Source organism: Monodelphis domestica, chromosome 7 (genome assembly GCF_027887165.1).
Source record: "Monodelphis domestica isolate mMonDom1 chromosome 7, mMonDom1.pri, whole genome shotgun sequence".
Taxonomy (NCBI): domain Eukaryota; kingdom Metazoa; phylum Chordata; class Mammalia; order Didelphimorphia; family Didelphidae; genus Monodelphis; species Monodelphis domestica.
In genome coordinates, this window is record NC_077233.1 from 244,502,783 (window position 1) to 244,574,871 (window position 72,089).

Below are 72,089 nucleotides of genomic sequence, written 5' to 3' on the forward strand. Positions count from 1 at the left end.
TTAAAGAACTGGAGATTAAGAGGAATAAGATATATAAGAATTAAAGTAAAGTATAGCCATGTTTCCAGAAAATTGGGAACCAGAGAAACTGAAGTAGAATTACCAGTATCCTGGTTTACTATTGATAAGTAATTTCCATTTAGATTAGTTCAACAAAGATACATCAGATATGTTGTACCCCAATGGAAGAAAAGTAGCATAGCAGATCAATTGTATGTCTAGGAGCCAGATACATGTGTTAAAATCCTACTTCATGAATCAACTAGATATGTTTTCCCTTGGCAAATCACTTAAATATTCTATGCCTCTCTTTTCTCCCCTGAAAGATAGCAAGTCGATTTAATTGTTTTTAACTTACCTTTTAGCTATAATTTCATAATCCTATGAGATTTTTGTTGTTGCCCATAAAAATTGTTTATTTTGCCAAATCATTTGTATTATCGATTTTCCACATAAGTTTTCTGAAGTTAAAATATACAAATTCTCTCTCTCTGTCTGTCTCTCTCTCTGTCTGTCTGTCTGTCTGTCTGTCTCTCTCTCTCTCTATCTATCTATCTATCTATCTGTCTTTCTCTCTTTTTCTCTCAAGCAATTTGAACTGGGTTATACATGTATTGTAATGCAAAACATATTTCTATATTGTTCATTGTGGTAAGAGAATATTCATATAAAGTCTAAGTCCCAAAGTAAAAACATCATTAAACTAAAGTGAAAAAAAAATGCTTCAGTCTTTATTGTGATTCCAACTGTTCTTTCTCTGAAGTAGATAGAATTCTTTGTGATAAATCCTTTATAATTGTCCTGAATTGTTGTTTTATTGAGATTAACTAAATATTTCATAGTTGATTATCACATAATATTGCTGTTGCTTTGTACAATGTTTTCCTGTTTCTGCTTATTTCACTCTGTGCCAGTTCATGTAGGTCTTTCCAACTCTTTCTGAAATCTTATTGTTCATCATTTCTTATAATAAAATAGTATTCTAATGCCATCATATATAATGATTTCTTCATTCATTCCCCATTTGAGGGATATTCCTTGATTTATAATACTTTGCCACCACCAAAATGGCTACTATAAATACTTTTGTACAAAGAGATTCTTTCCCCTTTGTTTTACAATGTGCAGGTGGAAAATTTTCACCACCTGAGCTTCATTTTGGATAGAGAGCTAGTAGTGGTATTACTGGATAAAAGGGTATGCACAGTTTTATATTCTTTGGCTATTATTCTAAATTACCCTCCAGAATACTTGAATCAGTTCACAATTTCACCAACAATGTATTAGTGGCCCAATTCTGCTACATCACCTCCAACATTTATCACTTTTCTTAATGTTGTATTAGACAATATGATAGACATGAGATTGCACCTTAGAGTAGTTTACATTTCTCTAATCAAGAGTGATTTATACTTTTTCCTATGATTATTGAAAATTTTGTTTTCTTCATATGAAAATTGCTTGTTCATATCCTTTGACCATTTGTCAATTTTGGAATGACTTTTATTTTTGTTAATGTAATTTGTTTCTCTATATATTTGAGAAATGAGACCTTTATCAAAATAATTTGTTAGAATTTTTCCCGGTTTGTAGTGTCCCTTCTAATGTTGGCTACATTGTTTTTGTTTTTGTTTTTTTTTTTGTAGAAAACCTTTTAATTTAACATATTTAAAATTAGTTATTTTATACCTTCTATTATTCTCTATTCCTTATTCGATCATAATTCTTCCCTTCTCCATAAATCTAATAAATATAATATTCTATGTTCTACTAACTTACTTATAATATCATCCCATTTCTCTAAATCATATACCCATTGTGACCTTATTTAGGTATAGAATATTAGATGTTAGTCTATACCTGGGGTCTGCCATACTTTTTCCAGTTTTCCCACCAGTTTTTGTCAAATAGTAAATTCTAATCTCCAAAACTGGGAATATTGGGTTTACCAAACACTATATTACTGAGATTATTTACCCCTAATATATTCCATTGATCCACTATTCCCTTTCCTAGCGAGTACTCGATTATTTTGATAATTACTGCTTTACAGTACAGTTTGAGATATCCTACTTCTGGGCTACCTGTCTTCACAATTTTCTTTTGCATTAATTACCTTGATATCTATGATCTTTTGTTCTTCCATGTGAATTTTGTTATTATTTTTTCTAGTTCTACAAAATATTTTAATAGTTCAATTGATATGTCAGAATAAGTAAAATAATTTAGGTAGAATTATCTCTTTTTTTTAATTTAGTTTGACTTAATCATGAGGAATAAATGTTTTTCCAATTGTTTAGCTATGTATTTATTTGTTTAAAAAGCCTTCTGTATTTCTGTTCATGTAAATATTGTGTTTCTCTTGGTAAGTAGTTTCCCAAGTGTTTTATATCGTCAAGTAATTTTAAGTAGAATTTCTGGTTATATTTCTTGCTGCTGGTGTTTATTAGTAATATGCTGATGATTTATGAGTTTATTTTGTTTCTTGCAATTTTGTTAAAGCTATTAATTATTCCAACCAGGTTTTTTAGTTGATTGTCTAAGATTCTCTAAGTATACCATCATTTCATCTGCAAAGTGTGATAATTTAATTGTCTTATTGCCTACTTTAACTTATTCATTTTATTTTTCTTTTCATTGCTAAAGCAAATATTTCTAGTACAATATTCAATAATAATCTTGATATTGGGGATAGTTGCTTCACCCCTGATCAGATGGGGAAGGTTTCTCTAACTTTTCCTTAGTGCAGATGATATTTGATGATGGTTTTAGATTGATACTTTTTAACATTTTAAGGAAATGCTCACTTATTACACTTTCCAGTGTTTTTAATAAGAATGAGTGTTGTATTCTTTCAAAGGCTCTTTTTTCATCTACTGAAATAATCATGTTGTTTCTGTAGGTTGATTATTGCTATAGGCAATTATGCTGAGAGTTTTCCTAATATTTAAGCAGGCTCACATTTCTGGTATAAACCCCACCTTGGTCATCATCTATGAACATTATGATGTTTTGTGGTAGTCTGCTAGTATTTTATTTAACAGTTTTCAAGTCAATATTCATTAAGGAATTGGGTCTGTAATTTTCCTTCTCTGACTTTTTCTTTCTTAGCTGTGTAAAAATGGAGATTTGAACCCCAGACTTCAATCCCCAGAAGTCCTTGGTAGTTCCCAGAATTCCCTATAATCTCACATGTGTCCTCACCTGAGTGTGAGATCACAAATTATTATTTAAAGGAGCTCTCTTCCTACTTAGGGTTCTCTTTGCTTCCTCTACTCAGAGATTGCAACAAGATGTAAGTGAATTGTGAATGGACTAATTCAACCCTAGGAACGTGCTTTTCTTATTTTCTTATTTCCTTGATTTCTAATAATCTTTAATAAATCTCTAAAATATAATACTTTTAGTAGAGAAACTAATTTAACTGTTACAGCTGTCAAGACCATTTTGGGATCATAAAAATAATTTGGTATGACTTCTTTCCTACATAGACTACATTCTATGTAATGAGTTTAATCACTCTTTAAGTGTTTGATAGAATTCACTTATAAATCCATCTGACCCTGGAGATTTTTTTCATTTTTCCCAGGAAGTGATTTGACAGTTTGTTCAATTTCTCTTTTCTGAAATGGCATTATTTAATTATTCCTTTTCCTATTTTGTTAATATGGAAAACTTAGAACTTTAAAAAAATTCATTCATTTCATTTTTTAAGTGGTAAACACTTTATTTGGTATCATTCAGGGAAGGGATAGATGAAGGTATTCGGTGAGGAAAGTGGGTAGCAGGAATCCCTATTGATTGGCAGACTGACACCCCCAAATCTCAGGGGTCTAGGCTCTCAGCCTTGACCCTTCTTCTGGTCAGCTACTGGTCTGTTCCCTACTCCTGAGCTAGTCTAATTAGAGCAATGGAGTTCAGGACAAGTCGGGGAGAGAGGTGGAGAGTAATTTTTGGAGAAGAGTTTCTCAGTATCTTTCAAAGTCTCAGTCTACAATGTCTCAAGTTGTGTGAGAGATTTCAGGGTTCACTGGGAAATAGTTGATATCCAGAGGGACCCCCCCTAGCCTCAGAGATACTCTTCTCAGGCTCTCAGCTGTAGGAGTGGGATGAGCTGGCAGTTTTTGAGTTCTCTCAGCTTCTTTTCTTTCACTGGAATCCTGGAGTTTTTCTTCTTGCTCCTTCCCCATCATGAGCTGCTCTTTTCTCCACTGGATCTGACTTCTCTCTTTTACCAATTCCTCTCTTACACATAACAATAAAAATAAATATAAAAGAAGTCTCTCTAATTAAGGCTTCATTTCTTAAAGAAATACAAAAATGAGTTGAATACATAAGAATAAAAGTTATTCCCCAATTGATAAACGGTCAAAGAATATGAAAAGGCAGTTTTCAAAGTAATTAAAGTTATCTAAAGTCATGTGGAAAATTCACTAAATCACTATTAATTAGAGAAATACAAATCAAAAGAACTCCCAGATACCACCTATCCAATTAATTATTATAACAGAAAAGGAAAATGACAAAATCTGGTGGGGGTTTAGGAAAATTGAGACACCAATGCATTGCTGGGAGAGTTGTGAACTGATTCAACCACTCTGGAAAGCAATGTGGACCCATGTCCAAAGGGATATAAAACATTATATACACCTTGACACAGCAATACAATTACTAGCTTTTTATACCCAAATGTTACAAAAACAAAAAGAGGAAGGACCTATATGTAAAAAATATTTAAAGTAGCTGTCTTTATGGTAGCAAAAAAATGGAAAATGAGGGGATGTCTATTAATTGGGAATGGCTCAGTAAGTTATAATACATGATTTTAATGGAACACTATTAATCTTTTTTTTAAACTTTTTTAGTTTTTTATTGTTTTTTCTTTTAAACATTATTTTATTTGGTCATTTACAAACATTATTCATTGGGAAAAAAAGATCATTTTCTTTTCCTCCCCCCTCCCACCACCCTTCCCATAGCTGACACGCAATTACACTGGGTATCACATGTGTCCTTGATTTGAACCCATTTCCATGTTGTTGGTATTTGCATTACAGTGTTCATTTAGAGTCTCTCCTCAATCATATCCTCTCAATCCCTTTAGTCATGCAATTGCTTTTCCTTGATGTTTGTACTCCCACAGTTTGTCCTCTGCTTGCGGATAGTGTTTTTTCTCCATGATCCCTGCAGATTGTTCAGGGACATTGCATTGACATTAATGGAGAAGTCCATTACGTTCAATTGAACCACAGTGTATCAGTCTCTGTGTACAATGTTTTCCTGGTTCTGCTCCTTTCACTCTGCATCACTTCCTGGAGGTTGTTCCAGTCTCCATAGAATTCCTCTACTTTATTATTCCTTTTAGCACAATAGTATTCCATCACCAACATATACCACAATTTGTTGAGCCATTTCCCAATTGAAGGGCATCCCCTCATTTTCCAATCTTTGGCCACCACAAAGAGTGCAGCTATGAATATTCTTGTACAAGTCTTTTTCCTTATTATCGCTTTGGGGTACAAACCCAGCAGTGCTATGGCTGGATCAAAGGGCAGACAGTACTTTATCTCCCTTTGGGCATAGTTCCAAATTGCCCTTCAGAATGGTTGGATCAATTCACAACTCCAAAAACAATGAATTAATGTCCCCACTTTGCCACATCCCCTCCAACATTCATTACTTTGATTTGCTGTCATGTTAGAAAATCTGCTAGGTGTGAGGTGATACCTCAGAGTTGTTTTGATTTGCATCTCTCTGATTATAAGAGATTTAGAACAATTTTTCATGTGCTTATTAATAGTTTTGATTTCTTTGGCTGAAAACTGCCTGTTCGTGTCCCCCACCCACTTATCAATTTGAGAATGGCTCCATGTTTTGTACAATTGATTTAGCTCTTTATAAATTTGAGTAATTAGACTTTTATCAGAGGTTTTTGTTATGAAGTTTGTTTTCCAATTTGTTGCTTCCCTTCTAATTTTGATTACATTGTTTGTGATTGTACAAAAACTTTTTAATTTGATGTAATCAAAATTGTTTATTTTACATTTTGTGACTCTTTCTATATCTTCCTTGGTTTTAAAGTCTTTCCCTTCTCAAAGGTCTGACATGTATATTATTCTGTGTTCACCTAATTTACTTATAGTTTCCTTCTTTATATTCAGGTAATTCTCCCATTCTGAGTTTATCTTGGTGAAGGGTTTGACGTGTTGATTCAGACCTAATCTCTCCCACAATGTATTCCAATTTTCCCAGCAGTTTTTATCAAATAGATTTTTGTCGCAAAAGCTGGGGACTTTGGGTTTGTCATAGAATGTCTTCCTGAGGTCATTTACCCCAAGTCTATTCCACTGATATTCCTTACTGTCTCTTAGTTGGTACCAAATTGTTTTGATGACTACTGCTTTATAGTATAGTTTGAGATCTGGGACTGCAAGGCCCCCTTCCTTTTTTTTTTTTTTCATTATTTCCCTGGATTTCCTTGATCCTTTGTCCATCCAAATGAACTTTGTTATGTTTTTTTCCTAATTCAGTAAAAAAAATTTTGGAAGTTCAATGGGCATGGCACTAAATAGATAGATCAGTTTGGGTAAGATGGTCATTTTTATTATATTGGCTCATCCTACCCATGAGCGGTTAATGTTTTTCCAATTGCTCAAGTCTAGTTTTAATTCTGTGGAGAGTGTTGTGTTCATATTGTTTTTTTGTTTGTCTAGGGAAATAGATTCCTACATATTTTATTTTGCCTAAGGTGATTTTGAATGGGATTTCTCTTTCTAACTCTTGCTGCTGAGATGTATTGGAAATATATAGAAATGCTGATGACTAATGTGGGTTTATTTGGTGTCCTAAAAAATGCTAAAGTTATTGATTATTTTGATTAGCTTTTTTGTTGATTCTCTAGGATTCTTTAAGTAGACCATCATATTATCTACGAAGAATCATAACTTGGTCTCCTTGTTACCTATTTTAATGCCTTCAATTTCTTTTTCTTCTCTAATTGCTACTGCTAGTGTTTCTAGTACAATGTTAAATAATAGAGGTGATAATGGGCATCCTTTTTCACTCCTGATCTTATTGGGAATGCATCTAGTTTATCCCCATTGCAGATGATATTTGCTGGTGGTTTTAAATATATACTGTTTATTATTTTTATGAAAGAGCCTTCTATTCCTATACTTTCTAGTGTTTTAATGGGAGTGGGTGTTGTATTTTATTAAAGGCTTTTTCTCCATCTATTGAAATAATCATGTGATTTTTGTTCATTTGCTTGTTGATAAGGTCACTTATGTGGATGGTTTTCCTAATATAGAACCAGCCCTGCATTCCTGATATGAATCCTACTTGATCATAGTGAATGATCCTCCTGATCATTTGCTGGAGTCTTTTTCCTAATATCCTATTTAGGATTTTTGCATCTATATTCATTAGGGAGATTGGTCTATAGTTTTCTTTCTCCATTTTTTACCTGCCTGGCTTCAGAATCAGTACCATATTTGTGTCATAAAAGGAATTTTGTAGAACTCCCTCTTTGCTTATTATGTCAAATAGTTTGTATAGTATTGGGATTAACTGTTCTCATAATGTTTGATAGAATTCACATGTGAATCCATTAGGACATGGGGATTTTTTCTTAGGGAGTTCTTTGATGGCCTGTTGGATTTCTTTTTCTGAAATGGGATTATTTAAGAATTCTATTTCTTCTTCTGTTAATCTGGGTAATTTATTTTTTTGTAAATAGTCATCAATATCACCTAGATTGGTATATTTATTTCCGTATAATTGGGCAAAGTAGATTTTAATGATTGCTTTAATTTCCTCTTCATTGGAGGTGAGTTCCCACTTTTCATCTTTGATGCTGTTAATTTGCTTTTCTTCTTTCCTTTTTTTAATTAGATTGACCAGTACTTTGTCTTTTTTGTTTGTTTCCTGAAAGTACCAGCTTCTAATCTTTTTTCTTAGTTCAATAGTTCTATCACTTTTGAGTTTATTAATTTCTCCCTTAGTTTTTAGGATCTCTAGTTTGGTTTTCTTCTGGTGGTTTTTAATTTGTTCACTTTCAAGATTTTTTATTTGCATTTCCAATTCATTGATTTCTGCCCTCCCTAATTTGTTAATATATGCACTCAGGGATATGAATTTTCCTCTGAGTACTACTTTGACTGCATCCCATAAGGTTTGAAAGGATGTCTCACCATTGTCATTTTCCTCAATGAAATTATTAATTGTTTCTATGATTTGTTCTCTAACTAACTGATTTTGGATTATCATATTATTTAATTTACAATTAATTTTTGATTTGGCTCTCCATGTACCCTAACTGATCATTGTTTTTTATTGCCTTGTGATATGAAAAGGCTGCATGTGTTATTTCTGCTTTTCTGCATTTGTATGCCATGTTTCTGTGACCTAGTGTATGGTCAATCTTTGCAAATGTGTCATATGGTGCTGAGAAGGTGTATTCCTTTTTGTCCCTATTTATTTTTTTCCATATGTCTATCAATTCTAATTTTTCTAAGATTTCATTCACTTCTTTTACCAATTTCTTATATATTTTTTCATTTGATTTACCTAAATTTCATGGTGGTTGGTTCAGATCTCCCACTAATATGGTTTTACTGTCTATTTCCTCCTTCAATTCTCCTAGTTTCTCATTTAGAAATTTGGGTGCTATGCTATTTGGTGCATACATGTTGATTAGAGATATTTCCTCATTGTCTAGAGTCCCTTTTAACAAAATATATTTATTTTCCCTATCCCTTTTAATCAGGTCTATTTTTGCTTTGGCTTTGTCAGATATCATGATTGCAACTCCTGCCTTCTTTCTATCAGTTGAGGCCCAAAAGGTCTTACTCCATCCTTTAATTTTGACCTTGTGAGTATCTATCTGCCTCATGTGTATTTCTTGAAGACAACATATGGTACAGTTTTGGATTCTAATCCATTCTGCTATTCATCTACTTTTTGTGGGTGAGTTCATCCCATTCACGTTCAAAGTTATGATTGTCACTTGTGGACTCCCTGGCATTTTGATATCTTGACCTAGTTCTGACCTTTCTTCTTTAGCTATAACCTTTTAAGCCACTGATTTACTTTAAATCAGTCCCCCTAGTCCCCTCCCTTGATGTTTCCATTTCTAGACCATTCCTTTTTATTCCCTTCCCCTTCCCTCTCTTCTTCCCACCCATTTTATTCCCTAACCCCTACCCCCCTTGTTTTTCCCATCTCCCTTATCATGTTGTATAAATTAAAATTCATGATCCCAATGGATCTAGATGCTCTTCCCTCTCAGAGTTGATTTCCCTGAGAGTAAGGTTTAAGTAAAAACTCTCTTCCTCTCCTTATTATAAGAGAATTCTTCCCCTCCCCTTCCCATGTGTATCTTTGTGTGAGAAAGATTATTCTATTTAGTTTTTTTCCTATTTCTTGGATTATATCTTAGTACCATCAATGATTACCCCTCTCCCTTTTTCTTTCTATCCCCCACTTTCTCCATATCGTCTTGATGCCCCAAACTTTCACTATGCGTGATTCTTCTTACTACTCTAATGATGCATACAATTTTTGAGAGTTACACATTATATTTTCTCCACATAGTATTATATAAAATTTGATATAAATGAAGTCCTTATAGAAGAGAATTTGAATAAAAGAAAAAGATAACATTTTTCTCCTTTTCCCTTTCCTTCATATTTACCTTTTCCTGTTTCTCTTGCTCTTTGTGTTTTGATGTCAAATTTCCCACAGAGCTCTGGTTGTTTCTTTACAAACACTTGGAAATCTTGTATTTTGTTGAATGCCCATACTTTCCCCTGGAAGTATATAGTCAGTTTTGATGGATAGCTGATTCTTGGTTGATGACCCAACTCTCTTGCTTTTCTGAATATCATGTTCCATGCCTTATGGTCATTCAGAGTGGAAATTGCTTGGTCCTGTGTGACCCTGATTGGTGTTCCTTTATATCTAATTTGTCTTTTTCTGGCTTCTTGTAAGAATTTTTCTTTTGCTTTGAAGCTTTGGAATTTGGCAGTTACATTCCTGGGAGTTATCTTTTGAGGATTTAGTGTAGAGGGTGTTCTGTGAACTCTTTTAATGCATATTTTGTCCCCTTGTTCTAGAATCTCTGGGAAGTTTTCTTTGATGACATCATGTATTATGATATCAAGACTACTGCTTATTTATGGCTTTTCTGGCAGACCAAGGATTCTCAGATTGTCTCTCCTTCCTCTGTTTTCCAGGTCTGTCACCTTGTCAGTGAGATATTTTATGTTATCTTCTAATTCTTTAGTCTTTTGACTTTGCTTTGTTAACTCTTGCTCTTTTTCAAGATCATTATCTTCCAGTTGCCTGATTCTGACCTTTAAAGACTGGTTTTTCTTTTTCAATTTGGTCTGACCTGTTTTTTGAGGTTTCAAGCTGTTTCTGCATTTGCATATTTTGGTCCCTCAAATTGTTGTGTTCCTTTTGCATGTTTCCCATTCTTCCTGCCAGAAGGCTTCCATCTTTTTCATAATTTACAATTTATTTTCTTCAAGAGCTTGTGGAGAATTTACATTTCTTATGGAAGGTTTTGGAGCATTTGTTTATGTTTCCTATTCTATCTCCTCTGTATTTTGCATTTTTGCTCCATAAAATGTGTCCAAAGTCACAGCTTCTTCTTGCTTTTCTTGGTGTCTGGAGGCTTTTGGACTTCTGTACTGTTTGCCATCTCTATCTGAGTGAGGACTGGCTCTTTGTGTATCTGTCTGATGATCCAACGCTTTAGCCCCAGGCAAATTGTCCATTCTCTGCAGATGTGCTGTCTTCCCAGGGAAGCCCAGGGTCTGCTGTCCCCTGCCTGATGGTGTTTTGGGTGTTACTGCTCTCAGTTCTTTCCAGCCAGTTCTCCACTGCCTTACTTCCATGCTCTGAGCCTGGCACAGCACTGTCCACAAGGTAGCCTAGTACCTTTGCCCACCATGAGGTTCCATTCCTTTCAGGAGGCCCTGTGCTCTAGGGGGTTAGGGTTCCTTGCCTCCCTGAGGTCTGAGGGCTCCTGATGGGATTAGGTTCAACTGGTTTGTTATGGATGTGCCCAGAGGCAAAAACCTCCAGTGAGACTCCAATGGAAGGACCCTGCCAAAGGGCTATAGGCTCCTTCCCCCGCCCCCCATATCTCTGGCTGCTTCCCTGCCTTCAGGGTTGGACACCTCCAGCCTTGCCCAGGTTGATTTCAAGGTGCACCCTTCAGAACAGCACCTTTGCCAGCCCTGAGGTTCCTGCTGCTGCTGGGGGCTCAGCACTCTGGGTTGTGGGATAGGGGTCCTGGGACCTTCCTTCTGCCTTCCCCTTAGTCCCAAGTGATCTATGATTCCGGCTTTTGGGGCCATATCTTTTGATTTCAGTCCAGAAGGAGGCTTCCCCAGCTCTGTCCTGTTGTTAAGTTTGAATTTCAGTACCCTAGGAGCATTCAGTTTGTAATCAGTAAGGAAGGGTTTTCAGAGGTCTGAACTTTTGCTGCTTCTAAGCTGCCATCTTGACCAGAAGTCCATTCATGTCATTTTGATAGTTAGATTTATTGGAATATTATAAGGCAAAGTACCTCCTAAAGATTGATTTAATTTCATCTTCCTTGTTTTGGAAATAATCATTTTCACTTTTGATACTGATAATTTTATTTTTAATCAAATTAACTGTTGTTCTCTTTTGTTTCTTTTTCATAAAACCAATTGCTTAGTCTTATTTATTATTAGTTCAATGTTTCTTTTACTTTCAAATTTATTAATTTCTCTTTAGATTTTTAGGATTTTTAATTAAGTCTTCAATTGGAGATTTTTAATTTGTTCCTCTAGTTTTTTAATTGCTTGCCAAATGCACTGATTTGCTTTTTTTTCTCCTTTATCTAAGTATTTAGAGATCTAAATTTTCTTCTAGTGTGAATTTATCTTGTTCCCTGCAAATTTGTTAAAGTTCTTAATTATTTCTATTTGCCTTTTAGTTGATTTTCTAGGATTCTTTAAATATATAATCATATCATTTGCAAGGGGTGTTATTTTAGTTTCCTCATTGCCTACTTTAATTATTTCAATTTATTTTTCTTCTGTAATTGCTATTGCTAATTTTCTATTACAATATTTTGTAATTAAAGTGATGATGGGATACTTGTTTTAGTCCTGATCTTGAAAAAATTGTGATCTCTGATGCTGATGGAATAGTAGTGTACTGAAAGGGATAATAAACTGGAGGACTTATATGTGAACTGGAAAGACCTCTACGAATTGATGCAGAGCAAAAGGAGATGAACCAGAGAACATTGTACACAGAAACTGATACATTGTGGCACAATGGAATGTAATATACTTTTTGACAAGCAGCAATGAAATGATCCAGGACCATCCAGAGGAACTTATGAGAAAGAATGCTATCAACATTCAGAGAAAAAAAAAAGAAAAAACTGTGGAAACAGAAATGCAGAAGAAAAAAAGATATTATCTATCCTGTGGTTTGATAGGGATATTATTGGAGTTTTGATGTTAAAAGATCACTGTAGTGAAAAAATGAATAACATGGAAGTAGGTTTTGAAAAATGGTACCTGTATAACTCTCCTAGCAAAAAAACAACATTAACAAATAAATGAATGTTCCTCTACCAATTTTTGCTGTATCCCATGAATTTTGATATATTTCTTCATCATTGTTATTATCATTAAATGAAATTATAGATAGCTTCTACAATTTGTTCTTTGGCCAAGCTTTTTTAAATTAGATTATTTCACTTCCAATTAATTGTAAATTTGTTTTTCTTTGCCTTGTTGATTATAATTTTATTGAATTAGGATCTTAAAAGAATATGTTTATTATTTCTGATTTTCTACATTTGGTTATGAAGTTATTATGCCCTAGTTAAAGGTCATGTTTTGTTTAAGTATCATGTATTGTTGAAAAGACTGAATAATCTTTTTTTCCTCATTCAATTTTTTCCAGAGGTCTATTAAATTTAACTTTTCTAAAATTTCATTCACTTCCTCCACTGATTCATTTCTATTTTTTTGGGGGGGTTAGATTCATCTAGTTCTGATAGGGGAAGTTTGATGTCCCCTACTAGTATAGTTTGACTGTATATTTTCTCCTTAAGCTCATTTAGTTTTTCCTTTTAAAAAATTGGAGGTTATTCCATTTGGTGCATAAATGTATGAAGTTGATATTCCTTCATTGTTTATGATATCTTAGAACAAGATATTTCCTTCATTGTTTCTTTTATTTAGATCGTTTTTTGCTTCATCTTTGTCTGAGATTATGATTAATACTCCTATTTTTTATCTTTACTTAAATAAAGCATAATAAATTCTGATCCATCTCATTAGTTTTAAATTTTTTGTGTTTCTCTTCATTTACAGTGTTGCTTGTAAACAACATATCATAGTATTCTGATATATTCTGATAGGGGATGGGAAGAACACTTTTATAAGAAGGAGAGGAAGAGAGTGCTAATAGGTAATACTTAAACCTTACTCTCAGTGAAATCAACTCTGGGAGGGAAACGCTTCTAGATCTATTGGTATCTTGAACTCTGTCTTATCATACAGATAATGGAGAAGGTAAAACTAAGGGGCTTGGGGTGAAGGGAAGGAGAGGGGGGAGGGAACTTAACAGACCCTAAAACAATAAACAAGAAGGGAACAAAAAGGGAGGGGCCAGAAAGAGAACCATATCAAGGGAGGGGATTAGGGGGATTGACTAAAAGTAAACCACTTGTTTAAAAGGATATAGCAAAAGAAGGAAGGACAGAACTAGGAGAGGATATAAAAATGCTAGGGAATTCACAAGTGGCAATCATAATTTTGAATGTATCATGGTTGATATCTCTGTATTCTCCTGCATCTTATTTTCCCCTTTTCATACTGCTATTTCTCCTTTCACTCTGTCCTTCTAACTACGTGTTTTGCTTTTAATAATTCCCTCAGTTCCTGTTCCTTTATATTGCTTCCTATAGACCTCCATCTTATTCCTCTCCTACTTCTCTATAGGTTAAGGTCAGATTCTATACCTCCCAAAGTGTGGTCATTTTCCCTCTCTAAGTCAATTCAAATGAGTGCAATCTTTAAGCATTAAGTCCACATGCTCATCCTCCCGTCCATCCTAATAGGTGTTTTTTTTTAATTTTGTCTAACTTTTGGTGATATAATTTACTCCATTTTACCTCCCCCTTCCCTTTTCTCTCAATGCAATCTACTTTTTGATCCCTGGACTTTTATTTTTATATATGTCATCCTAAAGTTTATTCCCAGACCCTTTTGTAAGTATGAAATTCCCTACCCCATTTTATGATTATAATAATATTAGCCTTTATGATTATAACACAAATAATATAGCTTACTTCATATGAATTATAAATATTATCTAGAAAATACAGTTTAAGGGTGGTATCAAATCTTATTGACAAGCATTTTGACCTTAAGCCTGAAACCAAAAAGTTCCAACCAATTTCACACAGCCTGTTGCTAAATCATGAGACAGGAGGTGGAGAGCTGCTCTTGGGTCCAAATGTATCTCAGGATGCAAATGTCAGTCATAAATGTCATCTTTCTAACTGCTGACTCCTAGTTGTCAGTGGGAAAAAATAGATCCTGATCCTTTACTGGAAAGGTGGTAATAATAGACATAAAATTACCACTCATAGTGATTATTTTTTATATACTTTCTGGCTTATTCAGAAATTGCATGATATGTCCATATGAAAAAAAATTGTATTCAATCTGCCTTTTATGATAGGATATCATAAGATTTCTATTAAAAGTCTATCTAATAAAAGTTCAGGGTCTCTGATCTTGATCTTGACCAGGGTCCAGTTTTTTTGGGGGGAAACTGGCCCCCTCTCAATAAACCTGTTTATCTAGGAGTTTTTGTATTTGTGTGATAAATTTTTGCCAGACTATATCTATGTAGACTAATTACTTTGATAATTATAAACAATTTCTTTCCATGTAGGGATACAAACTGTTTAACCTTGTTGAATCCCTTAACATTTTTTATTTACTTATTTATGCTTCTCTTGAGACAAAACTGTACATCAAATTTTTGGTTTGGGACTTGTCTTTTCATCAGGAATGCTTAGAAATCTTTTGTTTTATTAAATGACCATTTTTCCCATAAAAGAATATTGTGAGTTTTGATGGGTTTTGGTGGTAAATCTAGTTCTTTTGACTTCTGAAATATCATATTCAAGGCTTCCAATCCTTTACTGTTGCGGCTATGAAGTCATGTGTAATCCTGATTGCAGCTCCATGGCAATTGAATTTTTTTTTCCTAGTTGCTTGCAATATTTTCTCCTTTGCTTTAGGGGATATTGAATTTAGTTATAATTTGGGGATTTAATTCAAGAGGATATCTGTGCATTTTTTCAATTTCTATTTTAATCTCAGGGCTACTCTTTTTGATGATTTCTTATTATATGATATCTAGAGTTTTTATTTTTCAATCATGGCTGTCAAGTGATATAATCATTCTTAGATTGTTTCTCCTATATCTATTTTCCAGTTTATTGGTATTTTAAAGAAATCTTTCATATATATTTCTATTTTATCATTTTAAAATTTTTTTGCATTGTCTCCTGTCTAATGAGGTTATTAGCTTCTATTTGCCCTACTCAAATATTTAAGGAACCCTCTTTTCCACTTGACCAATTCTTCTTTTTAAGAACTCTTCTTCTTTAGATTTTTTAAAAATTATTTAGAATATTTTTCCATGATTATATGATTCCTCATTTTTCTCACTCCTATTTCCTCCTTCCTCCAAGAGCTGACAGGAAATTCCATTGGATCATATATGTATCATTGTTCAAAACCTATTTCTATCTTATTCATATTTGCAAAAGAATGATCTTTTAACATCAAAACTCTAATTATTTCCCCTTCGAACCTCATGATTGAACATATGTTTCTTTTCTACGTTTCTTTTCCCACAGTTCTTTCTCAGGATGTGGATAGCATTCTTTTGCATAAGTTCCTTTGGATTGTCCTAGATCATTGCATTGAGGCTAATAGAAAACTAAGATCTACTTTTAATTGTGTGAAAGGTGTTTGGTAGTTGTGTTCATATAATTCCTGTGTTTGACTTGACAGATAGATTTCTAAATATTTTTATTGTCTAGAATGATTTTCTAAACCCTTACCTTCTGTCTTGGAATGAATGCTGTGTATTGGTTCCAAGGAAGAAGAGTGGTAAGGGCCGGGCAATGGGGGTTAAGCAACTTGCCCAGGGTCACACAGCTGGGAAGTGTCTGAGGCCAGATTTGAACCTAGGACCTCCCATCATTATGCCTGGATCTCAATCAACTGAGCTACTCAGCTGCCCCCCTAGAGTGATTTTTTAAAATATATTTTATTTGATCATTTCGAAGCATAATTCGTTAAAGACATAGATCATATTCTTTTCCTCCCCACCCACCCCCCATAGCCGATGCGTAAGTCCACTGGGCATTAGATGTTTTCTTGATTTGAACCTATTGCTTTGTTGATAGTATTTGCATTAGAGTGTTCATTTAGAGTCTCTCCTCTGTCATGTCCCCTCAACCGCTGTAGTCAGGCAGTTGCTTTTCCTCGGTGTTTCCACTCCCATAGTTTATCCTTTGTTTATGAATAGTGTTTTTTTCTCCTAGATCCCTGCAAATTGTTCAGGGACATTACACTGCCATTAATGGAGACGTCCATTACGTTCGATTATACCACAGTGTGTTTGTCTCTGTGTACAATGTTCTCCTGGTTCTGCTCCTCTTGCTCTGCATCACTTCCTGGAGGTTGTTCCAGTCTCCATGGAACTCCTCCACTTTATTATTCCTTTTAGCACAATAGTATTCCATCACCAACATATACCACAGTTTGTTCAGCCATTCCCCAATTGATGGGCATCCCCTCGTTTTCCAGTTTTTGGCCACCACAAAGAGCGCAGCTATGAATATTTTTGTACAAGTCTTTGTGTCCATTATCTCTTTGGGGTACAGACCCAGCAGTGCTATGGCTGGGTCAAAGGGTAGATATTCTTTTGTCGCCCTTTGGGCATAGTTCCAAATTGCCCTCCAGAATGGTTGAATCAGTTCACAACTCCACCAGCAATGAATTGATGTCCCTACTTTGCCACATCCCCTCCAGCATTCATTACTTTCCTTTGCTGTTATGTTAGCCAATCTGCTAGGTGTGAGGTGATACCTCAGAGTTGTTTTTATTTGCATCTCTCTGATTATAAGAGATTTAGAACACTTCTTCATGTGCTTGTTAATAGTTTTGATTTCTTTATCTGAGAACTGCCTATCCATGTCCCTTGCCCATTTATCAATTGGAGAATGGCTTGATTTTTTGTAGAATTGATTTAGCTCTTTATAAATATGAGTAATTAAACCTTTGTCAGAGGTTTCTTTGAAGATTTTTTCCCAATTTGTTGTTTCCCTTCTGATTTTAGTTACATTGGTTTTGTTTGTACAAAAGCTTTTTAGTTTGATGTAATAGTCAAAATTATTTATTTTACATTTTGTGATTCTTTCTATGTCTTGCTTGGTTTTAAAGCCTTTCCCCTCCCAAAGGTCTGACATGTATACTATTCTGTGTTTACCCAATTTACTTATGGTTTCCTTCTTTATGTTTAAGTCACTCACCCATTTTGAATTTATCTTGGTGTAGGGTGTGAGGTGTTGAACTATTCCTAGTCTCTCCCACACTGTCTTCCAATTTTCCCAACAGTTTTTATCGAATACTGGATTTTTGTTCCAAAAGCTGGGATCTTTGGGTTTATCGTATACTGTCTTGCTGAGGTTGCTTTCCCCCAGTCTATTCCACTGATCTTCCTTTCTGTTTCTTAGCCAGTACCAAATTGTTTTGATGACTGCTGCTTTGTAATATAGTTTTAGGTCAGGGACTGCAAGGCCCCCATCATATGTGTTTTTTTTCATTATTTCCCTGGATATCCTTGATTCTTCCAAATGAACTTTGTTATGGTTTTTTTCTAAATCAGTGAAGAAGTATTTTGGTAGTTCAATGGGTATAGCACTAAATAGATAAATAAGTTTGGGTAGGATGGTCATTTTTATTATATTGGCTCGTTGTATCCATGAGCAATTAATGTTTTTCCATTTGCTCAAGTCTAGTTTTAGTTGTGTGGCGAGTGTTTTGTAGTTGTGTTCATATAGTTCCTGTCTTTGTCTTGGGAGGTAGATTCCTAGGTATTTTATTTTGTCTAAGGTGATTTTGAATGGGATTTTTCTTTCTAGTTCTTGCTGCTGAGCTGTGTTGGAGATATATAGAAAAGCTGATGATTTATGTGGGTTTATTTTGTATCCTGCAACTTTGCTAAAGTTGTTGATTATTTTAATTAGCTTTTTGGTTGAATCTCTAGGATTCTTTAAGTAGACCATCATGTCATCCGCAAAGAGTGATAACTTGGTCTCCTCCTTGCCTATTTTGATGCCTTCAATTCCTTTATCTTCTCTAATTGCTACTGCTAGTGTTTCTAGTACAATGTCAAATAGTAGAGGTGATAATGGGCATCCTTGTTTCACTCCTGATCTTATTGGGAATGCATCTAGTTTATCCCCATTGCAGATGATATTAGCTGATGGTTTTAGATATATACTGTTTATTATTTTTAGGAGTGATCCTTCTATTCCTATGCTTTCTAGTGTTTTTAATAGGAATGGGTGTTGTATTTTATCAAAGGCTTTTTCTGCATCTATTGAGATAATCATGTGGTTCTTGCTAGTTTGCATGTTGATGTGGTCAATTATGTGGATGGTTTTCCTAATGTTGAACCAGCCCTGCATCCCTGGTATGAATCCTACTTGATCATGGTGAATGATCCTTCTGATCACTTGCTGGAGTCTTTTTGCTAGTATCCTATTTAAGATTTTTGCATCTATATTCATTAGGGAGATTGGCCTATAGTTTTCTTTCTCTGTTTTTGACCTGCCTGGTTTTGGAATCAGTACCATGTTTGTGTTGTAAAAGGAGTTTGGTAGAACTCCCTCTTTGCTTATTATGTCAAATAGTTTGTATAGTATTGGGATTAACTGTTCTCATAATGTTTGATAGAATTCACATGTGAATCCATCAGGCCCTGGGGATTTTTTCTTAGGAAGTTCTTTGATGGCTTGTTGGATTTCCATTTCTGATATGGGATTATTTAAGAATTCTATTTCCTCTTCTGTTAGTCTAGGCAGTTTGTATTTTTGTATATATTCATCCATTTCTCCTAAATTGGTGTATTTATTGCCATATAATTGGGCAAAGTAATTTCTAATTATTGCCTTAATTTCCTCTTCATTGGAGGTGCTGTCCCCCTTTTCATCTTTAATGCTGTTAATTTGCTTTTCTTCCTTCCTTTTTTTAATTAGATTGACCAGTACTTTGTCTATTTTGTTTGTTTTTTCAAAGTACCAGCTTCTTGTCTTATTTATTAAATCAATACTTCTATCACTTTCGATTTTATTAATTTCTCCCTTAATTTTTAGAATTTCTAGTTTGGTTTTCTGCTGGGGGGTTTTAATTTGATTGCTTTCGAGTTTTTTCATTTGCATTTCCAATTGATTGATCTCTGCTCTCCCTTGTTTGTTTATATAAGCATTCAGGGATATGAATTTAACTCTGATTACCGCTTTGGCTGCATCCTAAAAGGTTTGAAAGGATGTTTCGCCATTGTCATTTTCCTCGATGAAATTATTAATTGTTTCTATGATTTCTTCTTTAACTAAACAGTTTTGTAGTGTCATATTGTTTAATTTCCAATTGGTTTTAGATTTGGTTTTCCATATACCATTACTAATCATTATTTTTATTGCCTTGTGATCTGAGAAGGCTGCAGTCATTATTTCTGCTTTTCTGTATTTGTGTGCTATGTTTCTGTGACCTAATGTATGGTCAATTTTGGTGAATATGCCATGTGGTGCTGAGAAGAAGGTGTATTCCTTTTTATCCCTATTTATTTTTCTCCATATGTCTATTAATTCTAATTTTTCTAAGATTTCATTCACTTCTTTTACCTCTTTCTTATTTATTTTTTGATTTGATTTATCTAAATTTGATAATGGTTGGTTTAAGTCTCCCACTAGTATGGTTTTATTGTCTATTTCTTCCTTCAATTCTCCTAGTTTCTCCATTAGAAATTTGGGTGCTATGCTATTTGGTGCATACATGTTGATTAGAGATATTTCCTCATTGTCTAGAGTCCTTTTTAACAAAATATAATTACCTTCCCTATCCCTTTTGATCAGGTCTATTTTTGCTTTGACTTTATCAGATATCATGATTACCACTCCTGCCTTCTTTCTATCAGTTGAGGCCCAGAAGGTCTTACTCCATCCTTTAATTCTGACCTTGTGGGTGTCAACCCGCCTCATGTGTGTTTCTTGAAGACAAAATATGGTAGGGTTTTGGATTCTAATCCATTCTGCTATTCGTCTACATTTTATGGGTGAGTTCATCCCATTCACGTTCAAAGTTATGATTGTCATTTGTGGACTCCCTGGCATTTTGATAGCCTTCCCTAATTCTAACCTTTTCTTCTTCGGCTCTATTTTTTGGTCCAGTGATTTACTTTGAATCAGTCCCCCTTGTCCCCTCCCTTGATGTTTCCCTTTTTAGTCCTTCCCTTTTTCTTCCCTCCCCCTCCCCCCTCTCTTTCCCTCCCTTTTTGTTCTCCCTCTCCCCCTCCCCCCCCCTTGGTTTTCCTTTCTCCCTACCCTTTTTGAGTAAGATAGAATTCAAGATCCCAATGTATCTGGATGTTTTTCCCTCTCAGAGTTGATTTCCCTGAGATTGAGGTTTAAGTAAAAAGTCCCCCCCTCTTCCTCTCCTTCTTATAGGAGTTTTCTTCCCCTCCCCTTCCCATGTGAATCTTTGTGTGAGAACAATTATTCTATTTGGTCTTTCTTTACCCCCTATTTATACATTACATTTTCCCCACATATTAGTATATATAGATTGATATAAATGTAGTCCTTATAGAAGAGAGTTTGAGTAAAAGAAGAAGATAACATTTTTCCCCTTTCCTTAATATTTACCTTTTCAGGTATTCCTTGCTCTTTGATTTTCGGTATCAAACTTTCCACAGAGCTCTGGTGTTTTCTTTGCAAAAAGTTGGAAGTCTTCTATTTTGTTGAATGCCCATACTTTCCCTTGGAAGTATATAGTCACTTTTGCTGGGTAGCTGATTCTTGGTTGGAGACCCAGCTCTCTTGCCTTTCTGAAGATCATGTTCCATGCCTTACAATCATTCAGAGTAGAACTTGCAAGGTCTTGTGTGACCCTGATTGGCATTCCTTTATATCTAAATTGTCTTTTTCTGGCTTCCTGTAGGATTTTTTCTTTTGTTTCATAGCTTTGGAATTTGGCAATTACATTCCTGGGAGTTGTCTTTTGGGGGTTTAGTGTAGACGGTGTTCTGTGAGCTCTGTCAGTGGCTGTATTGCCCCCTTGTTCTAGAATCTCTGGGCAATTTTCTTTGATTATATCTTGCATCACCATGTCCAGTTTGGTGTTTATTTTGGCTTTTCTGGGAGTCCAATTATTCTTAAATTATCTCTTCTCCCTCTATTTTCCAGATCTATCATCTTTTCGGTGAGATATTTTATGTTCTCTTCTAATTTCTTGGTGTTTTGGCTTTGCTTTATTAATTCTTGCTCTTTTACACGATCATTGTCTTCCAGCTGCCTGATTCTGGCCTTTAAAGCCTGGTTTTCCTTTTCAGTTTCATCACACCGGTTTTGTAGATGTGTGAATTTCTTTTGCATTATTTCCCACTTTTCCTCCCAGAAGGCTTCCATCTTTTTGGTCATTTCTGATTCAAATTCTTCATGGGTTTATGGAGAGTTTCCATTTCCTTTGGAAGGTTTTGGAGCATTTTCTTGTATATCATCTTCTATCTGCTCTATATTTTGTATTTTGGCTCCATAGAATATGTCCAAAGTCGCCCCTTTCTTCTTATTTTTCTTGGGATTTTGGGGCTTCTGTGCTTCTGTGGAGTTTGCCATCTCTGAATGGGGAGGATCAGTTTTTCTTATCTCTGTCTGGTGTTCAGAGGCTTTAGTCCTGGGCAGATTGTTGGTTCTATGAGGTTTCCCTGGGTTAAATTGAATATGCCTCACTGGAACTGGAGTTGAAGGGTTGGACCAGGAGGCCACACTCTCCCCCGGGCTCTCTGGGTCGGGTTGCTTTCTGGAAGTTGCCTTCAGAAAAGCTGGCCATGAGGCTGTTTCATCGGCCTGCGGGGGGATGGGCTGCAGCTTCCCGGAGCTCCGAGGGCAGGGACTTTCACTGAGACTTGGATAGCAGGATCCAGCCTGTGAGTCTGTCTTGCCCGCCCTGAGGGTTGCTGTTGTTTCGACCCTGCTCTCTGCGGGGGGAGCTCCGAGGGCAGTGACTTTCACTGGGACTCGGATAGAAGGCCCTGAGGGTTGTTGTTGTTTCCCATGACCCTGCTCTCTGAGCAGGGCTGGGCTGCGGCTTCCCGGAGCCTTGGACTCTGAGTTCCTACCCCTTAGGTCCGAGTGATCTCGGGTTCTGGCTTTTGAGGGGCGCCATACCTTTTGATCCGGGTCCAGGTCCAGGAGGAGGGTTCCCAGGGTCTATGCTGTTGATCGTTTTGAATTTCGGCGCCTTAGGAGCTTATAGTTTGAGATCAGTCGGGAAGGGTTTTCCGGAGATCTGAACTTTAGCTTTCTCTAATCCACCATCTTGACCGGAAGCCCCTAGAGTGATTTTAAATCGAGTTTCTCCTCCTAACTCCTGCTTCTGAATTTTGTTGGAGATATACAGAGATGCTGATTATTTATATGGATTCATCCTATACCATGCAACTATGTTGAAGTTAATTATTTTCACTAGTCTTTTAGTTGATTTTCTAGAATTCTTTAAGTATATCATCATATCACCTGCAAAGGCTGATAATTTAGTATCCTCATTGTCTACATTAATCCCTTCAATGTCTTTTTCTTCTCTAATTGCTATCACTAGCTTTTCTAGGACAATATTAAATAATAGAGGTGATAATGGGCATCCTTTCTTCACTCCTGATCTTATTGCAAAGGCTTCTAAATTGTCCCCATTGCAGATGATATTTGCTAATGTTTTTAATATATACTGCTTATTATTTTGATGAATGACCCTTATATTCTATTCTAGTGTTTCAATGGGAACAGGTATTGCATTTTGCCAAAGGATTTTTCTGCATTTATTTAAATAATCATGTGATTTCTATTGGTTTCATTATTGATATGGTTAATTATGTGTATGGTTTTCCTAATATTAAACCAGTCTTACATGCCTGGTATAAATCCCACATGGTCATAGTGAATAATTCTTGTGATAAATGCTATAGTCTTTTCGCTAGTATTTTATTTCATATTTTTGCATCTATGTTAATGAAGGAGATTTCTCTGTAGTTTTCTTTATCTGTTTTTGGTCTTCCCAGCTTTGGAATCAGTACCATATTTAGGTCAAAAAAATTGGTAAGACTCCGTCTTTGCTTATTTTCTCAAATAATTTGTATAATATTGGGATTAGTTGTTCTTTAAATGTCTGATGCAATTTACTTGTGAATTCATCTGGCCATGAGGATATTTTCTTAGGAACTTCCTTGATGGCTTATTTAATTTCTTTTTCTGAGATGGAATTACTTAAGTCTTCTATTTTCTCTTTTGTTAATATTTCTCTAAGCAGTTAATATTTTTGTAAATATTCACCCATTTCACCTAGCAGTTCTTATTTATTGACATATAATTGGTCAAAATAATTCTTAATAATTACCTTAATTTCCTCCTCATTAGAGGTGAGATAACCCTTTTCACCTTTGATACTGTTAATTTGATTCTCTAATTTACTTTTTCAATAGATCGGCTAGTCCTTTAATCTATTTTATTTATTTTCTAAAGTACCAGCTCCTAGTCTTGTATATTACTTCAATAGTTTCAATAGTTCTTTTACTTTCAGTTTGATTAATTTCTCCTTTAATTTTTAGAATTCCCAATTTAGTTTTAAGCTGGAGAATATTAATTTGTTTTTTCCTACTTTTTAAAGTTGAAAGCTCAATTCATTGATATCCTCCATTTTTTTTTTGCTATAGGAACTCAGCTGTATAAATATTCCTATTAGTAATGCTTTGGCTGTATCCAATCAGTTTTAATATGTTGTCTCCTCATTGTCATTCTCTACGATGAATGCAATAAGTACTCTTATTTCTTTTTGACTCAACATTTTTGAAGAATTAGATTATTTAGTTTCTAATTTATTTTAAATTTGCCTTTCCATGGACCCTTTTTAATTATAATTTTTATCAAGTTATCATCTGAAAAGTTGAATTCATTATTTCTGCTTTTATGCATTTGTTTGTAATATTTCAGTACACTAGTACATGGTTGGTCTTTCATTCATGTTCAAAGTTATGATTGTCACTTGTGAATTCCCTAGCAGTTTTATATCCTCTCCTAGTTCTGTCCTTCCTTCTTTTGCTATATCCTTTTAAACAAGTGGTTTACATTTAGTCAATCCCCCTAATCCCCTCCCTTGATATGGTTCCCTTTCTGGCCCCTCCCTTTTTGTTCCCTTCTTGTTGTTTTAGGGTCTGTTAAGTTCCCTCCCCCCTCTCCTTCCCTCCCTTTTTGTACTCCTTCACCCCAAGCCCCTTAGTTTTACCTTCTCCATTATCTGTATGATAAGACAGAATTCAAGATACCAATAGATCTAGAAGCTTTTCCCTCCCAGAGTTGATTTCACTGAGAGTAAAGTTTAAGTATTACCTATTAGCACTCTCTTCCTCTCCTTCTTATAAAAGTGTTCTTCCCATCCCCTTCCCATGTGTATCATTGTGTGAAAAAGATTTTTCTATTTATTGTACTTCAGCAAGGATCTCTTGGTACCATCATCAAATTCCCTCCTCCTTTTTTTCATTTTTTTGTATATCATCTTATACCCCTTAATGCCCCAATCTCTTCCTGTGAGTGATTCTTCTAATTACTCTAATAATGAATATAGTTTTGAGAGTTACAAATAACATTTCCCCATATATTAATATATATATATATATGTGTGTGTGTGTATATATATATATATATATGTAATTTGATCTCATTTTAGCTCTTAAAGAAGAGAGTTTGAATTTAAAAAAACATTTTTCTCCTTTTCCCTCTCTTTCATCTTTACCTTTTCATGTTTCTCTTGATCTTTGTGCTTGGATATCAAACTTTCCACTTATTCTGGTCTTTTCTTTATAAATACTTGAAATCTTCTATTTTTTTTTGAATGCCCATACTTTCCCCTGGATGTATATAGTCAGTTTTGATGGATAGATGATTATTGGTTGAAGACCCAGTTCTCTGGCCTTTCTGAATATTGTGTTCCAGATCTTGTGGTCCTTTAGTGTGGAAGCTGCCAGGTCTTATGTGATTCTTATTGGCACCCCTTGATATCTGAATTGTCTCTTTTTGGCTTCTTGTAGAATTTTCTACTTAGTTTGAAATCTCTGAAATATGGCTATATTACAATCCTAGGAGTTGTCTTTTGGGGATTTAGTGTAGAGGATGTTCTGTGAAATATTTCAATGTCTATTTCGTCTCCTTGTTCAAGAACATCAGGGCAGTTTTCTTGGATGATTTCTTGTAGTATGATGTCAAGATTTGTATTTATTTCTGGCTTTTCAGGTAGACCAATGATTCTCAAATTGTCTCTCCTTCCTCTGTTTTCCTGATCTGTCACCTTGTCAGTGAGATATTTTTTTCTTCTATTTTGTCAGTCTTTTGTCTTTGCTTTATTAATTCTTGTTGTTTTTCAAGATCATTGGCTTCCTAATTGCCTAATTCTGGTTTTAAAGACTGGTTTTCTTTTTAGGTTTTGTCTATTTTGCTGTTCATGGCTTCCAGATGTTTATCCAATTGGGAGTTCTTGTACTTTAAACTGTTAATTCTCTTTGAACTATTTCCCACTTCTCTTATGAGAAGGCTTCCATCTTTTTGATAAGCTCCAATTTAAATTCTTCCAGAGTTTGTGGACAATTTCCTTTTTTTCTTAGAAGGTTTTACCTGTTTTTGAATTTTCTCCTGTAATTCTTCTGTAGCCTGGGTTTTTCCTCCATAAAAATTTTCAAGGGTCACTGCCTTTTTTTTTTTTTGCTTTTCTTGGAAGCAGATTGGGGCTCCTCTGCATGATTAGTAATCACTATGGAGGTTTTACCTTCCCTTTTTAGTCAAAAATGTAAGGATAATTTAGTGTTTTGACTTAAAATCTAAATAATTGGTCACCAGGAATGATTTCCAAATAAGACAATACCCAAGTCAGCTGGAAAGTATGGAGATTTTAATTAATATAGAAAGAAGGAATTAAGAGAGAGAGAGAGAGAGAGAGAGAGAGAGAGAGAGAGAGAGAGAGAGAGAGAGAGAGAGAGAGAGGGGGGGGGGAGTTAATTTAAACTGCTCTGGTGCTGGCTGAGTAAAGGCTTTGGTCAAAGTGGCCTTCCTGAGTCTAAAGGAAATGGAGTCAGTCTTATCACTCACCACAAGATTGTCTCCAAGGAAGCTCCAGTCCTCCACTGAACTCAATCTCCTGAAATGAGTTCTTAAAACTGACTTTTTTAGCCTCCTTTTGAAGAAATTTTCTCTTATGTCACCTCCCCTAAATTTTTACATCTACCAATCACAGTAGATGCTTTATCTGGGACTGCCCATTCTTTAGTTCTCACCACTCTTTAGTTTTCACCTTCTCTGGTTAGATTATGTCTTTTGAGTACTTCACACTTCTTTTTTAAGCTTGCCTTTTGTGAGTTACCTGACCTTTTTGTGATTAATTTAACCTTTATAGGTACTTAACACCCTTTTGTATGAGATCTAAAAATAGACTTAGCTTAAAGTTCTAGCTTCACTATAAGGTATGAGTTAAGTACCTTCATTTTTCAATCAGGAGTTTATGACTTTATCTTCCCCTAAAATATGTCTAAGTATGGGTGAAGTAATAGAGTTCCCAAGACATTCCTGATTCTGTTAGACCAAGTATCTCCATTGTTACAATAAGGAAAGAGCTAAATTAAATCTTCTAAAGTACAGTCTGAGTAGTTTTTAAGATTCACAAAAATCTGAGTGAGCTGACCAAGTTCTCTGTGTATGGAGTTAAGGAGCAAGTAGATTTGCCTGAGGCAAGCTCTCGAAACTTTGCAGCAGTTTGCAATTCTTCTCTGTGCTACCTTCCCAGTGGCACCCAAGGTCTGTGCTCCTCAGCCTGCTGGGTTTCAGGTGAAGCTGCTTTAAGGGTTGGTTTTTGGTGGTCTTATTCAGTTCCCAGGGACCTAGAGGTGCCCCTTGCTCTCTCTACAGGTGCCACTCACTCACTTGCTGATCCTGACACATGCCAGCTCTGAGCCCCCAAGGTCTCTACTTCCTTGCCCCCCAGAATTTCTGGTGTAGCTGCCACCATGGGTTGGTATTTGGTAGTCTTAGTCAGCTCCCAAGGACCTAGAGGTGCCCCTCACTCACTCACTGATTCTGGTGTATGCTGGCTCTGACTCTGGCTCTGTAGGTGGGTTGGGGGAGGGTAGATTGATTCACATTTGAGTGGGAGCTCTTTTACCCTCTTATAGTGTTGAAATGCCCAAATCCCACGTACCTTCAATTCTGCAGCTTACTATAGAGTTCCTCTGTTCTTCTGAAAATGGTTTTTAAGGTCTTTTGAGGTACTCTGTGTTGGTGGGTGCTGGGGAGAGGAATTGTCCCACATCTAGACTGCCACCATGCTTGCCCAGAAGTCCTAAATAAATTTTTCACAAAGAAATAAAAAATAAAATCAGATTTAGAAATAAGCAAAAACTAATTTTTTTCTGTTCATAATGTGATGTTTCATAATGATATCTATTGTATGCTTTTATTTGATGTATAGATGTTTTAATGAAATAGATGTAAAAATAAAAGTATTTCCATTAATTATAAATTGATTATTTAAATATTGCACTTACATTAATTAGGGATGCACATGGAGGAATTGTAATCCTGGCATGAGGACATGGTGAGCCCTTCTCTAGGGCTCTTTATCCACCTTTGGTATTTGCCTGTCATTAATTGGTGACTTCAGGAAGGAATAGTGTCCACATATTCTGAACCCAGGTAAATCCAGATTAAGAAAAACTGGTGGACTTCCACTTGGAAGAATGCAGATGTGAGAGAAATTTATTACACTTACTATGAATGAAGCTGAAGCAGGCTCTATGAACCACCAAAGCTTCTATGAGGTACATAGAACTTGGTCAGACATCAGAAATGCCAAGGTCATCCTCTGCTTCACAGGCATCCTGATTTTTGTCTTGTTACTGGACTTCAGTGACTCTGGGAAAGGAAAAGTTAGGCTGATAAGTTTGTGTAATTCTGCCTAACTTGAGTCCAATTTAGGAGGGAGTCAAGACATCACAACCAAGAGATCATTTGTCCTCTTCAAAAGGAATAATTAATAACATCAATAATAATACACTAATTAGAGATGTATACATAACTCTTTTGGATTATAGTATCCAAATAAATTTCACAATGAAAACTTTCAAATTAAAGTCCAATATCTACTCTATTACAAAAGATAGTACACTAAATCATTTAGGGGAAAAAAAGACAAATGCAGTTTGACTGAGGTCACAGAAGCTGATCTGTCTACATCTATCCTTTACTTTTAGTTCAAGACAGTTTCTCACAAGATGATTTAAGGTTCCCATTCTCAAACTGGCTATTTCAAGAACAATTCTATTTTTGGCTCTAGCATAGGGTTTTTTAAATTTAATTTTATTTTGGATAATATGAACCCCATTTGGCACCCTATGCACATGTTCTCAGAATGAAGATTTTCAGTTCGTAAAAATCTATTTTTATTATTACATGAAGAATTACATATTACATACACAATTACATATTACATGAAGAAAACCAATAATATTGAAATTTATCTAAAAATGTTCAGAACCTCTAGATTAATAATTCATCCTCTAGACTCAAGATTCTCCCTTGCAATGTGAGGGAAGTAAAAATGTACAAATATGAAATACACGTAGAACTGGTAGCTTTATTTCCACCTAGAAAATGAAATACTAAGTAAGAAAGAATCATAGAATGATAAAAAAATCACAACTGAATAAGATATGTGTTTGCTCAGTTATTTGTGAAGCTAATATTCAAGTTCCACTGTACATTTGCAAAACAGTTCCTCATGAGGGCTCCTAATTAGTCACTTTATACTTTACTTCTACTGAGCACCATATGATTGAGGGCAAGTAATGAAAAGACCTTAAGAGCTAATGATTCTTTCTTTGTAAGGGTCTCTTTCTATCTTTGAGTAACTCTTTTTTCTTTAAGATCATCTACTTCTGCTACTTTTCCTGCCACAACTACTTCAGTTACTACTGTTATGCTGTATACACCTGGGAAAGTGAATATATTGAATATATCAACTTATTTTGATAGCTCACAAGGCCCTATGTTGAATGAAAGAATATACAAATAGTTATTGGCCCTAGCCTAGGCATAGATTTAACTAGATAATATCTCAGGACTGTGGATGAATGGAAAGGAAATATACCCTTATATGATCTTCCAAGATGTTTACTTGTCCTTCCAAAGACCCTGGAGGAATAGGGATCACCCATTTATATTATACCTATGGTGTTCTGCCTCATGAGCCAATTAAAACACTTTGTATCACAATACAGTATAATCCTGTGTCACCTGATAGAAAAGAGGAAATCATCACAGATTATACACATACTCTGTTTGAAGGAGAGGATTGGGATGAGAGAAAAGTCACTCAATAACTCTTGTTCAGAAATAAATCCACCCTATGCTTCTAAAGACTTTTCCCAAAATCTGGCTGAGTATGCCCTAAAGGAAGCCTTAAAGAGGAGTTGTAATTATAAAACAAATTATTCTCAGTTTTATTGTCTTCTTTTTTCTCCTTTGGGAAAAAAAGAGCCCAACCTCCTTATACTTGATTGGATTTTAGTGATAGTGATAGGTTTAAGATAATCAGCATTGAGATTCTAAAGTGATCAGTATAATTCCATTATAATCTTAATATCATCAGTAGAATTCAACAAGGATTTCTAACTAAAGCATAAAAACTGCTTCTAAAGGGATTTCCAACCCTTCCCTAAGTTTGTACTTCCCTTTATCATAAGATGCTGACTATCTGAATCTTATGTCCCAATATGGCACAAACATCATGCACCCACCCTTTCCTGTTTGGAAAGTCATCTCTCCCCTCAGATCAGATGAGAGAGAGGTAGTGGTCATTTGACTTGGCTAAGTCATTAGTCTAGAGACTAATATGGGCTTTCTGAAATGAGCTTTGTAATTGGGTAACTGTTTCTAAATAAGGTCTATATGATGTTATGTCTTATGATCTTGAATGGAAATATTCATTTTGTTATATAAAACAGGAGGTCTCAGTCTCTGAGTGTTCTCTCTTGCCAGGGTCCACCAATGTAATATATGCAAAAGAATGCTTTTATTGGAGGACTTGACCCTCTTCCAATAAAATCTAACTTTCTACCTTGACTTGGAGAAATTTGGCTTTTTGACATTATTTACCTAAATTATCTATATGGAGTCTGTGGTTTTCTATTTTACAATAGTTGGTGACTCTGGTGGGACTAGATTGACAACCTTGTCACCTCCAATGGGTCTTTCCTTCATACAGAAAAGTATTGATCTCAAAAGGGTACCCACAGGATTTATTCTTCCTGTTTCTTTTCCTGTATGAGAGAGAGACTGAGTATGATGGCTCTTCTAGTCCAAGAATCCTTTCATCCAAGTAAGATAAGAGGATTTGGAATTCTTTAAGGCTGAAAACTTGGAGATATTTCCAGACCTATCTCTCATTTTTCTTCAATTGTCTTTTAAATTTGTTATAAGCCAGAAGTTTGTGAGAAAGAGGAACTAAAACTTTTCTTCTTATAGTTTGTGGAAATGAGAAAAAAATTAATGAATTAAAATTAATAAGGCAGTTTTTTTTCTGAATGTCCTAGGCTAAGTAATATGTAAATTGGTAGAGAGAAAATTAAGTGTTTCTGTCTAGGTTATTTGTTTAAGGTGTTATACTCTCTTAAACAAAGATTTTTATATTTAGTTTTTTAGCTTACTATGAGGGAAAGCAGACTCCATGAATAAATAACATGGTTATTTTTTATTTTTATTTTTAATGGTTCAAGTTTAAAATTTTGTGTGTGGACCTATGCTTGGACAAGAAATTTTGGGGAAGGTGAGTCAGAGGGCTTGATATGGTGGCCAGAGGGTGCAAGGCTAGGTCTATGCCTGGGGGACATCCACATTGCATTGAAATTGTTCCCACTCACATATTTAGTTTAATGTACTATTTTTGTGTGTTTGTTGTGGTGCACTGCGGGAGAACTGGTACTCCCAAGGAGACCAGAGTGCTGATCTCATGACCAAAAAACTTTGCATGGGTTTCTCAGCTTAAACCCCTTGATTGGGTATTCCTGAGAAGCCCTTGCCAAGATTGGCATGTGGAGTGGGCAAACCCCCAAGCAAACATGGTGTCTCCTGTGGCATGTAGGGTCTAGGGCACACAAATGGTTAACGTTTCTTCTTGACATGCTTTGTGACCCTTGATGGGTGGGACACCTCCCAATATGGGCTCTAGACTTTCAAAGGGACCTATTCCAGAAGGCTCTGCCCTAGACAGATTTTTAAAAGCTTGGGATAATGGAGATCTGCCTATTGAAGAAGGAAAAGATAGGGACAAATTTATTAAGTATTGTTTTCTTTGATTTAAAGCCTATAAGAACTTCTGTCCAAAATTTGGGACATTAAATATTATTTTTGCTATGATTAAGTTAGAAACCTTCTTAGAGAAACAAGAAAATTGGAAACAGCTTGAATATTTAGGAGATTGGAAATATCTGATTGAGTAAGAAAGTTAGAAAAATTAATTAAGGAGGAGGAAGAAGTGAAGAAAAATAATTTGGGGAATCTTTATTTCCAACTGGGATCATTTTTGCAAACCCCCTTAGTCCCTCCTTTCTATTCTAAAACTGGAAAAGGGAAGAGCAGTGTCCAAAATCAGGAACCCAGCAAACACCTGGCTGAGAGTCCAGTTTCTGGGAATGTTGCCAAGATATGGGTGGAGAACAAACTTTTGCTCAGAATCAGGCAAAGAGTGCAGAATAGGCATTATTGATAAGACCCCCCCCCTTCAGATTGGGGTGATAGAAATCACTAACAGAGTAGTGGCAGGCCCAGGAGGGGCAGGGACATTGGCCATTACAAGATCCGGGATGGGATTATAACACTGTTGGGAACAGAATAGTCTAGCTGATACCAGAAATAATCTAAAAAAGGGAATGAAATTATTTTCAGAATGTCTAGAGAACTACAGTAAGTTTCAAGATACTGTGCAGGAAAAGGATATATCACCCATGAAGTTTTATGACAGGCTATGTAGAAGTGCCAAGAGATTCGCTAGGTTAGACCCTATCAACCCTAGGGGTGGCAGAGTAATCAATGCGGCATTTGTAAACCAGACTCCCACACATTATGGAGTATTTCCTGAAAGTCCAGGCTGGCATGAGAAGTCAATAGTTGAATTGCTTTGTATGAGAAGGAAAAGACAAAGTGAAAAATAGAGAAGCTACTACTAAGGCCAGGACAAATTTCCAAGGCATTTTTATTTTTATTATTTAATTTTATTTAATTAGATGATTTAGAATAATTTTCCATGGTTACAAGACTCATGTTCCTTCCCTCTCCTCTGCCCGCCCCCTCCCATATGATTCACAATTCTACTGGTTTTAACATGTGCCATCAATCTAGACCCATTTTCCTTATTATTAGTATTAGCACTAGTGTGATCTTTTAGAGTTCACTTTCCCAGTCATAGCCCCACTGACCCATGTGATCAAGTGGTTGTTTTTCTGTGTTTCTTTTCCCACAGTTCTTCCTCTAGATGTGGATAGTGTTTCCCTTATGTCCCTCCAAATAGTTCTGGATCATTGCATTGCTACTAGTAGAGAAGTCCATTACATTTGAATTTACCACAGTGTATCAGTCTCTGTGTACAATATTCTTCTGGTTCTGCTCCTCTCACTCTGCATCAATTCTGAGAGGTCATTCCAGTTCACATGGAATTCCTCCAGTTTATTATTCCTTTGAGCACAAGAGTATTCCATCACCAACAGATAGCACAATTTTTTCAGACATTCTCCAATTGGAGGACATCCCCTCATTTTCCTATTTTTTTGCCACCAAAAACTGCATGGCTATAAATATTCTTGTAAAAGTCTTTTTCCTTATTATCTCTTTTGGGTACAAACCCAGCAGTGCTATGGCTGGATCAAAGGGCAGACAGTCTTTAAGCAGCCTTTGGGCATGGTTCAAAATTGCCTTCCAGAATGGTTGGATCATTTCACAGCTCCACCAGCAATGCATTAATGTCCCAATTTTGCTGCATCCCCACCAGCATTCATTACTTTCCTTTGCTGTCATGTTGACCAATCTGCTAGGTGTGAGGTGATGCCTCAGAGTTGTTTTCATTTGCATTTCTCTGGTTATAAGAGATTTAGAACACTTTTTGAACGTGCTTATTAGTAGTTTTGATTTCTTTATCTGAAAATTGCCTATTCATGTCCCTTGCTCATTTATCAATTGGAGAATGGCTTGATTTTTTGTACAATTGATTTAACTCTTTGTAAATTTGAGTATTTAGACCTTTGTTAGGGGATTTTGTTATGAAGATTGTTTCCCAATTTGTTGCTTCCCTTCTAATTTTGACTGCACTGGTTTTGTTTGTACAAAACCTTTATAATTTAATGTAATCAAAATGATCTATTTGCATTTTATAATTTTTTCTAACTCTTGCTTGGTCTTAAAATCTTTCCTTTCCCAAAGATCTGACAAGTATACTATTCTGTGTTCACATAATTTACTTATTGTTTCCTTCTTTATGTTCAAGTCATTCACCCATTCTGAGTTTATCTTCGTATAAGGTGTGAGATGTTGATCTAAAGCTAATCTCTACAATACTTTTCCAATTTTCCCAGTTTTTTGTTGAATACTGGATTTTTGTCCTATAAGCTGGGATCTTTGGCTTTATAATAGACTGTCTTGCTGAGGTCACTTACCCCATGTCTGTTCCACTGATCCTCCTTTATGTCTCTTAGCCAGTACAAATTGAGTTGATGACTACTGCTTTATAATATAGTTTAAGATCTGGGAGTGAAAGGGCTCCTTCCTTTGCATTTTTTTATTTTCCTGGATATCCTTGATCTTTTGTTCTTCCAAATGAACTTTGTTATGTTTTTTTCTAATTCAGTAAAAAAGATTTTTGGGAATTCAATGGGTATGGCACTAAATAAGTAAATTAATTTGGGTAGGATTATCATTTTTATTATGTTAGCTCATCCTACCCATGACCAGTCAATGTTTTTCCAATTGTTTAGATCTAGTTTTAATTGTGTGGAGAGTGTTTTGTAGTTGTGTTCATATAGTTCCTGGGTTTGTCTTGGCAGATAGATTCCAAAGTATTTTATACTGTCTGTGGTGATTTTAAAGGGAATTTCTTTTTCTAACTTTTGCTGCTGGTATGAGTCAGAAATATATAGAAATGCAGATGATTTATGTGGGTTTATATTATATTCTGCAACTTTGCTAAAGTAGTTGATCACTAGGTTTTTAGTTGATTCTCTAGGATTCCTTAAGTAGACCATCATATCATCTGCAAAGAGTGACAGCTTGGTCACCTCAATGCCTATTTTAATACTTTCAAGTTCTTTTTTGCCCCTAACTGCAACTGTTAGAGTTTCTAGTACAATTTTGTTAAATAATAAAGGTAATAATGGGCATTCGTGTTTCACTCCTGACCTTATTGAGAATGCTTCTAATTTATTCCCATTGCAGATGATGTTTGCTGATGGTTTTAAATATATACTGTTTATAATTTTTAAAAAAGGTCCATCTATTTCTATACTTTTTAATTTTTTCAATAGGAATGGGTGTTGTATTTTATTGAAGGCTTTTTCTACATCTATTGAGATAATCATGTTGTTTTTTTTTGCTTTGCTTGTTTATATGGTAAATTATGTGGATAGTTTTCCTAATATTGAACTATCCTTGCATTCCTGGTATCAATCCTAACTAGTCATAATGAATAACCCTCATGATGACTTGCTGGAGTCTTTTTGCTAGTATCCTATTTAAGATTTTTGCATCTATTTTCATTAAGGAGATTGGTCTATAGTTTTCTTTCTCTGTTTTTGATCTACCTGGCTTTGGAATTAGTACCATATTTGTATCATAAAAGGAATTTAGTAGAGCTCCTTCTTTGCTTATTATGTCAAATGGTTTGTATAATATTGGGATTAGTTGTTCTTTGAATGTTTGATAGAATTCACTTGTGAATCCATCAAGCCCTGGGGATTTTTATTAGGGAGTTCTTTGATGGCTTGTTCAATTTCTTTTTCTGATATGAGGTTGTTTAGGTAGTCTATTTCTTCCTCTGTTAATCTAGGCAATTTATATTTTTGGAAAAACACCTAGATTGCCATATTTATTGCCATATAATTGGGCATAATAATTTGTAATGATTGCCTTAATTTCCACTTCATTAGAGGTAAGGTCTCCCTTTTCATTTTGTTTACTGTTAATTTTGTTTTCTTCTTTCCTTTTTTATTTGACTGAGAAGGACTTTTTCTATTTTATTTGTTTTATTTTTCAAAATACCAGTTTCTAGTCTTATTTATTAGTTCAATAGTTCTTTTACTTTCAATTTTATTAATTTCTCCTTTAATTTTTAAGGTCTCTAATTTGGTTTTCATCTGGGGATTTTTAATTTGTTCACTTTCTAATTTTCTAATTTGCATGCACAATTCATTGACCTCTGCCCTCCATAATTTATTAATATATGAACTAAAGTATATAAATTTTCCTCTAAGTACTACTTTATCTGCATTCCATAGATTTTTAAAGGATGTCTCTTCATTGTCATTTCCTTTAATAAATTTATTAATTTTTTCTATGATTGGTTCTATAACAGATTTTGGAGAATTGTATTATTTAAGTTCCAATTAATTTTTGATTTGCCTCTCCCTATATCCTTACTAATTGTTATTTTTATTGCATTGTGGTCTGAAAAGGTTGCATTTATTTCTGCTCTTTTGCACTTGTTTGCAATATTTATATGCCCTAGTACATGGTCAATTTTTGTGAATGTACCATGTGCTGCTGAAAAGAAGGTGTATTCCTTTTTACCCCGATTTATTTTCCTCCACATATCTACTAACTCTAATTTTTCTAAGATTTCATTCACTTCTCTTACTTCTTTATTATTTATTTTTTGGTTTGATTTATCTACTTCTGATAGAGGAATGTGCAGTTGACCCACTAGTATAGTTTTTCTATCTATTTCATCCTTGAGTTCCACTAGTGTTTCCTTTAAAATTTTGGATGCTATGTCATTTGGTGCATACATGTTGAGTACTGATATTTCTTCATTGTCTATACTGTCTTTTATCAGGATGTAATTACCTTCCCTATATCTTTTAACTTGATCTATTTTTATTTTGGCTTTGTCAGATATCATGATTGCAACTCCTGCTTTCTTTTTATCAATTGATGCCCAATAGATTTTTCGCCATCCGCTCACTTTTACCCTATGCATATCTACCTTCCTCATGTGTTTTTCTTGTAGACAATATATGGTAGAATTTTTTTCTGATCCACTCTACTATTTGCTTCTGCATTATAGGTGAGTTCATCCCATTGACATTCAAAGTTATGATTACTATTTGTGCATTTCCCAGCATTTTCATTTTCTTTCTTTGTACTGCTCTTTCCTCTTTCATTATTCCCTTCTAATACAGTATTCTGTTTTTAATCAGTCCCCCTAATCCCCACCCTTGTTTTACTTTCCTTTCCCCCCACCCTTTTTATTCCTCTCTTAAGTTTTTTGGGGGTGTTTTTAAGCTACCCCACACACTCTCCCTCCTTGAATTACTTCCCTCTTCACCCTACCTTTCTGCCCCCTGCCTTTTTATTCCCCTTTTGTTTTTTAAAGTCTATTAAATTCTCTCTCCCTCCCCACATTTTAACTCTCCATCCCACTCCCCTCCCCCTTAGTTTTCCCGTCTTAGCTTCCCTATAGGGTAAGATAGAGTTCAATACCCCAATGGGTCTAGATCCTCTTTCCTCTTGGGATTGATTCCAGTGAGAATAAGATTTGAGTATTACCTTTTAGCACTCTCTTCCTCTCCTTCTTATAGTTGTATTCTTCCCCTCCTTCTCCTGTGTGCCTTCTTGTGTAGTATCCTAATTTTCTTATTCCTTTAAGTTTCTCTTGATTCCATCCCCCCTGTCTTTCTACTTTTTAATATATGATTTTAAAACACTTAGCACCATAATCTCTACCTATAGATAAATCTTCTAACTACTATAGTAGTAAATACAATTTTCAACAGTTACAAAGAACATTTTTCATATAGGATTATAAATGATTTGGCCTTATTTGAGACCCTTAGAGTGCAAAAACAAAAAAAATGAGACCCTCCTCTTTCTTATTTACTGTTTTATATTTCTCTTGGTTTTTGAATTTCAATGTCAAATTTTCTGTTTAGTTCTGGTCTTTCCTTTAAAAATATTTGGAAATCTTCTATTTTGTTGAATGACCATACTTTCCCCTAGAATTATATAGTCAATTTTAATGGGTAGGTGTTCCTTTGTTGAAGACCCAATTCTCTTGCCTTTCAGAATATCATATTCCAAGTTTTGCGGTCTTTTAGCATGGAGGCTGCCACATGCTGTGTAATCCTGACTGGTGCTCCTTGATATCTGAATTGTATATTTCTGGCTTTTTTGTAACATTTTCTCCTTAGCTTGGAAGTTCTTGAATTTGGCAATTGCATTCCTTGGGGTTGTCTTTTGAGGATTTAGTGTAGAGGGTTTTCTATGAAATCTTTCAATGTCTATTTTGCCCTCTTGTTGCAGAACCTCAGGGCAGTTTTCCTGGATAATTTCTTGTAGTATGGTGTCAAGGTTTCTGTTTTTTTTCAGATTTTCAGTTATGCTTATGATTCTCAAATTCTCTGTCCAAGTACTATTTTCAAGGTCAGTTACCCTCTCAGTGAGATATTTTGTGTTGCTTTCCAATCTTTCATTATTTTAAGCATTGCTTTATTAATTCTGGCTGTCTTGTGAGATCTTTGGCTTCTACTTGAGCAAATCTATATTTTAATGACTGGTTTTCAGCTAATATATTTTGATTTTCCTTTTCAGTTTGATACATCCTGTTTTTCATGGCTTACAGCAGGTCATTTCTGCTCTTTAATTTGCTTATTATTTCATTTGACTTCTGGGCTTCAATTTCCAAGTGGGATATCCTGTCTTTTAAACAGTTATTTTCTTTTTGGACTATTTCTCACTTTTCTTGGCACATCTCTTCCATTTTTCTGACAATCTCAGATTTAAAGTCTTCAACTACTTATGACCAATTTCCATTTTTTCCTCCAAGGTTTTCCTCCAAGGTTTGGGTGTGTTTAATTGTTGGTCATCATGTTGACCAAAGTAAGTCAACTTACTTAGCATTTTTTTTTCATTACTTCCCTGGATATCCTTGATCTTTTATTCTTCCAAATTAACTTTGTTATGACTTTTTTCTAATTCAGTAAAAAAAAGTGTTTTGGTAGTTTGATGCGTACTTGCTAAATAAGTAAATAAGTTTGTTGGTTATCTTCTGCTGCCTTTTCTTTAGTCTGGGTTTTTTTTCTGTATAAAATTATCAAGTGTCAACATTCTCTTCTTGTGTTATTTTTTGGTATTTGTGGATTTTAGTTCCTGGGAGTTGGTTGCCATTGCCTTGTTTCTTCCTGGTCAGTTGTCTAAGTGAGGAATGCAGGTGATCTTTGTTTTGGGCTCTGGAGAGGTTTTTCTCTGAAGATATTTTTTCCCAGTCCTCATCAGTGTCCAGTGTGAAGGAAGGAGGACTTGGAGTCCCAGATCTCAAAGCATACTATAAAGAAGTGGTCATCAACTCAATTTGCTAATGGCTAAGAGACAGAAAGGAGGATCAGTGAAACAGACTTGGGGTAAGTGACCTCAGCAAGACAGTCTATGATAAACCCAAAGATCCCAGCTTTGGGGACCAAAACCCATTATTTGATAAAAACTGCTAGAAAAATCTGAAGACAGTATAGGAGAGATTAGGTTTGGATCAACATCTCACACCCTACACCAAAATAAACTAAAAAGGGGTGAATGACTTGAATATAAAGGAGGAAACAATAAGCAAATTAGGTGAACACAGAATAGTATACTTGTCAGATCTTTGGGAAAGGAAAAACTTTAAAACCAAGCAAGAGCTAGAAAAATCACAAAATGCAAAATCAAAAATTTTGATTACATCAAATTTAAACGATTTTGTACAAACAAAACCAATGCATCCAAAATTAGAGGGGAAGCAACCAATTAGGAAACAATCTTCATAACAAAAACTTTTGACAAACATCTAACTAATCAGATTTATAAAGAGCGAGACCAATTGTACAAAAATCAAACCATTCTCCAATTGATAAATGGGCAAGGGTCATGAATAGGCAATTTTCACTTAAGGGAATCAAAACTATAAATAAGCACATGAAAAAATGTTCTAAATCTCTTATAATCAGAGAGATGCAAATCAATACAACTCTGAGGTATCACCTCACACCTAGCAGATTTTCTAACATGACAGCAAAGACAAGTAATGAATGCTGAAGGGAATGTGGCAAAGTTGGGACATTAAAGGGCATTGCTGGTGGAGTTGTGAATTGATCCAACCATTCTGGAGGGCAATTTGGAACTATGCCCAGAGGGCACTAAAAGACTGTCTGCCCTTTGATCCAGCCATAGCACTGCTGCTTTTGTACCCCAAAGAGATAATAAGGAAAAAGACTTGTACAACAATATTCATAGCTGCACTCTTTGTGGTGGCCAAAAATTGGAAAATGAGGGGATGCCCTTAGATTGGGGAATGGCTGAACAAATTGTGGTATTATTGGTGATGGAATTCTATGACCCTGCTCTCTGCGCGGGATGGGGCTGCTGCTTCCCGGAGCCTTGGACTCTGAGCTCCTACCCCTTAGGTCCGAGTGATTTCGGGTTCTGGCTTTTGAGTGGGGCCGTACCTTTTGATCCGGGTCCAGGTCCAGGAGGAGGGTTCCCAGGGTCTATGCTGTTGATCGTTTTGAATTTCGGCGCCTTAGGAGCTTATAGTTTGAGATCAGTCGGGAAGGGTTTTCCGGAGAAAAGACATTATCCATATCCAGAGGAAAAACTGTAGGAGTAGAAACACAGAAGGAAAACAACTGCTTGAATACATGGGTCATGGGGATATGGCTGGGGATTTAGACTCTAAATGAACATCCTAATGCATACACCAACAAATGGAAATAGGATCAGATCAAGGACACAAGTAATACCCAATGAAATTGCGTGCTAACTGCGGGAAAGGGGAGGGGAGGGGAGGGAGGGAATTAATGTGATTCTTGTAGCCAAGGAATAATGTTCTAAATTAACTAAATTAATTAATTAAAAAAAGATTTCAGGTAAAAAAAATCTCAGAAGTTATATATTTAGTCTACCATCAAGTCTGAATATTTGATAACAATTTGTGATATCCTCTCAGAGAAGAGGGAGAAAAGGCTCTGCAAATTACATGGGGTTCATTAAAATCTCTTTCATTTAGAAATTTTAGTATTTATTTTTCCAGCAATAAATGATTTAAAATTTATAAATAAATGACCTTAATGACATACCTTAAGGGTGTCAAGCCTGACCAAAAAAAGCAGTTAAGCAGAAATATTTTCAAACAATCTTCTACTGACTACAAGTTAGTAAAAATATATTCAGTAATTGCTTATTGAAAAAAGGATTGAAGTTATTTGGAGAATAAATAGCTTAACCAAAAGAAGAGACAGCATTGACAGGTTAAAGAACAAGTCAAAGAAACAATAGATAATATGATCAAAGAAAATGACAGGAATGAAACAATATACCAAAATTTGTAGAATGTAGCTGAAGCTATATTTGGGGGATTTTTTTTTACTCTATAAACTTTTCATTAGTACCCTTTTTCTCTTTTGTTTAAGACCAATATAAGAGAATATATGTTTAGAGTGGACTGTTCATTGTGAGAGGGATACTATCAAGCCCCCTAGTGCCAGTAGATCCATATTGTCATGCAAATAAGCAAGAACAATTGTTTATCATCTGAAAGGGTTAGAGAGTGACTTCTTCTCCATCCCAGTTTGGTGAGTTTAGCAGTTTTTGGTGCAGCACACCATAGTGGACAGAGAGTTATATATAAAGGTGAGAATTGTTGGTTCAAGTTGCACTTTTAACATATACTATATAAATCATTCTTGGTAAGTTGCTTTTCCTCTCAACAATTTAGTCAATTCTCTGCTATCACAAGTTAGAGAAGGTTTGGGCCTGTGGTAATAGAAATATTTTCTGATCTTTGAGTTCCTTATATCAATGAAATTTCTAATCAATGACCTATCACTATCTGAAGAGAGATTTTTTTCTTTGAAAAGGGAATATGGACTTTCTTTTCTTTATAATATTTGGGTTGCAGAAAGCCAGACCCCAATCTACCATTTACAAGCCAAGGTCTCACTTTTCATGAATCTTATTTTTTTTTAAATCTTATCAATTTTTTAACTAACTCTTCCACAGAAGCATCCTCGATTGCTTCTTCTGTTCAACTGACTCTTTAAACTCCTGATCTCATTGTCTAAAATGAGTGCATTTCTATCTTTTTTTTCAATTTCTATCAATCCTGCTGATTCTTCAAAGCCTAGTTCAAGTGTGAAAGTGGAAAGAGCACTGAATTTGAAGTTACAAGACTGAATTCAAATTCCACTATGCTATAAATTACCTCTGTGAGTTTTGCTATGGCGTTCACCTTCATTCATCCTTAGTTCTTTTATTTATAAAATACGGGACTTCACTAAGAGGAGTTATAAGTCACTTCTGGTTCTAAATTTGAGTCTTACCTCCTATATGAATACTTCCTGATGACTCCAGACATTACTACTTCTCTATTCTTTGATGTTGTACTATATATTTACTATTTTCACTAGTATGAAGTTATAAGACATTTGTTACATTGACTTATAATTTTACTTAAATATGTCTAAACTTCTTTTTCCTAAGTAGGTTTTAAGGTCCTTGAGGACAGGGACACCCATGTTTCTTTCAGAATATCACTTCATCTAGCATTGTTATCACAATTCTATCTATTTTGTGATTGTGGTGGCAGCAGTGATGATGATGAAACTTTTAATGTTCATATATTTTTAGACTTGCACAATTCCAATGTCATATAAGTAGTGCAAAAGTTGAAGAAACTAAGAATATAAAATATTCAACATCTTATCCATGATCATAGGACAAGTAGTTATAATAATGATGATGATGATGATGATGACAGGTTGTATAGTATATTCTTTTGGCAAGAAATAAATCCTTAAGAATGAAGGGTTGAGGAACCAATTGTACAAAAAAAAATCAAGTCATTCTCCAATTGATAAATGGGCAATGGACATGAATAGGAAATTTTCAGTTAAAGAAATCAAAACTATAAATAAGCACATTAAAAAGTGTTCTAAATCTCTTATCATCATAGAGATGCAAATCAAAACAACTCTGAGGTATCACCTCACACCTAGCAGATTGGTCAATATGACAGCAAAGGAAAGTAATGAATGCTGGTGGGGATGCGGCAAAATTGGGACATTAATGCATTGCTGGTGGAGCTGTGAATTAATCCAACCATTCTGGAAGGCAATTTTGAACCATGCCCAAAAGGCTGCTTAAAGACTGTCTGCCCTTTGATCCAGCCATAGCACTGTTGGGTTTGTATCCCAAAGAGACAATAAGGAAAAAGACTTGTACAAGAATATTCATAGTTGCACTCTTTGTGGTGGCAAAACATTGGAAAATGAGGGGATGTCCTTCAATTGGGGAATGGCTGAACAAATTGTGGTATCTATTGGTGATGGAATACTATTGTGCTCAAAGGAATAATAAAGTGGAGGAATTCCATGGGAACTGGAATAATTTCTAGGAATTGATGCAGAGTGAGAGGAGCAGAACAAGGAGAACATTATACACAGAGACTCATACACTGTGGTACAATCGAATATAATGGACTTCTCCATTACTGGCAATGCAGTGATCCTGAATATCTTGGAGGAATCTATGAGAAAAACCACTATTCACACTTAGAAGAAAAATTGTGGGAGTAGAAACAGAGAAGAAAAACAACTGTTTGAATATATGGGTTGAGGGGATATAGCTGGGGATGTAGAATCTAAATGAACATCCTAAGGAAAACACCAACAACATGGAAATAGGTTCTGTTCTAGGACACAAGTAATACCCAATGAAATTGCACGATGGCTGCAGGAAGGGTGGGTAGAGGGGAGGGAGGGAAATAATGTTATTATTGTGACCAAAGAATAATGTTCTAAATTGATTAAATAAATTAATTCAAATAAAAAATAAAATACACAGAATTAAAAGAATGAAGGATTAAGGGAGCAGCTATGTGACTTAGTGGATTGAGAGCCAGGACAAATTTGAGAGCCTGGGTTCAAATTTGACTGTAGATACTTCCTAGCTGTGTGACCCTGGACAAGTCACTTAACCTTCATTGCTTAGCCCTTACTGTTCTGTCTTGGAACCAATACATATTATTGATTATAAGACAGAATGTAAGGGTTTAAAAAAAAGAATGGTTATGAATTTTCTTATAAAACATAAACTTTACCTATAACTTGTTATTTGGCTAAAGATCTAATATTCAATTGTACAGCAGTATGACATTGGCTACTATTGTTATTTTTCATGTATTTTAATAGTTCCTTCAGTAAGGTCCCTTCCATTTCTAAAATCTATGATTCCTATTGTGATTATATTCATTTAGACAAGGATGGTGTGCTACTGGCCACTCTTAGTTATTTATATAATATCATGGGGGATATATTCAATGATTTATTCAAGAATTCTCCCCATTCAAGAAAACAAGCAACTGTTCCTCATTTTGAGCAATTTTGACCTCCCTTCTTCCCCCAAAGGAAAAATCATGGAAATAAAATATGGAGAGTATAGGGAAAGAATGGGTCACAGTACCTTTTAAGCATGTACTGAAGTTTTTGAAAAGTTGAAAGACTGATTTAGTACCTCATCAAAAGTGGCTAAAGATATACCACTGATATACCATCTAGAAAAACTATAGAGTAATGAGACTTAAAGGTTTCAAAGTTAGTTCCCCTTATATGATGAAATATAAATTATTCATTTGAATTTTTATAATAGCATTAGAAGTCTTAGATTCAAAAAGGATGAAACTATGGCAAGCATTTTTGTATATAAAATAAAGTGAATTTTGTGAAATAGCATTTTTGGGGGGGGAGCACTGTGAAAGGTGGCATAAAATTGAGTTTCACAAATCACCTTTGTGACATTTACCATCAGTTGGACTTGAGGCAGGTAATTTAACCAGTTTGGACCTCAGTTTCTTTATCAGTAAAAAGAAGGGTTTGGCTTAGATGGTCTCTGACATTCTTTTCAACTATAGATTTATGAGTGTATGACTTCTTCTGCCCATAACGATCAGATTGATTTCCTACTTTGTCAAAAGTTTTCAAAAGTAAATATGTCCACCAATCTAAGGCCACAGGGAAAAAGTGAAAGATACTTTAGATTATCCAAAAAAAATATTTTAACTTCCAAAAGAGAAAATAAAAGCCTAATAAAAATAAATAAATAAAAATAAAAATAAATAAAATCATATCTTTTTCATTCTTTTATCATGACAGAAATCATATATATATGTATATATATATATTTTTTTTAAAGAAACTAGACATAATGGTAATTGAATTAAGTTCATATTTTACATGTAAACACAGTAAGGTCATATAATATAATTACAGGTCATTAAGCTGTATGAGGAATGGGTAAGAACAAAATGCAGTATATAATTTCCTAGTTATCACTCCAGTAAAGACATGTTATCAGCACTGAAAAGGAGAAGAGGTCATTGTCATATTGAATTTTTACTTTGTATTAAAAATCAATAAATATTCTCACTGGATCAATAACTGCTCCTTAAATCTGAAACTGATAATCCTGGAATATGATATTGCCTTTGAAATTTATGGAAAACTCCATAAATAACTGGGTATTATAGTTAATTGAATACTTGAGTTACAATGTATATCATATATGAATTTCCATCTTTCAAAGTAAAATATCTAATACTATCCTTGATATATGCTAACAGTTTTCATGATTTTGAAGCTACTTTTGGATCATGCAGTATTTATGGGAAAAAAATATTGATTATTACTTTAGGTATGGAAGGTATAAGAATTTAGGCCTGAATCTTTTTTGACCCTGGAATTTGCTTCTTAAAAGATCCCTTCACTTTACTTGCCATGAATGTATCTACCACAAAAATCAAATATGAAAACAATTGGTTCATGTTACATTTTAGTAGATTCATAAGAGGTACAAATAAAGGAGTTTGGAAGAAGTTATTGTACTTAGTTTTGCTGGGATTTGAAAAATATTTGAAAAAAATTCAGATAAAGTCTGAATTTCCAAGAGTATGGAGTAGTGAACACTTCTATAGAAAATGACTGTAAATCTAGGTGTGGATGGTTTCATTTTGCAAAGAAAGGAGCTGTAAATCTTGAAGAAGTTAAGATTAGATTCTGGGTTGTTACCACTTTCCTATATTTGTTTAGTATAGAAGGTGACTGGAGAAGATAGCAAATTTTAAAAAAAAGAAAACTTTTCTAAAGCAAGTAAATATCATATAAAAATTGTATGTCCCAAAAGGTATAAACCCAATTTTAAGCATTTACAAATAATAAATGTTTTCTGTTATTTCCTTGTTAGAAAGTTAACTGTCTTCTCCTGGGAGCCATCTGTTAAAAGCAGGAATAACCTTTCCCATGGCTCATGCTATATTGTATTTTTTAAGGTATTATTTGTAGTGCTTGACTGTGAACCCAGTACTTTTGAATAGACACATGAATCTTTGGATGAAATAATGACACCAATTGTGATATGTCAAATAGACTGACAAAGTTTTTGACAAGAAGTCTTTGGTCAGAACTGCAAATTTAAAACAAATGCTAATATTTTAACCCAATAAATAAAAGCTACTTTAAGAGTTTACAAAAACTGTACTAGTATTAAAGCCTGTAAAGAAACAGCATTGGCCAGCATCATTCCAATTTTTGATTTATACTGCCACCAGCTTCCACTTGAAATCATGCAAGAAGTCAGCACTCCCAATACATTCCGATTATTAAACCTAAGCAGAAATTCGTGGCAAAACAGCATTCACAGATATGCAATGCCTCCCTAACCATTCACTTCTAGGAATAAAATATCTTAGGCTTCTCTCCGTTTAAATTTTCTGTAACTCCTGTTTAAACATCATCTACATCATGCCTTTTTTTCCTCCCATATCCTCCAGTTTTATGGCTAGCTGACTTCTTTAAAATAAAACAAAGCAAAAACGACTTGGTTTCAAAGGTGTTCACACAGATGTATCTAGGATGTTTCAGATTTAGCAGATGTATATAGTTCATCACTGCGGTATTATGTAGCCTTTATTCAGGATCTTTGAATACACTGATATGCTGGATGCTACCATTCCCTCTCCTAATATAAATTAACAGGACAGTTCAATCAGTGTCTTACGCAGTTTTCCCCAGTCTTAATCCAGACATTTATTCCGCAGCCACCATTCGTGCCAGGGCTAGCTATTTAACTCAGCTGAAGAATTTCTCTGAAGGCTCTTGATTCCAAAGTGTAGCAGCAGTAAAGAGCGCTCTTGTGGACAGTTCTTTTTCATCTTCTTGCAACAGCTTTCGACGTTGTTTCCTCAATTTCATTAAACCAAGATCTATCCCCATTCTCACACACTGCCCTTTCCGCTCCATTCCAGGGTCCTTTATTTATTTTTTGGCCACCCACTCTTCAGGCATTTTTTCCCATGTTTAGCTTAAACTTTCCAGTTCTTCTAGTCCAGTTAGCTTCACATCTTATCTATTCAAATGAAAAATTAGGCTCCGATTAAAAGATACTCAGATCAGATAGAAAATTAGTCCGCAAGCCAGGCAACAAATCTCACAGTTCCAAATTCAAGTCACCACCCTCCCACATACACACAACGAAGGAGGGGGGGAATTCCTTTTGCTCTGATCCAGTTGTAGGCGAAAAGCTCAAAAGTCTAACCACGGCGTGATTCTAAAGAATGTACTCCAGGATGAGTTTTGAAAGAAGTGATGTATACTGCAGGTGTATCAGCGGCGAATCTGGAGGGGTTTTGTTTCTTTTTTGTTTTTTAAAGGTAAAGAGAGGGGGGGAAAGGGTAGGGAAGGCGACAGGGTTAACATTCTCTGACCCACTTTCTCCCCAAATGCTAAGATTAATACATACATATATATATATATATATATATATAAACAAATACCATCAAGCAAATTTTGGAGAGAAGGGGAGCTCTAGAGATGAGAGATGAAGTTTCCCACGAAGTCCAAGCAGAAGTGCAGGAAAGTACAAATTGCTTCCGATTTTTCTGTGAAGTCTTTCTCCCAGAACTCCACTCCAAACCATCCCTCCAGGCAATAGAGTGAGAGAGAGGATAAAGTGAGGTTTGTCGCAAGCAGGATTTCCCAACTGCTCCACTCCGTACAAAGCCTTGGAAATGACTGCAAAAGGGGTTGGGTCTCTACAGCTCTTAACCCCTCCCCTTTTCCCAACGGAGTTTTTTACCTGCTACCGTCCAACCTGCAATATAAGCGTATACTACCTAAAATAAGCTAAACCAAAGGGGGGAACTCTGAATCTTTTGCCTTTATCTCTTGAGGACATTAGAGTGACCATAAGGGCTCCTAATGGAATAATTAAAACAAGAAAAGAGGAGAGGAGGAGGATAAGAGGGAAAGATTGCAGGAAGAAGATGACTTGGTATCTCTCTACGGCTGTGGGAATCCCCTTGGTTCCTGAGCAACTGCTGCAGAGACTCAGTTCATGAGGAGAGAAAAGGGTGGTGGGTATAGAAGGGGGCCAGGAAAAGGTTATATTACAGAATTATTATATTATATTATATTATATTATATTACAGAATCACTAATTACCTCCTCTCCTCCGGTTTACCAGAAGTATAACTGTAAGCTAGAGAGCTCCTGAAAAAAGCGGAGAGAAAAAGCTTGGAGGGAATTAAATGGTTGGAAAGACACTGCTGTTTGCATTGTAATCTGTTAACTAGAGAATTTACTCTTTATTTTTCTTCATCTCTCCTTTCTCTCTTCCCTCTTCCTCCTTTTAATTCCAGGTCCCTCTTCATCCCTCTCGCCTGAGGTTGGTTTGGAACTGGCATTGTTGTGTGTGTGTGTGTGTGTGTGTGTGTGTGTGTTTGTGTGTGTGTGTGTCTGTGTCTGTGTCTGTGTGTGTGTGTCTGTGTGTGTGTGTGCGCGCGCGCGTGTGTATGCGTGTGTGTGTGTGTGTGTGTGTGCATGTGCGCGCCTGAGCGCTGCCTGCGTGGAGTGGGTGACAGCAAGTGAAGGAGCAGCTAGTTCCTTCTCTCTCTTCTCTCCCCACTCCTGTCCTCTTCTTGGCTTTCCTCCTTCTCTTCCTTCTCACCTGGAACCGAGGCTACCTCCACTAGATCTTCCCTGCCGCCCGCTGCTTCATCACTTCAAAGTTTCCTCGGGGCTAGAAGCTTTTCAACTGGGCTGCTCAGAAAGAGACATTTTCTCAAGCTTTGCCTTGGATCTGTTCAACGCCACCTCCTCCCGCCTCCATCCACCCCACACAACCATTCAGGAATCTGGAGCAGCGAGTTGAGGGTTTTGCCAATTAAACAAGAAAAAAAAAATACAGTGAGAGAGAGTGGCAGCAGCTGGGAGTCTCTGCTTTTTGTCCTGTCTAATTTTGAATTGATTAGAGTGTCTTTTTTTTTTTTAAAGGGAAGAAAAAAATTAAATAGGAAATCAAGTTGGAAGAGGAGGGGCTGGGGAGACTCAAGGGTGCCAGTGAGGTTGCCACCATCCTTTTCATATTGTATAAGGTTAAAAATCTGTGTCCACTCTTCCGGGTATCTAATCTTCATCTGCTCCAAATAATATTAAAAGAAAAGGCAAAAGGAGCTGAGGTTTTGGAACTCAAGAAAGACAGCAGAGTTGTGTGCATTGCATCCACCTCCTTGGTTTTAAGGACACCGCCTCAAGGTAAGAGACAGCAATTCCTCTGCCTGAATAATCTCTGGGACGATAACTTGAAATAGATGTATATTTTTAGGTGTGTATCTCTTATTTTAAATCCAAGTTTATTTGTGTATTTTTTTTAATCCTCATATTTTTTCTGCGCGATTGGAGAATGGGAGGGGTGGGGAGAGAACTGTATTACGGTGGGAATTCAAACGAGGTTGCCCATGATGGAGATGGTGCTGATGCAAGGCTAAGTGCTTGCAAGGCAGGAAGCAGAAAATTGTGTCCTGTCATTCTACTTTTTAGAAGGTATTGAAAATTGTAAATCTCAATGTAGTCTAGGTTCACTGTCGTGTACGTGTGTGCAAATATAGATTCCCCCCCCCCCCCAAGATATATAAGGTATCCTCCCTAGTCCCTCCTCAGCATTTGCAAGCATTTTAAGCTTTGCAGACCTTTCCCCTTGTTGCTATAGGAAACTGTCAGCGCGGAGCATGCCCTTCTAGGGAAGAGGTAGCAGGTAAGTAGAGTACGAGAGGCAACGAATGGCACCTTCGCTAGTGGCAGCAGACGCCAAGCTGCAACCCTTGGGCGCTCTCCCCTCTTGCTTCTCCTTGTCTGATTTGGAGCTAGTGCTGTTCCCCAGTCTTCCGCTAGAGGTTCCTACTGGGTGCCGCGGCTAAAGGTGGGTGGGGGAGCAGCTGGGAAATGCGAAAGCGGGCGAAAGAAGCTAGCGCACCCGAGGGGTGGTGTGCTTGGCACTAGGGGTTGGGAAACACTGTATTGGCCAGGAAGAGAAGAATTCGGAGTTCCCCGTTCCTCCTCCTGGCATAGCGAAGTGAGGTAGTGAGATTCCAAATCAGGACTCTGTTCTTGCGCCACTGAATGGACCAGCTCCTGGCTCGCGATCTAAGGGCAGCCCCTGGAGGTAATACCTTCTCTAGCTCTACCTTTCCTGAGTCCTCAACTACGAGCGCGGGGCGGTGGGGATTTGTGTTTCTACGAAGAAACGTGTCTTGTCACCTCCGTGTTGTATGTATTAGGAGTAATCTGTGATTTCGCTCTTCTTTCTCTTAACGTTTAAGTGCTTTCTTCAAGGAAGTTTTCCATAGGCAAGATTTGGTGGTTGATCTTCAGGCTGGACTGCCTTGAGGTACACAGGCGAACCTAGCAATGCACCTCTGAGCTGCAGTGGACAGGAATGAAACACCCATTGAGTGAGATGGGGTGGGGTGGGGTGAAGAAAGAAGAGCACCGAACCCATTACTTCTCATCCCCCTTTACTTGAAGATAAAGCATCCCTGCTTTGAATATGCCCTGCTGTGGTATTTTAGTGATTCCCTTTTCCTAGAGACTGACTGGGGTGGGGTGGGGGTGGGGCTGAGGAGTGTGAAAGAAGAGCTACTGGGACAGTTTTGAGAGAGGAAGAAAGGGAGGGAGGAAAAATGAGGCTTAATCACCTAGGGTTAGGATGAAATGAAATTAAGGATGGGAAAATAGGAGTTATCTGGTAAAGTCTGGTCCATTTAACACTGTCTGACATAATGCAGTTGACTAAATCTAGTAAAACAAAAATAAGCTCTTCTCAGCATCTAGTACACTACTGAGGACACAGTGACTGATTGAATATATGTGTAAATGTAGGTGTGTATGTGTACACATATATACATATATGTATATAGATGTATGCACATATTCTAATGAAAAAGAAGTAGAAATTCTGTGGATGTCTATCTTGTTACTGTCAGACAGCAATTTACATATTTTCAACATACTATATTGTGTGTATGTGCACTCAATCTGTAGTTATTTTAGAGTGACACAGTTCTAATGTCCCCTTAAAGAGGCTCTTGACAAACATGAGTTTTGAATAGATATTAAATCTTCTAAAGAATAACAGATTAGGAGATTAGAGAAATAATTATAATGCATAATAATCTGGGTGTATTAAATAAACAGTGAAGCTCAAATATTTGTGAAATGTTGATCCATATAATTAAGAGTAGACATATTTACCAAAGACAGGAAGTGATGCTTAACATTATAAGGGGGAATCATACTTCAGTGTATTATCATCACCATCCAGTAGAGTGTATGATTTCCAATGCTATTGGAGTATGTAGCCGATGAAAAGAACACTTCTTGCTTCAAACCACTTAAATGGTTTTTGAAACATTGTCAGACATTTCAATCTAAGAATTTTAAAGTAATTGTCAACTTGGTGATGAAGTGCATAGTTATGGCATGAATGTATTTTGATTGAAACTATTTTGTTAAGGTATGCATGTGAATCATTTAACATTATGCAGTGAGATTCACTTAAGGCAAATGGAATTAGGCCAATACATTGTTGTTTATGCTTCCAAAATATAATCTTAGGAAACTGTATGAGGGGAAATCAATATTAAGTTTGTCATTCATCTGATTCACTGTATTTGCCTCTATGCAGAAACCAATAAAAATGATGGTGGTCTCAAAGGGCTGTATTACATTTTTAAAGTGTATTATTTTTAGCAATCTTACCATTTGGCATAATGATCATTTATTTAATTAAAATAAAAATATCATCCCTCAGATTTAGGGACAAACTACCCTTCTGGAAAGATACCCTGGGAAATAAGAGGTTTGGACAATGTGTGTATATGTGTTCATAACAGGTTATTGTTTCTTGACACTGATTGCCAAAACAAAACAAAACACTCTTGAAGCTGAAAATGTAAGATCAAGTCCATTTTTAGATATATTTTTCTTTTTGTGAAAAGAAATTTTAGAAGAATTGAAACCATGGTAATACATTAGAGATAACATGAAACCAACAATTTCTAAAAAAATCCAGGTTAAAATCATAGATAATTAAAAGGTATAACTAATTAGCTTAATTTTCTTAAGGTCTAATTATGCTTTGACTATTTTATATATTAACATGCATTTTATTTGCTCTTTATATTTCATCAAAGAGCTCTGGGAAGAAATTTTTCCTTTTTAGCACAGGGAAAGGAGGTCAATATGTGAAATGATGATGATCAATTTCATATAGTCTGTATTACCTTTTACTCACAGGAAAGAATCAAGAGAAAATAGCAATTTGCAGTGTTTACTCATATAATTGCCCTTGTCAAACATTTCTCTTTTTTCTACCTCAGTTTTGAGTATTGTTTTTGATCTTCCACTTTCAGCATTATCTCCTTGGGGGGAGGGACTGCTTTGGTTGTTATCAGTAATGGAGGTTTAATAAAGAGGTTAAAGGTCATAGTTGCTGAAATTCCAAGAAAAGAGTTTGAACATGTATTAATAGAAACTAAGTTATCTAAAAATTGAAGTGGGGGGTAGGGACAGAGGTTGAACTGGAAAGGAGAGGACTTGGGAAAGAAGGGGTGAAAATCAAACTGCAAGTCAGGGATATAGCCACACAGAGGCATTATCAGTGATTCCATTATTTGCAGGCCAACAATCTCCTATCTAAATTACTTTCATTTTTCTAAGGCTCCCTAAGTTTAGTTACTGCATAGAATCTTGCTGTGTTAAGATGAGTTAAGAATAATTTTCCCCATAAATTCCTGTAATACTCCACCTTTATTTTAATTGGTGAAATATGTGTTTAAAAAGAAATTATAGACAAAAATAACATTTTTGGTTGCTTTGAAAGTTTCCCAATCTTCTTTATTTGAAAAGCAAAACATTGTAGAAGTTTTTCAAGGGACATGAAGGAATTAGAGTTATTTTTAAAATCTCAGGAATAGCAAAATCTCTTCATTTGTATTTCATCTTAAAAACTCTCAAAGGTCAGGGATATAAATATGAAATATTTATTCTTTAAAAAGGTCTGAGAATGGAAATCATCATATGGTTATTATCTCTTAAACCACGGGCTGTCAGTTGTTTAGCTAGAGACATTGCTTTGCTCTGGGGTCTATAAAATGAGAGGTTTGGGCAATGTGATTTCTAAGGTGCCATTCTGCAGTTTTAGTCTGTATATAGGAATGTGAATAGTAAAGTGCAAGTGACAGAATCTAAAACAAGTAAATATGGTTGTCTACTCTAAAATACATACATTTTTATATTTGAGTTCCTTGTTTTAGCATTCACATTCTCCTTATTCATATTGTCCAACACATCATTTTGTCTTAGTAGATATAGTAACTGAAACTGAAATTTTGAAATTAAAGACTGCAACAAGATATTTGAGCCAAATTTTCAAGTTTCTGACTCAATTTTTAAATCAGACTCCTTTGGGAACCTCAATTATGCTTTACTTAATGGTATGCCATGTTCCGGAAGACCTGGCATGCATGCCCTGCTCTGCTCGAGGGGGTTGCTCCATTTCCCCTCTCCACCATGTCTGAAGACATTTTTGCATGCCCCATCCTTCTACCCAGCAGACCAATGTGGGCACTTTCTCCCTCTGCTCTCTTGGGTAATTCAGGGGAGGCAAAGCTCACAGGCCCCTTGAAGGTACAGTTTGGGACAGATCTCTAAAAGTTTTGCCAACACTGGTATAGGGTATTGAATCAATTTTACCTGGGAAGCTAAGTGGTGTAGTGGATAGAGCACAAGGCCTGGAGTCAGGAAGACTCACATTTCTGACTTCAAATCTAGTCTCAGAAACTTCCTAGCTATGTGGTCCTGGGAAAGTCACTTAATGTTGTGTGCCTCAGATTCCTCATCTGGAAAATGAGATGGAGAAGGAAAACCACATCAGTATCTTTACCAAGAAAACGCCATATTGAGTCAGTAAGAGTCAAACAAGGCCAAATAACAAAACCTCAATGAAGCTCATTCTTTCACTACCAATCAAGCCTTGAAAGAATTTATCTTTCAAGTGTCTTTTCAAAATAATTCACATACCATCAGTAGGAGACAATTTAATCAAACAGGATAAAGAAAGGCAGATTGAGATCCTGCTATAGGGTAACTTTACTAGTTTTGTCACTTTGATCAACTTTCTCCAATTCTATGAACTTCAGCAACCTTATCTATAAAATGTAGGTAAAATTTGACTTGGTAATTTCAAAAGATTATGGTGAGGATAGGAGTTAGATTAAATATGTTCACTTGCTTTGAAACATTGAATTGACATATAAATGCAAGGCATTGTTATAATTCATATTATAAGAACAGAGAAAAAGAAAAGTTTAAAAGACCTTTAAAAGTTTTCCATTTAACTGTTTACTTTTTACTTTTTGATGTGCTTTTATTACTTGGAAATGCTATTAAAGAATTAATTTTAGAGTTAAAAAACATGTGTGACATTACAGTTAGGAAATCTTAGTTCTTCATCCTGAATCTTTCTTTAAATTATTGTGCGATGTTGGTCAATTCATGTAATCTCTTTGGATGTCATCTAAAAAATTATAAGGTTAGACTAAAGAGACTAAAACATAAAATTCTGCAATTCTAAAAAAAATCAGTCTGGAATGGAGCTAAAGTCCTTAAAAAAATCCTTGCTCTCAAGTTATATGCAGTATGCAAATTATATGATGCTTTCCATGGCAAGATCATCTGGACAATTAAGTCATTTATAAAGAATTTTGTTGTTTTGATTTGATATATTTTAAGAAAAGAGAGGCACAGTAATATGTATTTTTCTTTTTTTACTAATTTAGGTTGATCCAAACTTTATGTCCTTTGGTTTCCTTGAACGCTCTTATTTTGTCACTTATCTTTAATTTAGCACTTAAGGGTCAACCATAATCAAGACAATTTGCTAGGCAGTAGAGATACAGTGTGCATCAAGGATGATGTGGTAGTAGAATATTCCTTGCCCTTAAGGAGCTTTTATATACTTGGGGATTCTATCATGTATAGAACTACACAAAGCTATATAGTGTAATTTTAATTGCCAGAGCATGGAAAGACTACAAAATAACTTGTTAACTTTTACCATAGGAAGTCAATACACACGTGTCTGTGTCTATTTATGTATGTACATATATATATGGATATGGATATATGAATATGGATATACATAATATATCATATATATTTCCTAAAAAGTCAATATTTACTTCCTGATGATAAATGAAGAGTACTTTAGCATCAAATTCCTTTATAACTTGAAGAAAAAAACATTTCGTTAATACTTTTTCCTTGTTGATATGCCATTTAACCAATTCTTTTTTTATTCGTATGATACTAATTTTATTGAGCCTGAATATTTCATTAACATTATTAAGAAGGTAAATGTGAGAAATGGGTGTTAAAGACATTTAAATAAAGATATTTTATTTGGGGGAGGGGAAGTTCTGTGTGAGGTCTTGATTTGTTTAGAAAATATTGGTCTACTCAATTATCCATTAGTTATCTGTAAAAGAGAAAAGGACAAAAATATAGACACAGAGAGAAATCTTTCATTACAATTTGCCAGGGTAAATCAAGTGTTTTTTCAGTTTTTGTTCAATTTCTTAGAGTTTCAATGTCATTGTCAATGTAAACTGAAAGTTTATTTTCTAAGACAAATGAATAAGATTGAGTGAGATATGTATCCAAGATCCTGGGAAAGATAGAAAATTATACTAATTTTTAACAGATATAATAGAACATAATATCAAATTGTCTTATAAAGTAAACATTATTGACTTTCTAATATCAAAACCAAATTTATCACATAACAGAAATATATGTAAAAATATAAGCTCTCCAGAAAATTTAGCTTCCAAGTATGACACTATGGAGTTTTTGAAATAGATTCTAATTTGAGCTGCAAAAAAGGATTTTGTGTCTTCACAAAATTTCATTCTATTATAATGTTACTATGGTTAGCTGCAAGATGTCTATCTTAAAACCAGCATGAAGAGAAATAATTAGCATACAAACTATTGCTACCAGTGTACCAAGGGAGCAGACCATAGTGTCTTATGATAAATGCTGTTTTTTAGACTCTCTTCTTCATTTCTGTAAAGGAAAGTGTCTTTATCTTATAACAATTTTTTGCTGGGCTTTTCTTTACTTAACATATCTTATGCTGCCAAAGGTTATCATCATGAGAGCAAACTCAATGGGTAGTCCTCATGTGTACTTTTACTCAATTGCCAAACAAAACACTATACCCTGGTCAGTTTTAACATCATATGAATTTGGAAGTATTCTTTATTTAATATTAAACTTCCAGTTTCATTGGTAAAGTCAACTTAGGAACAGCAAAGACTAAAATTATGGCCATGATTTTTCATGCAAACATTCTACTTATTCACACATATTTACTAGATGATTCTAATATTTAAAATTACTGTGCTAGGTTCAAGGTATAGGGGTATCAAAAATAAATACAATTCTTACTCACAAGTTTATAGTTTAGATAAATAGAGAAGGATAAACTAATTATCAGTTGTTTAGTCATTTCATTTTGTCTTTGACTCTTCAGAACCTCATTTGGGGATTTTTTGGCAAAGATACTAGAGTGGTTTGCCAATTTTCCTTCTCCAGCTCATTAAAAAGATGAGGAAACTGAGGCAAACAGGCTTAAGTTTTTTGCTTAGAGTCCCACAACCACTAAGTATATGAAGCCAGATTTGAATTCAAGAAAGTGAGTCTTCCTAACTCTGAGGCCAGCACTCTATCCATTGTACCACCTAGCTAAATATACAAATAAGGAAATTAAAACAAAAACCCTTAGTGTAGACAGTGGTGAAGGGAAACTTTTAGTGTAGAAACTTCCACCCAATCACATGTGCATATAACCTAATAGTAGACAGAAAAATTGATTGATCAATTAGTAACTCCTCTGTAATGTAATCTTATAAAGTTATCATGCTGTCCCTGGTCTAAAAGAAAATAACTTTCCTGGAGTTAAATCCATTGATTCAATAAATGTTCCATTGTGTGTAAGACAATACAATGAAAGAAAAGTCTTAAATTTTTAGACATATACCATAAAATGACTGTAACCATGTAACTAATGTCTAATCAGGGATAGGGAAATGAGAGTGGAGATATATCTATTATTGTTAAATAAGTGGCATAGGAAATAAATGTTATCATCTCAGAATAGGGAGAGGTCACTATGTCTCAGAGTGTAGTAGTGTGAAGGGTTAAATTTTGGGGGTAGGAGTTTGAACACAAGCCAGTGCAGAGTTTATTAAATGCAAAACACTTAGTTTATTATTAGGAAATCTGAATAGAAAACAAGGAGGAAAGTGAAAGTAATCTTACAAAGTTTGTAACTATACACAGATCCTAATCCTAACTAAATTTCTCTAAAAAACCCTAAATCTATCTGTCTCAGAGGGCAGTATCTTCTCCTAGGCTAACACCCTCGCCTACTCTCCTATTCTACTATCTAATAATATAACCACTATCTATCTACATTATCTACCCAAGATATTCATAATCAATAAGGTTATTGAGGTCTTAATTTCATTCTCTGTCTCCAACCAGTGAGAGTGCTAGCAGCACAACCTCTCCCCAGAAGACCCAGAGACAAAAAGCCCTTTGCAACTCTGCAACTGACTAACTCCCCTTGGCCACACCCTTCTAACTGTCACTAACTGACAAGAAGCACAGCAGGGGGTCTCTGACAACCTGGTTGCACGGCAGGGAGTCTCTTAGTGAAAAATATTATTGCTCCTTTTCCTCTTAAGTATAAAAGAGGGAGAAATTAATTAAAAAAAAACTCTTTTAACAGTAGGAAAGTTGCATAAAGAAAGAATATCTTGAGTTGGAATATGAAAATTGAGTATTCATAAAAGTAGTAAGAATTTTCATTAGAATATAAGTTCTTTGTGTGAAATGGTCCTATTTTAGTCATCTTCGCCTTCGGAGAATCTTGTAAGATGCATTGAACACACTCTGCAACTAATAGTTATTTAGTGATTATGGTCATAACTACCGGTAAGGGAAATAACTTGAATAAGCAAAGAGTTGAAAAAGGTTTTAAAAGGCAGTAAACTAAGACTGAGTACAATGCTGGATAAAGCAGAATAGTTGGGCATCAGACTAGATAAGTATATCAGGGTAGTTTATAAAAGCTTGAGTCATGAACTAAATATTTTAAGATAAGTAATAGGAGATTGGAAACTTTTAATAGTTTGGCATCAAAGCCATAGCACTGCTGGTTTTGTACCCCAAAGAAATAATAAGGAAAAAGACTTGTACAAGAATATTCATAGCTGTGCTCTTTTGCGGTGGCAAAAAAATGGAAAATGAGGTGATTCCTTCCAACCGGGGAATGGCTGAACAAATTGTGTTATCTGTTAGTGATGGAATACTATTGTGATCAAAGGATTAATAAAGTGGAGAAATTCCATGTGAACTGGAACGACCTCCAGGAATTGATGCAGAGTGAAAGAAGCAGAACCAGGAGAATATTATATACAGAGACTGATATACTGTGGTACAATCGAATGTAATAGATTTCTCCATTATTGGCAATGCAGTGATCCTGAACAACTCGGAGGGATTTACGAGAAAGAACACTATCCACATTCAAAGGGAAAACTGTGGGAGTAGAAACACAGAAGAAAAACACCTGCTTGATCACATGGGTCGAGGGGGATATGATTGGGGATGTTGACTCTAAACAATCACCTTAGTACAAACCTCAACAACATGGAAATAGGTTTTGATCAAGGACACATGTAAAACCCAGTGGGATTGCACATAGGCTATGGGAAGAGGAGGGAAAGAATATGATTCTTGTAACCAAGGAAAAATGTTCTAAATTGACTAATTAAATAAAATTTTCAAAAAAAAATGTTTGGCATCAAAAAAGTGTCAGGATATCATGCTGTTTAGGAAGATTAAGTGTATAAAATGGATGAGAGTAGAAACAAATTAGAGTTAAGGAAACTAAGTATAAGATTCTCATAATAGTCTAATGTTAAGATAGGGTGCAATTTACAAATATTCAGGTAGCTACAAATGTTTATCAAATATGGATTTTCTGTAGAGAACTAAATAAAGATACTTCAGAAGCAATTAGGTGGTTCAGTGGATTGAGATCCAAAGATGTGAAGTTCTGAGTTCAAATATTGCTTCAAATACCTCCTAGCTCTGTGACCCTGGGCAAGTCACTTAACCTCATTGCCTCGCCCTTAATTTTATTCTGCCTTGGAACCAATACATAGTATTAATTCTAATAAGAAAGGTATGGATATTAAAATAATTTAAAAAAGAAAATAGTTCACTTTTAGATCATTAAAATGCACAGGATTTTTATAATGTGATGTCTGCTGAATATTTGAAGGATTATCATGTAGCGAAATTTAAGTTACAAGCTATTTGGCCCCAGAAAGAATTAGAGTAATAGGTAGAAGTTGCAAAAAATTATTCAAATTGGATCACAAAGGAAATTTTCATAAATTTGAGCTCTCCAAAATATATAGTGGACTGCCTAGAGAGATTGATTTTACCTCATTGGAGGTCTTCAAGTAGTTGAGATAACTACTTGTCAGGAATGAGTAGGAATTCCTTTCATGTGTGATTTGGACTAGATGGATCATAAGGTCACTTTTTATTCATAAATTCAGATAGGCATATTGACATATACTTATCATAGTCCTGTTATTTAGAACATGAAAAAACTTGCTTTAGATTACATTTATGAATTTTAAAAACTATAATAGAGATGCTTTCATTTACTAGGGAATAAACATTATGTAAAGTAGTAACAGAATTCAGACTTTCTTTTTAATTCTCTATTATTCAGCTAAATAGTACAATGGATGGTGGCCCTAGAGTCAGGAAGACTCCTTTTCCAGAATTCAAAACCAGCCTCTGATACTTACTAATTGTGTGATCCTGGGCTAGTGCCTACTTTCATTTACCTCAGTTTCCTTACCTGTAAAATAAGCTGAAGAAGGAAATAGCAAATCACTCTAGTATCTTTATCCAGAAAACCCCAGAAGATGACATAAAGAGTTAGAAAAGTTTAAAAAATTACTAAACAGTATTCCTTACAGAAAAATCAGTCAACAAGCATTTATTAAGGTCCTACTAGGAGCTAGGAACTGTGCTAGCTGTGGAAATAAAAAGAGACATGGAAGATACTCCCTGTTTTCAAGGAGTTTAATAGTCTAATGAGGGAGACAATATGCAAATGATTATGCACATACAACATGTAAGCAGAGTAAATTATTTTATTTTTAAATTAATTAATTTATTTGTTTAGTCAATTTAGAACAATATTCCTTGGTTACAAGAATCATATTCCTTCCCTCCCTTCCCTCTCCCCCACCCTTCCCATAGCTGATTTGCAATTACACTGGGTATTACATGTGTCCTTGATAGAAACCTATTTCCATGTTGTTGATGTTTGCACTAGGATGTTTATATAGAGTAAATTAAAGATAATCAACAGAGGCAAGGCACTAACATTAAGAGGGACCAGGAACTACAAAAGCCTTCTTGTAAAAGCCAGAACTTTAGCTGAGATTTGAAGGAAACCAGGAAAGCCAGGAGTTGGGGATAAGAAGAGAGAGATTTCCTGACACTTTAAACTGTCAATGAAAATCCTCAGTGTGGGGAGATGGAATGCCTAGTGCAAAAACAAACAAATAAAACAAAACAAACAAAAACCAAGAAGTCCTGTGTCACTAGACCAAGAGTATATTGGGTGGGGATGGTACATGGTATTAGAGAACTAGAAAAGTAGGAAGGTGCCAGGTTTGAGGGATTTAAAAATAATATATATATATATATATATATTATATATACATATATAATATATATATATATATATATGTATGTATCATCCTGAAAGCAATAGGGAGACATTGGACATTGTAGTGGATTGAAGTGAGGTAAGTAGAGTGATGTGGTCAGACTTGTCTTCTTGAAAGATCTTTTTGTCATATAAGTGGATTAGAAAGTAGTAGGGATAGATTTGAGGCAAGGAGACCAACTGTTGTAATAGTCCAGGCTCAGATAGTGGTGTCAGGGAAGAGAAGGGGATATATAGGAGAGATGATTGCAAAGGTAGAATGAACAGGATTTGGCAACTTACTGGATATGAGGGATGATGGAGAATAAAAAGTTTAGGATGACACTGAAGTTTTATACCAGGGTTCATGGGAGGATAATGTAACCCTTAAGTATAATAGAAAATTTAGGGAAATGAGAAGGTTGGGAAGAAAGAACAATAATTAGTTTACTTTTTAAAAAAATTTTGCAAGAAATCAGAGTTTAATTTTTTTTTAATTTTGAGTTAATGATACTTGCAAGAAATCAGTTAGAGAAACAGAGATATGGGAATAGGGAATAGAGGAAAGAGTTTAGGGCTAGACAAATAAATATGAGCATCATAAGCTCATAAGTAATGATTGAATCCATAGGTACTATTGAGATTAATCACCAACTGAAACAGTGTGAACAGAGCAGAGAAGAGGGTCTAGGGTGGATACATTGGGAAAATTCATGATTAATGGGTGTGACTAATGAATATCCCAAAACTAGAGTGAATAGGAATGGTCAGACATGGAGGAGGAAAAGCAGGAGAGAGCCATGTAATGAAAATTTAGGGAGAAGAGAGTATCAAGGAGAAGAGTTTTTGGTATTTGCCAAAAGAGTGTTTGGTATTGCCAAAGGTGCAGAGATGTCAAGGAATATGAGGATTTAGAAAGATCATTAGTTTAAGATCTTGAGATTAGTAGTAATTTTTAGAGAGCAATTTCAGTAGAATTATTAGATCAGAAAGCAGAATTCAAAAATTTAAGAAAAAAATGAGAGTGTAGAAAGAGGCAATCTAGACTATAAGTGAAAGTGTAGGACTATGATTTGCAAATATCACATTAGAGGTTTTCTGATTATCAGAGAAACAGTCATATCTGTAACCAGTAGGGAAGCAGGGAGAGTACAGAGAGACTAAAGAGTCTCTCTGTAATGAGGGGGAGAATAAATGAGGGGGAGAATGATAGAAGGCAATGAGTATTAGAAAAGATCGGATGAAAGGGTATCACTTGTGCATTAGAGGGATTTTCCAAGGTAAGAGAAGGGCAACCTCTTTGTGTGAGACAGTAAAGGAGGAGAAGATGGTAGAAGCTATCTTGGTTATGTTAGAGGAGGTAGAGGCAAAAGGGACCTCTTGTTCAGTGACCTAATTATTTTTAGATAAATATGAAGCAAGGTTCTGAGATGAGCACATGGAGGCATGTAGTAATAGAAAGCTTGAGGAGGAATAAAAAGAAAGTTTTGGAAAACCTGACATGATCAGTGGGGAAATGAATAAGTTAGACACATGTAAAAAATGTAGTATGGCCCAGTTGAGATTATGTAACAGAGTTATATTGGATCTAGTCAGTAGGGTTTCATTAATTTCTACAGCTTGGTTCAGTAGTATATATGTTTAAATGAAGAAAGTCAGTTGTGAGAATAATATGGGTGCGAATCTTGGTGGAACAAGATCTTCTATAGGATAAAATGGGAAAGAACTCAAGAGAAGTGTCATTTAGAAATGGTTCCTCAAAGGATTAAGCTGGGGAAGAGAAGAGTGAATCTAGTGCAGGAAGTGAAGGCTTAGGAAAGAACTGTGGTATGGAGAAGCAAGGAAGGTCAGATGAAAGGAGAAAATAACTAAGTATATATATATACATATATATATATATACATATGGATAAATATAATTATAGCTATCTATCCATTCATGTATGTATATATGTATTTATCTGTTTTTCTCTTTTCCCTTCAGATTTTAAAAATATTTTGCTAATCTTATTCTACAAATACATAAAATATGAATTGACCTGATATGCTCTATGAAACAAATTTTTTCTTCACTTTATGAGTAAGTGAAAGTCACAGGGAAACTTGAGTATAGAAATGCAGTTATACTGTTACAAGTAATTTTTTGGTCTTTTATTTGAAATATTCTTATGTTATAGTTGCAGCTTTCATGAAACCTATTAGGTTCAAATGATATCCTAGGTTTCTCCTCTCTTTTTCAAATGTTTAGTAAATTTGTATAAAAGAATAAGCATTATATTTGTCTTCATTTGGGGTTGAATCTTCTTAGGTACTAGTTCTGTTTTCTTCTTTGTCTTCCCTTCAATAGTTCTGAGTTATTAAAAAGTAATGAACACTTAATGATTTAATAATAATTTCTTTCCAGGGAGATATATATTTGTATATATCTACTCAATAAAAAAAGGTTAATTCACTAAAACCAAGACTAGTTTGTTGAAAGCAATTTTAAAAAATCTTGTTGAGATATTCCTATTTGACCAATATCAAACAATTTAATATAATTTTTTTACCATTTAGTTTGTTAGAATGAGAAAAAAACAGATATTTTTGACTTGCAAAAGAGCTAAATTCTGATTCATCTTTCTATCTTGATTTTGAGTGTGTCTAGTTAAAATTGTAATGTAGGCTATGTTGAATAATCTTTGACTTTGTTTTTCCTTTTATAAAAGCTTTGTTTCTATGTTCCTGAAATTTTAAGTGGTCTATTCTCCAAAATAATCCTTAAAAATTCATACTTATCTATGTTCATCATAAAACTACTTTTTAAGCCGGTTTTGTTTTGATTTGTCCCCATGGTTTACCTGTAAGAAATAAAGTGGAGTGTTGGGGAAACAGTTTAAGATTCTAGGTCAATGATGTCAAACTCAAATAGAAACAGAGGCCACTAAATGATACATGAGGGTCACCGTAGGCACATATAAGGTTAGAAACCCACATATTAACATTATCTATATTTTATTTTATTTCTATTTACTTCATCAAATATTTCCCAATTATATTATAATATTATCCTGGCCAAATTAAAAAAGTTTTGTTCTGAGGAAGAATCATACCCCCTGCAGATTAACTGATTGACACATCTTTAGGTCATAGAGTATCTTAGAGAGTTTTAGCTATGGAAGAAATCTCATCGATCTGGTATAATCTTCTCCATCACATAAGAAACTATGTTCAAAGTATAATATTCTGAATATTTAAGTGTTTACAAGAATACCAACTTATATTATCAATGTTATTTTACGGATAAGGAAACTATGACCCAAATAGTTTATATGAATTGCCCCAGGTGCACAAGGAATATGTCATCTAGAGGTAGGAACCCAGGTCATTTGATTTTCAATCCAGTATTCTTCAGTTGCAATATGGCAAAATCAATAAGCCTTAAAAATTGTTAGGTTAAAAACTCAAGTATTTTATTTTTCTCTTACCTTGAATAGCTCTTGTAACTCACTATTAATCTACCTAATTAGTTTACATATTATAAGTAAGCAGATTTAGGTTATTTTACCATTTGTATTAGTCTCTATTATTAGGGCATTGAAATGGTACAGTGGATAGAGCACTGGACTTGGATTCAAGAAGATTTATCTTTTGAGTACAAATCTGTTTTCAGAAACTTGCCAGCCCAATAATCCTGGATAAACCACGAAACCATTTTTTACCTCAGTTCTTCATCTCTAAAATCAACTGGAGATGAAAATTCCAAACCACTCAAGTATCTTTGTCAAGAAAAATCTATATGGGATCAGAGTCAGATGTGACTAATTGACTATCTATCTATCTATCTATCTATCTATCTATCTATCTATCTATCTCTCTCTCTCTCTCTCTCTCTCTATATATATATATATATATATATTTTTTTTTTACTGAAGGCATTTTGAACTTTTATTTAACATTAAATAATTTTGTCGGAGGGTGTATTCTCTCAAATAGTTAAAATCCTAATCAATTCACACCTTCTGATCCTGTGTAACTTTAGCTTCACCAATATGCTTCCTCTAGATCTCAGGGGATTTATATGTAATTATGGTATTTTACAGACAATAATGAAATTTCTAGGTAATAATGGATTGTCTATGACTATTCTTCACTCTTATTGTAGAACCCCTACCATTTTTAGGTTTTATATTCCACTGGTTTAGAATATTTTTCCTTTTCAGTTATATTTATAATGTACAAAATCATACTTTGTGTCTCACTATTGTCTTTTGTTTAACCCACAGTTTAATATTTTAGAAACTCTAGAATTATGTGACTTGTGGAGATCTCATCTCCAAAAATGATATCAAATGAGCTTTTAGTTCCAGGAGGGAGTTTGACATTATAAAATCACTTCATTTTCCTAAAAGCAATCTAGGCCCAAAGGATCATATAATGGTACATACCCTTTAAACCAAGAACACCACTACTAGGTCTATATCCTGAAGATATCAAATATGGAAGAAAAGGACCAACTTGCAAAAAATATAGTAACTCTTTTTGTGGTGGCAAAGAACTAGAAAAAAGGCTGTCCATCAATTGGCAAATGACTGAAAATGTGGTTTGTGATTGTAATGGCATACTATTGAGTCATAAGAAGTAACAAATAAGATGATCATAAAAATAAACAAGAAATCTGGAAAGATTTGAATGAAGTGAGAAGAACCAGGAAAATGCTGTATACAATAACAGCAATAATCAACTATGAAAGAATGAATTATTATTATCTATATCTATAGAATTTATTATTATCAGGCTATCTACAACTATAAAAGAAACTGATGGAGTCTGATTGCAGATTGAAGCATATCTTTTTAAACTTTATTTCCTCCATGAAATTTTCTCTAGTGTAAGTGATATATGTCTTCTTTCACAAAATAATAGACATAGAAATATGTATTCTGTGACAACAAATGTACAACCTATATCATATTACCTACCATCTTAGAATGAGTGAAGAGTGAGAGGGAGGGAGAGAATATGGATGTGAGAAAATGATTATTAAAAATTGTATCATGATGTAAAAAAAGTAATTTAAAAAAGCAATCCAGCTCACTTGTTTTCTCTTGTTCACACCTGGCCTAGTGTTTGTTCAAAATGTGTATACTACAAAACGAGTTTTATGGGATATTCGTCAAATCGGGATATACATCATAAATTGGCTATGAATCTTTTTACATTTTTCTCACACATGAATAGTAAAAGTTAAGGGTTTTTTGATGATTATAGAGCTCATTGAGGGGGTCTTGCAATTTTCTGGGGCTTCATTCAAATACCAGACTATTATCCACAAACAGGAACATCTGATGGACCATATTACTTATAAAGAATCTTTTACCCCCTACTTGTATTATATACTTTATATTCTCCATAATGTTGGCAAAGTTATTGTTCTGCATATAGTTATTCCCTATTTTACAACTTGCTTAATATTTGTATTGAAAAGTTGACCAACAAAGTTATTTATGTTGCTGGGTATTTAAAGGAATTCTGTATAGTGAGTAAAAATGGAATAAATGTTAATCTAAGGCATATTTTTAGACAAAATAATAGTTTATTAATAATGATGAGCAAAACTGTTATAAAATAGGTCAGTGTCTGCCGGGGACATCTACAGAGTCACAATAGGGGACAGTTTAGAACTGTCGGGGGACAGCTTAGAGCTGGCCGAGAAGTCGCAAGAAAGAAAGACTGGAACATTATCAAAGAGGGATAATGAACGTTTATTGTAAGCACAACACCAGATTTTAAGCTCTTCTCGAGAGACACAATCTATCCTCCCCAATCCTCCCCAGAGTATGAACAGGGGAGTTAACCAGTTCCCAGGAGATCTTGGAACTGTTCATGCAGCCTTGAACTGAGATTACTATGTTTTGGCGTACTCAGCAGGAATGGTATGTCACAAACACCTGGGAAGAGGAACTCTATTCCATTAAGTCATGAATGGTTCACTGCAAGTGTCTTCTATCAGGGGATTGGTGATCCAGATGGGACTGAAAACATATTTATTGATATCCCAAAGCACGAGAGGCTCAGTTATTAGAAAAATCTTATGATTAGTTATAGCTTAGAAAGGGGGCTGGTCTTCAGATGTGGCTGATTAACCTGTGCTGACAATCCAGGAATGCTAATTGCTTTTTGAGACTTAGTTGACCCTAGAAATTTTGGCTTGAAGAAAAGAATCATGCCAATCAGAGTCTCTCTCCATTCCCTTAGCCTTCCATTTGGAGATGAAGTCACCTCTGACTTTGAGGAGGAAAAGCAAGATGGGAGAGTTGTGTCGTGGGGAGGGACCCACACCAAGCTAGTTCTTATTTTTGTAAGTAAATAAAATTGAGGTTGCCATTTTAAAATGGTTCAGAGGCTTGGAGTGATTACACTCCACAACCAGAATAATATTAGTTATTATATGACAGCATAATATTAATTTTTCTCATCTATATGATTTTAACATGTGTGTATGGCTGCATGGATTATTAGAATAGTAAGGCACATTTTGCTCTGCTTAATCAAACGTTTTTTATGGTTGACAAACAATTACCACAGTTGTATTTCATTTTATCCACACCTTTCCTTCAATCATGTGATGAAAGATGTGGCTGGCTATAGAGTATTTTTTTTACCTTGATTCCCTAACCATTGTATGATGAATCAAGGTTCCCTATGATAATTGTATATTTTATTCTCATTAAAAATTTGGGAGGCTAAACTGAGTATATGGGTCACAGGTTTTCTAAATTGTTAATATTGGTGATTGTTATATCCATGATTTTTAAAATGTATATGGTGTCAACTACTTTTCAGATACTTGGTAAAAAAATCTCATTCTGCACAACTATTGTTATTAACCATCAAGGAATTTTTTTCTATGCCCATGTTCTTGTCAAATCTAGTTCTACTTTCCATTTTTATTGCCATAATTATTTCCTCATGATACTGTGATGGTAGTGTCTAAATGTGACAAATTTCTCTATTTCATAGAGTTAATATTTTTCTAAAATAATCTTCAAAACTATTTCCAATTCTCATCTGTTTTTTTTTTTTGTTGTTGTTGTTTTAGTTCCATCCTTAAAAGCTTTTCAGGTAATCTATCTTAATTGAGTTTCTTGGCAAGCTTTCCATAAACTTTTTTTGGTCCTCACTGCTTTCATTCTGTTTTATGATTATAGATTCCTAGAGTCAAGTTTAGAAAAGACTTTGGAAGCCATACAGTCTTTATTTCACAGATGAAATAGCAAGTACAGAGAGGAAAAGTTATATTAGTTTTTTAGCACTAGACAGACATAGGATAGTATTGTTGCTAACATTTTAATATCCTCCAAGACTTAAAAAAATGAATTTCAATTGAAACTATTGCCTGCCCTTTCTCTCTGTTTGGCAAGAAGACATAGTGTTTTTAGCTGAGGTTGTTTCTAGTCACATTTGGCCTTCACTTTGGTTCATTTTTCACTGGTTAAATATTTCATAGGTCATGATAATTATCTAAGTCAATACCTGGACTTTTTTTTCCCTTTTAGCATTTTTGATGCCAATAGTTTGCTTAAGAAGATCATGGTGGAGTTGTTTAACTTGTTTGTCATATCTTATTTCTATTATAATTTGACAGTGAATTTGATATTTGTTTTCATGTGTTAGGGTAATTACAGTACAGAAATAGCAAATACATGAATGGCTTATATTTTATTAAACCATTGCTTTCTGTTTGTCAAGACATAATAATTTTCATTTTGTTATTTTCTACTTGCCATGTCCTATACTCTCCAGCTCCATTATTGAATACATTATATAATATAAAAATGTAGATCATTTGTAAAATCATAAAGTCTTTGGTCTCTTCTGTTTCTTAAATATTTCATATTTATTTTATTTCTTGTGCCAAATTTGTCCTTTTCTTCACTTATTTATTTACATTTATGTCACCTACCACTAAAATGAATGTTAATTTGATTTGGACAGACTTATTAGGTTCATAGGATAACATACAAATATACATTGTATATATACATTTATATATATATATATATGTATCCTTTTTTGCTGCAATAAATAGCCATTTTGATAACTGATGGTACAGATGTGACAACTAGTATGTTGATCTCTTTAATAATTAATGTTCATTCCAGGCATTGTGGAATAATATTTCTTCTTGCCTCTGGCCAATTGATAAATCCCATAATTATTTACTTAGCCAAGGGGAATCAGTAAACCATACTTCAATTTATTTATAATTTCCTTTTATCTGGGTTCATTTATGGTGGAGATATCAATATTGATAGGAGTTAACTACTTTTCAAAGGCCTTCCATCTTTAATCACTATCATATATTTAGAATACTAACAGTTGCTGAGTTTTTAGAATAGCCTAAAGACTGGATGATTTTTTTAGTATCCACTGCCTTTTTTCTTTCACCACTCTTCTACTGCCATTAATGAATTAGTAGGCATCCAAAGAGGACTAAAGATCATTTCAATTTTTCCTTCTTTTATGATTTTATGTGTTGAGAGAATTTCAAAATATTGAATGCCACAAGTTAACTTTCTTGAAAATATGTAGATAATGATTTAATAAGTGATTTTTTAGTAATTTCTCATTAAGGAACACACTGGACAATTCAGCAATGTTTGAAATAGTTTATATATATATATATATATATCACTATTAAAAACCACAGACTTTTGTAATAGATTATACAAATTACAGAAAACACAAATAAATTGATCAATATTTTCAGGGATCTGTTCATTGAAAAATTGAATTTCATAAGAGTCTAGAAATCCAATGGCATAAACTTGTGACACTTAGCAACAAATGAGAATAGCTCTTAAAATACAAATAATTGTAGGGATTCTCAACCAGTTAAGAGTAAAGGTAGTGCAAAAGATTGTTGGAGCACCTTATGTTTTCAAATTACTTAAAAATATTTATAAATTTAATTAAAACACATTTTAAATAATTGAAGACTCATGATCTCCCTTAAAGAAAATGGTATATGACTTATGGAAAGCCTTGACATTTGTTGTTGTCCTTAAAAATCAATAGGGCGCTATTCACTAGAGGTATAAATTTTATGCTTTCTCATTAAAGCAACTTAGTGCTTTGAAAAGCAATGCTCAATGGAATGTACAGAAGTAATTCAAGGAAAAGTGAATTATTATTGTTTTGTTTTTAGGAGATCACATACCCAAAAGTTGCTGTCATTTGCCAGAATGTTTATTCCCAGAATATTCTGGCTTACATAGTTAATAGATCATTCTTTTATATGAATCATTTATCTCATGAATAGTATGGAACTCAATAGGCAGGAAGATATAGAAGTAAAGTAGTGAACCTGTAAGTGGGGAAATGTGCCCATTGCTAGTTGTAAATCTAACCTTATGATTTAATTGGAAACTCAGTGATGGGAGCTTTTATAAAAGGAAGATAATGTGCTTCTTAATTCTTGAGCAGAGCAAAAGAAAGTCCAACAATTTTAGCTTAATAAAAAAATTAATGTGATAATTGTCACTATGATTATTGAAATTTTTTTTCATTACTGCTAACATTTTTCATGTGACCTACTTTCTAATGCAGGTAATTCTTGTACAATTCTTTTTAATTATAATTAATGTATGTTCAATATTTCTCAGGACTTGAAGCAAATTGATAAATAGAAATAGAAATTTGTAACCAAATATATCCATATCATTATGTCTCACTACTGTAGAAGATATGTAATATGAAGATGCTGTTCTTCTATTAAAAGTTTGTTAGAGAAGTAATGGAGGAAGAATGCCACTTTATCTCTGAAGCTAAGTGTTGGAATGAATGACTTCTTAGAAAATATAAGTAACACCTTTCTAGAATATGGAGTTAAAGACTTAATTTGAAAATTTTATGTGAACAAATATATTTAAATATTTTAAATCTGATATATTGAAATATTGCATCACAATAAATTGACATCTACTTTTACTAGCACTATTATGTAGTAATGAACTCTTTGTATGCTACTTTATTTTAATGGCTAAGTTAATTAGTTTACCATTGAGGTACTTCTTCATGAAACACATTTTACATTAAAATATTCTTTAAAATATACTATTTAAATAATTCCATCAACTAAATACTGATTACCAGTCCATATTTAAAAGTCTTTAAGGAAATGTCTTTTAATATATGTGGAAGATAACTTATAATGTAGCTTTAATCATCTCTGAGTTGAGTGAATGGAATTTTTATCATTTCAGGTTATTTTTTTAAATAAATCAAATCTTGTGGTACAAACATCCTAGTAAAATGATTCTCATCAATTACCAAGCATTTATTTCCCCACACACTGTAAAAAGATAGAAAACACTTATTTCTAATAAATATTTATAGTTTTAAAAACCCAACAAATTCTGAATTTGGAGATTAAGAAAGTTGATACTGGAGAACTTTCAAATCTGTAGCATATAAGTAACTTGAATACAATCCCCTGACCCCATTCAGGATTCTAGATTACTTCCCTAAATTTCAAATGTGGTATTTTTTGTTTCCCTTATACATTTTATTCCTCACCTATAGATTGTTTTATAATCTTGTATTGCTCATATCTCCATTTGGATCATATATTCTTTGGGGGGAAGTGTCATGGCCCATCTTTCTCTGTGTACTGCACAGTTAATTTCTCCAGGATAACACCCTGACTTATATATGAATGATGTAGTCACAGTTTCTTCAGGGTTTAAATAATTTTCAAAAGTTGTTGAACTTTTTCAGAGAAAATTATTTTTAGAAATAGAATAAAGTTAGCAATGATGTGAAAACATTCCAAGTAGACAAACTTATAGCCTAGATGCAAAAGAAGAACAAGATTAATTAATGACTATTTTAGTTGTGGGTAGAGAGTTATTTTTAGTGAGAAAATAGAGTTGAGAGAACACCAGGGAAACCACTTTCCAGAAGGAAGCAATCATAAGATATTATGCATATCCGAGGAAGGGATGATTTTCTCCAGTTTTCTATTACAATCAAGAAAGATAAATAAGGAAAAACTGTGAGATGCCACATAGAATGGAGAGTAGCTCTTTCCAAACCAAAGTCTAGTTACTGAGGACTAGGCAGCAGCATCTAGAGGAAGACTAGGTCATGAAAAGACTCGCAATTGATGCCTGTAGCACCAAAGACCTGCAACATGACAAATAGAACTTTTAAGTTATAGTGTT

The 72,089-nt window shown here is 34.7% G+C and overlaps 1 long non-coding RNA gene across 1 annotated transcript; it reads right to left on the reverse strand.

Moving 5' to 3' along the window:
* Positions 1-26,404: 26,404 nt before the first annotated feature.
* Positions 26,405-47,766, reverse strand: LOC103099667 (uncharacterized). The gene is made up of 4 exons (XR_008913737.1): positions 47,511-47,766; positions 40,135-40,283; positions 28,173-28,315; positions 26,405-27,743 (listed from the first exon to the last, which is right to left on the reverse strand). It is a non-coding gene; the product is annotated as an uncharacterized LOC103099667 (long non-coding RNA).
* Positions 47,767-72,089: the final 24,323 nt, after the last annotated feature.